Here is a 72,089-nt window from a genome sequence, read left to right on the forward strand (position 1 = left end):
AGGGCACGCCAATCCCACATTTCCCACTCTGTGCTAAATACTACTCCCTCTTAAATCTGTATGCTCAAACCATTAGAAATCCACTTTTTAAAACTAGCATAAGGATTCATATAAAAACTAGTTATGCATTTATCTGAGTAAATCTAAGTTCTGTAAACTGTAATAATTTTTTGTGGATTCCAAAGCTAAACCAATGATCAAAAGATCAAAGTTTTTTCTGAAAATTGAGAATAATCTGTTCATAAGATGCTTAAAGCATCATCTTTCTTGAAATAATAATATTAAATATTGGGATAATAATACATTCTTCAATCTCATGTTAAATCATCATAATAATCATGCTTGATAATGTCAATATTGATAAAATAGCTCAAAATCTGGAAATTTCAGCAATATGCATGGAGATGTGAACAAAATCATATAATTCAATTTCTAAATCAATGGAAATATCATAAACTTGTAAATAACATTAATGGGAATAAATTCTAACTTTAGTTTCATGGGAAATCACATAAAATTCAGTAAAATTAGAATTTAAAACAAGTTTTGGGCACAAGGATGAAAGGATTATCCTTGTTGAAGAACCCCACATACCTTAATTGATGATCTTAGATGAAAAGCTTAAAATCTTGGATTCCTATGATGCTTTTGAAGATGAGTTATTTGAGTTCTTGAACATTTTTTCTTTGGAACCCTCAATCTAAAACTTTCTTGAGAATCTATGGTGGAATTTGGTTTCTTGGAGAAGGGTCTTTTAGTTTCTAGGGTTTTGCTTTTGAAGAGAATGGTGAATAATGAGCACAAAGTGCTTAGAATAAGCTTAAATATTGTGTTTGGATGGATTGGGGCCTTGTAAAAAGTCCAAAATACCCTCTTTAAATTCCTAAATGAAGATGGAAAACGTAACTAGGTCCCGATTTAATGGGCCACTGTGATGCACCACTATCGTGGTGGCTCACTGAAATTTGATGATTGGAAAATTGGGGGTCTCCACGATGCAGATCTATCGCGTTGTCCTACTGTATTTTTACAATTAGGACTTGGAACTTCAACGCGATACGCCACCGTTGCGGTGCCCTATAGAGATGCCATTTTGGCCTTCAACACGACGCACCAATATAGCGTTGGACTACTGGAAATTGACAAATGGGAAAATGGACCTCTCCGCGATGCACCAATATCATGGAGGTCCACTGTAAAATGAAAATTATGAAATTATCCACCTCCGCGATGCGGTGACTGCCCAGGTGGTACACTACTAACTTAAAAATGCTCTAACTCCTCAACAGAGTGTCAGAATTGGGTGAATTTGATATTGATGGAAAGATTATTAAATTTCCCACACAATGGAAAGTCGAAATCTTAAAATTTCCTCATGGAATAAATTATTCATTTTGAAAGCTATCTCTTAACATTCTAGGAACAAATTTAAGTTATTACAGTTCATTATTGACACTTGGAAGTGGGAAGAAGTGAACATGGATTTTGTTACAGTTTTGCCTCATATGTGTCATCAACATGATTTGATATGGGTCATTATAGATAGAATGACCAAATCCACTTATTTTTTGCTAGTTCATACTTCGTACTCAGCTGAGGATTATGCCAAGATCTATATTAGAGAGTTGGTTAGGTTGCATAGAGTTCCATTATGTATTATTTCAGATAGAGGTACTCTGTTTACCTCTTAGTTTTGGAAGGATTTTCAGAAGCGTCTTGGTACCCAAGTTCATCTCAGTACAACTTTTTATCCTAAGACAGATGGTCAGGAAGAAAGGATTATTCAGACCCTAGAAGACATGTTGAGGGCATGGGTTCTTCACTTAAGGGTAGTTGGGATGATCACTTACCATTGATCGAGTTTGCCTATAATAACAATTATCACTCTAGTATTTAGAATGCTCCATTTGAGGCTCTCTATGAGAGGAGATGTATATCTTCTATTGGTTGGTTTGAGGCTGCGAGGCTTCTTTGATAGGACTAAATTCAATATTTGATACAATAGAGAAGGTTCAATTGATTAGGGAGAGAGTCAAGACAACCCAAAGACATCAGAAATCCTATGTAGATATGAGAAGAAGAGACCTTGATTTTGAGGTAAGTGACTTGGTCTATTTTAAAATCTCACCCATGAAGGGAGTGAAGAGATTTGGCAAGAAAGGGAAAGCTCAGTCCCCGATATGTTGGCCCATATAAAATTTTGAGTCGTTTCGAGAAGGTAGCTTATGAGCTTAAGTTGCCTGCAGATTTGGCATCAATGTATCCAGCGTTCCATGTCTCTTTGTTAAAGAAGTATATTGCTGATCCAACTATTTTAGTCCCCTTACTAAGCACAGATGTTCAGGATAGGCTTTATTACAAAGAAATCCTAGTTGAGATCCTTGATCGTCAGTTTAGAAGACTAAGGAACAAAGAAGTTCCCTTGGTCAAAGTTCTTTAGCAGAATCAGTCTGTTGAGGGAGACACTTGGGAAGCAGAATCAGATATACATACCAAGTACCCTCATCTTTTCTCCGCAAATTTAGACTCAGCTTAAGGTAGTAAATCTTCTTAGATTGCCTTTTTTCTATTCTCAATCCCAATTGTATAATGATTTTCATGTATTTGCATGCATTCACGAATTCAATTCATTTCATGTATTATGTTTCAGACTCAGTCATGTAATCATGTTTTCAGTTATGCATGTTCGGTATATGATCTTAGTTTCTTTAGAACTCCCAGCTTAATTAGTCTCATTTGAGGATAAATGTTCCTAAGGGGGAGATATTATAATACCCCATATTATACTTAGCTTAGTTCATCTCCTAGGTGCATGCATAAGAGGCTTAAAGCTTGAAAATCTCACTGTGTTGGGGATTTAGTCTTATTTTGGCCTTTCAACTTCAAGGATTTTTAAATGAGTTTTTCTGACCCCGAGATGTTGGTTTTTGAGTGAATTCATATTCGGGGATGTAAGGAACATGTGTTGGGGAAGTTTTGTATTGTTTGGACGAGGATTGGGTCATGTTTGAATTTCAATTCCAGAACCTCACCACGATAGTGGCGCATCGCGGTGGGTATAGCGATGAGCCCTTCACCACATCGCGATGACCTTTTAATCATCATTCCAGTTTTGAATTTAATCTGATGAGGGGCAGTTAGGTCTTTTCCCATTGACCCAATTCATAAAAACATGAATCAAAGCTTCAATTAGGGCATTTTATGCCAATATTCTCCAATTTCCTCTCAAAAACAAACTCTAATCCTCCCCCAAGTTTGCCAATTTCATTCCTTCCTCTTCAAGAAAACCAAGGATTCAAGATCCCTAATCCAAGAAACTTTCAACAAAAGCATCAAGATTGTGTTTGTCTTTCAAGCTTAAGGGCTTTAAGGTATGCATGATGTTCATCCATGGGCCCTTTTCACCCATGGAGTCCAACAATCCCTTGTTGATATCAAATTATGAGTTTTTACATCTTTATGAAGAATTGTCTCCATGAAGTTGTTATTGATTTTGATTACAAGTTATGTTACAAGTGTTTTTCGATGGAATGAGCCCTTATATGATTTGAGTATTGAAATCCTCATGTTAAATCCCTAATTCATGGTTTTAGTATTGTAATTATATTTTCAATCATATGTTTTACCCATTCCCATGCTTAAATTCATGACTCCCATATGTTTGATGAAATACCTAAATGTTGGGTTTTGAGCAATGATCCTTTATTATGGTTTTTAAAGCTTCATATGTCCGTATTGTTATTTCCAATCAGTGCTGGTGGGTTATGAACACCCGATACCTAACTTTTTACATAATTTCAGTATCTTTAGAATGATTTTAAACATACCATGAGCATTATCATTCAATCAGTTATTATGATCAGTTGTTTGTTCAGTTGAGTATAGTTCAGTTTAGAATCAGTGTCTTTTAGTTGGGAGTAAAACTTAGCACCGAGTGAACGTAGGAATGACGTGTCCCTCATCAGTGAGGCATGAGGAACTTGTCTCCTCCGTTAGTTAGGCATGAGACGTTAGTAGCAGTCCCTAAGTTCTAGACCTACGATTTCACCGTAGACTTTGAGGGATCCCCCGTCAGTTAGGTATGACACCCAAGTCCTTCGGGATATCAGATTAGTGGATCCACAAAGCCTATGTTAGTACTCGTGGTACGGTACTAACACCCTTCCAACTGGGGTTATAGGTTGGACCCCAACAATAGATTTGGGGCATATTGGTTATAGCTAGCTCCTACAGTCTCAGTTCAGTATTTAGGATAGAACTCAGTTCAGGTTTGCTTGACCTTAACATATAGACTTCCAGTTATTCAGTTATCAGATTTCAGTATTTCAGTTTAAAGATTATTTCAGAAACATTATATGCTTGGTCTTGCCTTCTTAATATTTTATTTTTCATGCATTCATGTTCAGTTAATTTATGCTATATAGTCAATCATTGTTTCATGCATAGTTAACCCATGCAGTTCAACCTAACCTCATATCATATACTAGTATATTCAAAGTACTGACTGTATACTCTTCTTTGCACTATGATGTCTTATATCATAGGTTTGTAGCTCAGTTTCCCGACCATGCTTAGATAGTTTAACATTACAACAGTGGCAACAGTGGTGAGTCCTTATATTTTGAGGACAAGTTATCTTTCATTCACTTATTTTAGTATTCCTCTATTTCAATCAGTTAGAGTTAGTTGAGGGTTTGTCCCATCAGCTCCACAATCAGTCAGTTAGAGGCTTTTCAGACAATCAAACAGTCAGTTAGATGGTTATTCAGTTACCAGACCTTTCAGTATTATCATTTTTTTTAAAATTTGACAGTTATACTTTCTGTTTTTAGACTGGCATGACTATGTTTTTCAGTATATCTTCTGTATATGTGTTTTGTTTCTATTATACTCAGTGCTAGCAGCAGGTACCAGCTCATGGGTTAGCTTGTGGTCACTTGTGACCATAAGCACAATTGTCGCGACTAGAGGGTAGCCTTGGGTAGTGATAGACATATAACAAGATAATATGATGTTAAATTAAGGACATGATAGTAAGCTTAAAACCAAAGCCGAAAACTACAACCAATTAGCCATCCCTTACCAATCCCAATGCCAATACCAATACCAATGCTAACACTAATACTGACACCGCCCAAGACTAAAGTAATTCGACAAAGCCTCTAACGAGAATCAAAGAATATCTGATTGGGACATACCTCCAAAAATACCCAAACCCATAACTAAGGAACTAACAATAATGAAAAGAAGTCCATAACATGAAATGGGGTCTTTCGGAGTATAGAAGCTCACCACTTCAATCTGACTCAAAAGCTATTCCTGAATCCAAGTCATTGAGCAGGGGGAATGATAGTATGATTGACTCCTGCATCGCATGGGGATACAATACCCAAAGATGGTTAGCAAAGTGCAGGCTAGCATTTAACTCAGGTATAAAGATAAGATAAATACCATTAATTCAGAACCAAATCAAATAACTATATGCAATGCCATACATACGTATATATATATATATATATATCGTGCCAGAATAGGGAACAAGTTTTAGCATGAATTTAAAATCTTAACCTGTATTGTGTAGCATTCCCGTCATAAATCCACCCGTGGGCTGTATGGGTCCAGTGTTACCACCTAAACGGGCCCCAGTACGTGTAACCGCACGTACTGGAGATATCATAAGGGCTAGGGATTCTTGTGTACTCTTCACCCTCCATGATACATATTTACAAGTATAGACTTGGGGGATTCCCATGTACCCTACAAGCCTAAGGTCACCAAGACCAAACTTCATGTCAGCAAATATGAGTTTGCAGTGTCCGTCCTTTGGACTTACACCTTTACGGCTAGCTATCATAACCACCATTATTTCCCGATTAAAACATTTAGAACATAACCAAACCACCAATTCTAGGAGTCAGTTAAGGCATTGTAATGTGATATCGTCATACCGACTATAGCTTGCAAGCAATGTCATTAGCCAATATTTAGGGGATTCCTATATACCCCACAGACTCCATTGTTAAAATCACTTGGGAGATTCTCGTGTACCCCACAAGGTTTTAATTCAATTCAATTTATGGCCATCATAGAATTTACATGGTCCTTCATTCATTATTACCATGGATATGCCAAAAGCTTAGTTCAAAACTACTCTACTTGTGACAATATCATTTTCATTGACAATTTCAAAAATAGGTTGAGGGCATGTTATTATCAACGCCAAACTCATCCAATTTTTTTGGGTTCAACCATGAACCATCAATTAAATAACCATTCCCATGCACCCACATGTGCAAAACCGTAATTAAAACATGTAAAAATCATAATTTAAACCATAAAAAATAATATTCAATGATATGCATTTAAACCCTCAACCTTGGTTTAAAAACCACCATTAATGATTTATGAAAAATGCTTTAAACATATGATTTTAGTAAACTAACAATGAAGGAAGAGTCACATGCTTGAGTTACAAGGATTTATGAAGAGAAATTAACCCTTAAGACCTTAGATGACCACTTTGGTAAAACCCTAATTAATTTTGCTTGAGAGGATTTTAAGAGAGTAAAGAGAATGTTTAATCTTGTAAAGTGTGGAATGAATAACCAAAAAGTGTTATAATGATGTGGGGTCTTAAGGATTTTAAGTAAGAAATGTCCAAAGTAGCTCCAGCTTAAAGATGTAAAAAGTCATCCTTGGTTAGGAGTCGTCACCATATCATACGACTCATAGACATAAGTCGTACCCTAAATAGTGAGTTGGATATCCATACACTGTCCTCCTTATGAGTTCATGATACCCAATCGTGACCTGACCATATGAATCTTATGTTTAGTCATATCTAAGACAAAATCCATGGAATTAGACACTAGATAACATAAGACTCAATTCCTACCACTCGTAACTTATCCTCACAACTCTTAGTGAGCCACTCATACATAGAGCCAAGTCAAGTCACTAAGTTACTTATTTGACTAAATTTTATCCTAACGACTCATCACCACCCTTAATGACTCATATCTCATGTCTTAACCATAACATAACCCCAACCACCATCCATTGGACACCTTACGAATAGGGTCACCTGACCCATTAAGAGACCATATGAGTCATATGGTTAAGTTGTGAACAAGGCAGTGAGCTCAAAGCTCAAGAAATTTCCAAGGCCAGAATCTGAGGTATTTTAGTTTAGAGGAGAGGGAAATAGGTGAAAACTTAACATTTCAATATTGCTTAAGTTAGTTTTTTTATGCACTGAAAGAGTAAGTGTTCTTGAGGCAAGTCATGGTCTGTAACTGAATTACTCGTGTTATAAGAGTAATGTCTTCTTTGTGTTCTTGAGAGAGCTTAGGTAGAGTTACCTGAGTTTGATATTGGTTTGTAACGCCCTGAAACCTGGTCCCGAGATGTCACACAGTGCTCAAGACTATGAGTATCCTTAAGCTAACCCTATCTGCCTTCTACTAAGTCTGAATCTAATAAATAAGGCGATATAAACATGAAAGTCATACTGAATGCAGAAACTGTCTGAAATAACTGAGAATAATCTGAATGTAATATCTGAAAATCAAATACTGTAAGTCTGAATCAAATCTAGCAGTCTGACAAGCCTCTACTACTAATAATTAGAGAGTCACTGGGACAAACCACCAGCTAATTCGAACTGTTTGAAAAGAATACTAAATCATATAAACTGATAAGCTACAAAATCTGAATGAATAAGTCCCCAAACTATGAGGACTTACCAACTGTAGGATGTAGATGGAGATGCTCGAACTAATCATGCTGCTGACACTGAGCACCTGAATCTATATTATGAGACAATGTATCACATAGATATATATGTGGATCAGTACTTTGAGGATGTACTGAGTATATGGGGGTGATATGCATAAGTGAAATATTATCTCATTATCATAATTTATGAAACAATGCATGCTAAATGTAAATGACTCATAAGCTGGAATATTTGAAATCATGAATAACAAATCAAACTTTATAAATCTAGTGAGTCATAACATTTAGTTCTAAAAGCTGTACTTGTATTCTCTCTTTAAATCATACTGTCTAAGTGTAGAAAGGACTCACTCTTAAATCTAAAATTTGAAAGCTGAAATCTGTAGCGGATATTTTTCTATAAGGCATAATCTGAATAAAATTGTGAGCCATTGTACTTAGTTTTCTGAAAGCTTTTCTGTAAATCTATTACTTTACCTAGCAGGGAGGTTCTCTTAACCGACATAAACCATTGAGCTATCATGGAGTACAATGTCTTACCCACGTTGGGGAGAGCTATTCTACCCTTGCCATCAGAATAGAACCTTAACTTAAGTGATCACTGACTTAGCCCACTATGGGTACTTAAAACCTACGGTGGCTCGTAGTTCTGGGGCATGAGACCTTGGAATCATACCCAACTCGGTGCTACATATTACTCCCATACTTATCGCTCAGAACTTTAGGAAATCCACCTTAAAATAGCACAAGGGTTTATAATGAAAACCAATATGAACAATGTGGATTCCTTATCTTAGCTTACGATCAAAAGATCAGCTTCTTTCTTGAATCTTGATAAACGATCATCAAAGATGCTTAAAATCATAATCTTTTTGAAATATCGATACTAAATCTAAGGACTTAAAATCGATGCTTTAAATTCATGTCAAAACATCATAATAACCATGCTTGATAATGAAGACAATGATAAATCATCTCAAAATCTGTAAATTACTGAAATAAGCATGAAAAGATGATAAATAGACATGCAATTCATCTTTAAAAATCTCTCAAAACTCATAATCTTGTAAGTAGCAATAATGGGTATAAACCCTAATTTAAAATTCATGTATAAATATTTAAAATCATATGAAATTGTAATTAAAACTTGGTTTTAGGCACGAGGATAAAAGAAGATCCTTGTTCATAAACCCCACATACCTTGATAGATGATTAGATGCGGAAACCTTGAATTTTGAATTGCTATTTGAGTTCTTGGAGATGAGTTCTTGATTATCTTGTCTTGAGAATCCTCAATTTTAAGCTTTGTTGGATAAACTATGGAGGATTTTAATTTCTTGGAGAAGAAGCTTTGTAGCTCTAGGGTTTTTCTTTGAGAGAGAACGGATGAATTTGGGCATAAAGTGCCTTGAATATGTTTAATCTTATGTTTTGGATGGATTTAGGGCCTTGGAAATTGACCAAAATACCCCTATTACGATTTAAAAGGAACTGGAAGAGCAATATTTTCCGAACTGGCAAGCCACCGCATGCATCATTATTGTGGTGGCTCACTAGAAATAGGACAATTGGAAACTGGGCGTTCTCCACGACGCGCCACCATCGCGGTGCACCTTTGGAATGCCATTTTGGCCATTGGCACGATGCGCTACTATCGCGTTGGGCTACTGGATTTTGAAAAATGGGAAATTAGACTTCTCAGCAATACGGGGCTATCATGGAAGGCCACTGGAATTTGACGATTTCTATTTTGGCATCCACCGCGATGCAGTGAGTGCCCAGGTGGGACACTACTTTACTGAAATTGCCATAACTTCTAAACTGAGTATCGAAATTAGGCGAGTTTGATATCGATGGAAAGCTTATTCAATTTCCCAAACAATGGAAGGACTAAATCTAGAAAATTCTATATGAAATAAATATTATTCATTTTGGAAGCTCACCCTTAACATTCTAGGAACGAACTTAAGTTGGAAAAAATATGGGGTATGACATGGTTAGAATTAATCAATATCAAATTGATTTCATGGCAGAGTTTTCAAGGTAGGCTTATAGTAGAGTTATTACAAGAAGGTGGAGCCTAGATTTAGGTTCATCGGAGTCTGTAATCAAGAGTTTGATTATAGTGGATGGTTGAGTGCTTGTAAGGGCAAGCCGTGGTTTTTTCTCTCTTGAGCAAGGAGGTTTCCACGTTAAATCGTTGTGTTCTTTAGTTTATAATTTGAAATTAAAGTATGGATATAGAGTTTTGTATCTTTCTCTATCTCCCTAAAAACCATTTTAGCTAAAAATTCATGTTGGTTCAAATTCGAATGAATCTTTTGATAATTTCTTTATATATTTTTAGAAAATTAGAAGACAAGAACAAAACACAAAGAAATGTAGAAAAATAATAAAGTTTATTATGATACATATCTTTCTCGCAAAGTTTTAGTTTTCCAGTGCTTTAATGTTTGATTGCCTGTGAGTGACTCTAAGAGACCTGGCCCTCATAGTGTGGTGCACCCCCCCCCCCCCTAATGTTTCATCAAATAACAAATTCAATATCTCAATCCGAAGGTATATCAGGCAAGTCCGTAAGGAACATATCCATAAAATCACTGACAACACGGACATAATCCAAGGAAGGAGGCTTAAAAACACTGGTATCACGAGTATGATCCAAGTAAGATAAACATCCTCTCTCAACCAATTTATGTAAGATATAATCCTCTTAGGACCCAAATGAAGTGTACCCTTCCAAGCTATTCTTGGCACACCCGGCGAAGCTAAAGTCACAGTTTTAGCAAAACAATCTAAGACAGCATGATAAGGAGCCAACCAATCTATACCCAAAATAACATCAAAATTGACCATATCTAACACAAGCAAGTCTAGCAAATTCTCATGCCTAGCAAAAGTTACAACATAAGACAGGTTCACCAATATATCACTAAAGAATCATCTACTGAGGTAGATACACGAATAGGCATGGAAAGAGGCTCACTAACAGAATAAAAAACCAAAGCAAAATACACAAACACATAGGAGAAAGCTGATATGGGATCAAATAATACAGATGCAGGTCTGAAACAAATGGGGATGATACCTATAATCACAGTATAAAAAGCCTCTAACTCAGACCTGGATGGTATAACATAACACAGACTACGACCACCAACTGCCTGGGTGGCCCCAAAACCACTAATTTCCTGAGTGGCCCCATGAACACCCCTATAAGCTCCACAACATCTGCCCTTTGCACCTCTGGTAGCACCCCTACCCCTCACAACTAGAATATGAGTAGCCCAAACTACCCGACAGGGATAGTCCTTGGCCACATAGTCAATATCATCACACATATAGCAACCTTTACAACCAGTCTTAACAAAAAAAGGTACAGCTGGGACCGAACGTCCACCCTAAACTACTGAACTAGAAAATCCATAAATTAAACTCTATAAAGATGCCTAAATTGGCCTACCATGGTATACACGAGAACCTCTAAAATCTCTACTTTGAGAGGTCTGACTCTTAAACTAACCAAAATGCTGCGCTTTTTTAGTGCCTCACTGAGATGCACTAAGAATACCTTTGTCATCTTAGCATGATCCACAATACTCTAGAAAGAAGCCCCAAGCACAATCATCTGAGATGTAGCCAACTTAAGGGAGACATCAAAACCCTTCACAAACTTTTAAATCTTCTCAGACTTGGTGGAAATGCTATCATAGGAATATCTTGACAAGGCATAAAAGCATGCCCCATACTCAGTAACTATCATGGAGCCCTACTCTAAATGATCAAAATCGTCTTGCATCTGATATCTCAAACTAAAAGGCATAAATTTCTCTAGGAAAGCCTCAACGAACTGATCCCAAGTCATATCGGGAGAATCACAAGGTCTATAACTGACAAGTGACCTCCATCAATCTATCGTCACATCTTTCTACTAATAAGATGTATAAGCAACTCCATGAGACTTAAGCAAACCCAAATTATGCAACTTCTCTTGGTAATCAATTAGAAACTCTTATGCACCTCATCCACTATGCTACCAAATATGGAAGGACCCAATTAAGTTAACCTCTTGAACCTCTTTTGATCCTCAAAAGACATCACTGCACTAGCCACAAGAGGAGGCATAATAAATCTGGCAGGCTATGGTCCTATCTAGAGAGGTAACATAGCTGATGGCTAGACTCCTGATATAGGAACTTTATAGTCAAATGTCGGCATTGAAGGTGTAATAGGACTCGGGGTCTGAGGAGTACCCAAACCAGAAGCAGGTACAATAGGAGGATCCACACTCTGAAATACAGGAACACCTGACATAACCAAATGAAAATCCTCAAAACGGGTCAGCAAAGGCACCAACAATCCCTCCAACTCTGGGGTAGACAAACTCTGAAGAACTGGAGTAGGATCCACACCTCCAACTTGTTCAATATAAGGCTCAAAGGAGAGTCCCCTAGCACTCATTTTAGATGGGGCAGCACCACAGGGCCGTCCCCTCCCTCGAGTCCATCCACGACTTGAGGCTCACCTTTTGGGTGAAAGCTCTACATTACTACTCTCGCGAAACCTAGTTAACACCATTTGCACAGAAAGAGTGAAACATAACTTAGAATATAAGATATGAAAGAACTTCGCATGGTGAGGAATAAATATAAAGAAAGTTTCCTAAAAACATCCTATAGCCTCTCGAAGATAGATACGAACGTCTAAGTATTGATCCGCGAGACTCTGTTAAACATCCTGTTCTTATACCATTAAGACCAATGAAACCTGGATACTCTGATACCAATTTGTCATGACCCAAAAATAAGGATCATGATGGTACTTGTCGCGATGTACCTTGACAAGTAAGTCTATCACCCAAACTGATACAAAAAGAAAAAGAAAAGACTGAAATACTCAAGGTAAGGCTTATAGAATGAAACCGAACCATACAAGTAATTAGAGTCATCAAAATGGGCTTGGCCCTTGAGGCCGGCCCAGCCCAGCCCGCTATAAGGGTTGGGTTGGGTTGTGATTTTTGAGCCCATTTAAATTGGGGCTTATAAGCCCAGTCCAAGTCAGGTCGCTGGCCCTTGAGGCTGGGCTGGGCTGACTCGTGGGTCAAAATACTATTTAATTTAAATTAAAAATATATGAATATTGTAAAAGAAAAAGTAATAATTAAGAATAGTAGTTGTTGAATAAGTTTAATATCCTACATAATATTTAACTTATTAAGTGTTAAACCTTAATCATCAAGTATTGATATTTCATTTGTTATTGTTATTCAATTTAAACTTAAAATTAAAGAAAATTGTAAGCAAAAATGAATTAAAAATATAAATAGTGATTACTCAATAAATTTTACCTAGTATCTTACACAATATTTTAATCAATTATCATTAAATGGAAAATACTAAAATTTTTAATCATAAATATAAAATTTGCATCCATCATGAAACGTTCAAACACACGTTGCAGCTACTCAAAATCAATTGCACAACATTACCCAAATTCAAAGTGATAATATTTTTAAGTGAATTTTAAATATTATTAATTTTTGATATATAACTTTTTGATATTGCTCAACTTATTAAATTTGCATATGAATTTAGAAGAATGTTGATGTTAATTAAGATTATGTAATCAATGAATTGAAATATGTTTGACAATGTATTGGTGTTGAAATATTATAAATCATAGTAGAATTATATACTTTATATAATAATATGTTAGAAGTGCGAATGGATTACCATATCTATTTGTTCAAATTGAAAAAGAAAATCTAACAAAAAATCAATAAAAATAAAGAGCTAGCCCACCACAACCCATAACCCTATTAGGGTTTGGTTGGGCCATACATTTTAAGGCCCTTTAAAGTGAAAGGCCGGCCCATCCTAGCCCATCAAATTATTTGGTCCATGAGGCTTGCATTGGGTTGGGTTGGGCCAACCCATTTTGACAGCTATACAAGTAATCATAACAATGCGGAAAGGACTTATTTAAAATACCAATCATGACTAAAATTAGATGTCAATAGTGTAAGAACTACTAATACAATTCAGGAGTCAACTACCTCAGAAAAATAACCACAAAGGAATAATATTTGTCTCCTATTACTAATAAATACATAACTAATACAGAAATATAGAGGTGAACTCTAGACTTATAAATGTCCAACCGCTACCACAAGCAATCTGAAGGTACATAAAATCAACCAGTTTAAGGCGCACCGGAATCAGAAGCTGCACCAAAAGGGTGAAAAAGGAGTGAGTATAGTCCACTTGTGCGCAGTAGGTATCACAGGCCGATCAAGCAAAGTGGGGAATAAAGCATACAAAATACACACTAAGGGCACTTCACCTGTAATAAAAAATTATCCCATAACGGAAGCCCACACCACTTGCACTAACTGTTCTAATATGTTATATATATTTCACCATCACACCAAGATAGAACACAAGTATGCATTAAATCACATATAAGTAAAAAAAGAAGGAACATGCATATACAAGATCATCAAATACAAGTAAAAAAAGATAAGACAATTACATAGATGGCAAGTCAATATGGCAATACAACATAATATAACACAATAAAGTAAGTGGAATGTATATAATGATAATGATGATGATGCACGAGGTCATCGCACAACCTCTGGGATCATCGCACAATCCTCGTATACATCTATAGAGGCAAGCCTCCTAATGCAAGACCCATAGAGCGTTCGTCAACCTATATACAATCCACATATCTCATATATCCTCCCCAACACAACCCTCAAGGGGTTTTTATAAGATATTACAATATCTTCTCCCCGTCACTTCCCTCGGAGAGTGTTATATAAAAGGTGTTGCTAGTGTTTCTCAGATGTTGCCACAGTGGTACCAATATTTCATGAATGAGTATGATATAAGTATGCAATACTCATAACAAATCACAGTGAGTATTTTCACAATCAATCACAATGATATATTTCCACAACCAACTATAATTATCCATTTCTACAACCCCATGAGTCAATATTCACTCATTATTTTCATTTTATCCATGAATCTTCACATGTCTCATATAACAACAAGTATGAATATATCAAAATACACCAATGGTACCACATTAGGTGTTTCAACAATACAATATAATTATTGACATATATTCATGGTTATCAACATCACATAGGACCCCACACGGTCACACATATCACATAATATCTCTCAATTTCAAAAATAATATTACATATAGGCCCCCACACGGGCACAACAAATAGATAGTCATTTTTTATGATTAGTTCCCACCCTTAACATGCATTTTGTATCATCATTTACTATCCAACCCAGTCTGAAAGAGTTAAGCCATAACCTACCTCAAAAGTCGAAATCAGTTTGCTACATTTTGTACCCATGACCCTACTTTACAATAATAATATTAAAGTCTACTAAAAATATCAAATATGAAATCTATGAGTCAAAACAAAACCAATAACACCCATGTTGATTACTTTTGATTCGGGGTCAAAACGGACTCCCGGAATGGGTTTTCAAAAAAGAAGGGTAAAATCATAACTTTACTTCAAAAATATGTTTTTCTCATTTTTAGAAACCTACAGCTGAAAACCCAAGTCAAATCGAGTAAAAAAATGAGGTTCAAGTTGAAGAAAAACTATTTTTTAGCTTTATCGGGAAAATCATTATAATCCGAGTTAAAATCAAGAATCATAGTTGTTTTGAAGGTTAAATTGATGAAAATATAGTAATTATAAGATAAAAATATTATTCAAGTGAAAAGGAGTAAAATTGAGGTTTAAAATCAAGCCCTAAGATTTTTGGGGTTTTGAGAAATTAATTAAGAAATTACTAAGAAAAGGGTGTATTCTTACCTTAAATCCGTAAAAGAATCAAGAGATAGATATTAATCTAGCTTGCCAAGCCTCCACAAGCTTCACTTTTAAGCTGTCAGACTATTTTAGTATTTAACTCCGAAAAGGCAAGGTGAAAGAATAGACAAAATGGGCAAAAATGAGCGAAAAGACTATTTTTATAATAAAAAAAATTGCACAACACTAGATTTTTCTTTCTTTAAGTCCAACTCAAAATTCGACGGGGTGCCCGAGATTCATTCGGAGTTTGATATATGCAAACGAACTATGTGGGTCCTATAGTTATATTTTAAATTTTTTAACTTTTCGACCAGAAGGTCGAAATGAGCTCGGGTGCACCAAGACACGAACCAAAGGTCTACCTAGCCTGAAATTAATATTCCAAAGCTGCTGACGTAGTCCATTCATTCATCCATCACACGGATCAAAAGATATCCACATAAATCCAAAATGAGGCTCTCAAAGCCATAAAAAATTATAATATTGCATAAATAGTATCAAAATACATAAAAAACTGTGCCAATCAGCTCACACTCCAGAAATACCATAATGCAACTACAGAAAGGGTTAAAATAGTCAAATATCACAAACTCACAAATTTCACATAATTTATCAAAAATTAGGTTCTTACAAGATAATAGTTAGGAATTTATGATGCTATCAAAATGAAAAGAAAAATGTGGGATTAGCATGGGCGGGGGCTGATGCTGTACTGCCAACACCAACGCTGATGAAAAGAGAGTGGGACTCGATAGAGAAGGAGAGGGTTGGGGGAGTGTTTAAATTAATTTAGAAAATATATTTTTCTTTGTCTTTTTTATTATTTAAATAAAGTTATTTTTTTTTTGTAAATATTTGAATTCAATTGCCACCTGGCGTTACTTCAGTTCTCTATTTGGCATGTGAGTTATACTCATTTCAAATTTTCAATAGATTTTCATGTTGTGTCAATTAAGTGTAAATTAATTAAGAATGAAATGTTCAATAGGTACAAAGAAAAGTTGAGGGGTCCAAATGAAATTTCGAAACAAGTTTAAGGATCTATCGATAACTTAAACTTTTTTTAATTTAAATTAGTATTATATCTAAACATCAATTGTTATCACAATATATTTGTTCCTATTCTTATAACTAATGAATATGTCCATGCTTCACACAGTTATTAAAGAAAAATAAATTATGACTAAATAATATTACAACTTTCCTAATAAAAATGTCTTATTTTGATCAACTTTATTCTTATATTCCCCAACCATATTCGTAATTGTTTCTTAATGCAATCATATGTTAAAGGTTAATTGTTCTTTTATTATAAATGACTTTCGGTAGGTTCAGATATAGCTTTCAAAAGAATTTCGTTCAATATTTTTTAAATTTACATGACTAATTTGACAAAAACATTACAGACATGGATTAATTTTTTTATTGACTTGCTATAATTAATTCATAAATATTAAAATAATTCATTGCATGATTATTCTACATTAAATCACTTTAGAAACAAAAGAATCAATACATACCAATAAAAAGTGTTCATCAAACGTAGACAGATAAAGTAATTGAATGTCCAACATCATGCTTCCAGAATAAGTCACATTTTTGTTAACATGAATTAATAAGGAGTGAAATTCAGAATTACTAAAGAGTGAAACTAATAAAATCAAAAGAATCTTAGTAAATAAAAGCATGACACTATCTAAAAAAACATATATAATAGGGGTAAAATTAAAATTAAACACTAAACACTATTACTTATCTAACTATTTATCAATTTATAAATATAAAATTAAAAGATTAAAGAGAAAGACATGTCCCACAACATCTGTTCTTTATACAACATCATAACGAAGAGACCATAAATGCAAACAATAATTTTGAGCTTCAGAAAGTCTTTATCTTGATGAGGAATAAGACTACAAGATAATGACTCTTTACTACAAGATAAGAGACCATAAGTATTTATTTTTTGTTGCCTTCACTTTTTTTTTTCGTTACTGACATTAATTTTACAGTTACAATGATATAATACATGAATAGAAATTTAATTATCATTAAAATTATGTTATATTAATTTCTCTTATGTGGGTTGTTTCAAGCAAATGGTGAATTGAATTTTTTCTAAGGACAATTTTAATTTTATTTTATGAGAATTTTAATAATTCATTTATTTGGTAGATTATGTAAAAAAAAATTTGAGGTGTCACATCATCCTATCTATATTTCTTCTTTATATCTATTTTTAGTATAACGATCAATAAAAGTGAACAAATTATATAGTAATTTAGACTACTTAGAGAAAGCAAAAAATTTATATATATATAATTTCCAACAAGATATTCATGCCAAGTGGTTGCTATATCCTTCTCCTCAAATCTTCACAAAGTCATCATTTCATCTGTTCACAGTTTGGCTTTCTTCTTATTCCTACAAAAAATAATACATCACAAAAATTAATACATTATAAATAAAAATTGTAAGAAATAGATTTAAATAATACATGTTATTGTTTAGAAGTTACATACAAAATAGAATAATAGTAACAAAAAATTCAATATAATCTCATATATGAGTTTAGCATATCAACTAAAATGTCAAAGAAACAAAACATGAAGAAGAAGAAAAGAAGCCACAACAACATACCCCCCCCTCCCCCTAAAAAAAAGGATATTTTAGAAGGTATACAAATAATTTTTTTAAAAAAGAATATATGAAAGTTCAAAAAATTATAGTGAATGAAATATTCTTAATTTTGATGATAAAGAGAAGAAGGTGTTGGACAGTAAAATTTTGAGTCAAAATAATAATAATAATAATAATTGAGACAAGAAAAATATTGCAACAATCATTTTATTAATTTCAATATGTGGGTATTACAATCTCTATGAATCCTCTTATTCGTCTTTTCGAATATAAATTCAAGAGCTTCGAGCTTGATCTTGAATTTGAACTTGATTTATGGATCTGATGGATTTGATCTTGACTTGTTCTTGAATTCAAGGGCTTTTGGGCTTGTTCTTGAATCTTGTGGTCTTGATCTTGAATCCGATGAACTGGATTTGAATGCTTAAGCGTTGTAGAGAAATTGCGGTGTTTGATCCACGAGCTTTCTCTTGCTTCTTGTTAGAGTCATTGGTTTTTTATTTTGTATTATGAGACCCCTATTTATAGTTGTAGGAAGGAAAGAGTCATAGTGAAGGTGAATTTCCCTTGACCAATCAAATTTAAGTGGAATGATGTCTTTTATGGGCTTTTTATTTCACTAGGCCTGTTGCATTATTTAGACATGTGGCATGGTCCTATTGGCTCCTTCACTTGACTTGGCATACCACGTCATTAGTGACACTTATTTTAGCCTCGAGAATATAACAATATCTTGAGCTTAACAAAGTGTGCTTATCATTTATAGCCCAAATGTCACGGTCCAAATTCGAGACCGTGATGGCACCTATCCTACCCACCATCATAGGTAAGACAAATATCCAATTCCAAGAACAACATCCCAAACTCATAGAAATGGAAGAAAATAGGAACATAACCAATCCCGAATAATTTCATAAGTAGATTAATAGGCTAGTAAAATCAAATCATAGATATTCCCAAATCTGGAAGTCAATAATACAAGCCACTAATTACAGAACCAAAGAAAGTTTGAGTATTTCAAAATGCGGAAAATGCATAAGGATAAGGCTGAAGGAGATTTCAGTAGTCTCTAAAGCCAGCAACAACTACCTCAAATCTCAAATGATGCTAACAAATAAGAAACCACATAAATCAATGCCCCAAGGTTTTTAGATCTGTACATGCATGTAAGGTGCAAAAAAAGCTAGGGGTGATTACGGAACCACGTGTACACAACAAGCATCATTGACCGATCTGAATTCAAAGTGGTGAGAGAAACACCATGTTAATCATTTAAAGACAATCATACAACCTGCACTCATGAAAGCCATTGGATTCTAAATAAATAATCAAGTCTAACAGACATAACGATATCATAACACAATCTAAGAAGTCCTCAACACAGTGAAATAAGTAATATATATATGAGTACTTAATAAGTAGTAAAAACACAAAAAATACACCTTAATCAATCCGAACCAAAATGAATCAATGCAGTGCTATGAAATGCAATGTATATGTAGTGTACACACCTACCGAGCAATTACTTCAAGGTCAGGACCCATTGGGGGAATCACAAGGTCCATGTACTATGAATGCGCGCACTCCGATGTCAATAAATATATTACGTAGGCGTGTACTCCGATCCCAATAAATATATTCTGCAAGCATGTACTTCTATCCAAATAAATATATTGTGCAGGCGTGCACTCTGATCCCAATAAATATATTGTGTAGGCATGTACTTCAGTCCCAATAAATATATTACATAGGTGTGCAGTTCGATCCCAATAAATATATTGTGCAGGCATGTACTCCAATCCCAATAAATATATTGTGCAGACATGTACTCCGATCCCAAATCAACAATAAAGTCAAGTAAAGCACTTCGTGTCTCAAGTCAGATCATACATCAATTTCAAAGTCAACTCAACTTATTAAGAAAGAGTATTCTCATTATTTAGCTTTTTCAACAATTTACTTACCATTGCAAATAGGTCCATCAGGCTAGTAAATAGGGAAAATCAATTCAAAACATATAATTAACTTATTTTATCCCCTTAAAAAACACCAGTACCCGCATAGATGCTCGTCACAATCACCTATATGGGACCCCCATTTCCCATTACTTCCATTACACATAACTAACAAAAAAGTACTTTGAAAAATTGTCTAAGAAAGTCTCAACTTGCCTCAAAGCGAAGCCAAGCATCAATTAACAACTTGCCCTTACATGAAGTTTCTGAGTGATCAAAATTTGTTCCAAATATATAAGCTACATAAGATTACAGTTCCCATGACACCCATATTACCATAAGAATACGAATCTAATAACAACCATTTTATAAATTCTTACTCTAAAAATTCTAAATCTAAAACTTGAATTCGTCAAAACTACTAAGGCAAAATATCAAAATATGAGATTGAGTATGAAGACTATCGAATTTAAATCCAATAATGTAACCAGTATTTGAAATATACTAACAAGCACCACCAACTTTCCAATTCAACTATTATCTTAACTAATGATATGTAATCATTGATTTCATTGTACAAGGTGGCGTTGTTAGATAGAAATTTACTCAATTGTACTAATTCACTGTGAAGTCATACACTATAAATATAATCACCCTAATTTAAATGGAAAGCAATTGATAAATTCATCATACATGACCACCACCTACTACACATTTTCCCTAGCCACTATGTATTATAGTAGAAACAAAATTTTTCATAATAGCCAAGTATTGTCATCATTGGATCAAAATCCATTTATTCTTTTAACTCTGTCAACATCTACTTCACTCCACCTTTAAACAATTATAGGACAGGACCACAATTACTAATAACTCTACATAAAATTCTAACCTGAATCTGACATTGGCAAGAATTTCTTTCAAGATCGAGAATTGGAAGACAACATTCTAACCGTCATGCCCCTTTTCCCCAAAGCTTTTTGATGTTATTATCAATAAGTATGGAAACCCCTTCCCAATATAATTTATTCTTATAAATAGGTCTCAATACTTAATAAAATTTAAATTTGGTCGAAAACCATCAAGTAAAATAATATCTTAAATACGTCATAGATCTTCGGATATTATTCGTAACCTCGAGAAAATCAGCCAAATATACACATTGACTATGAAGTATATTCCGGACCTATTGAAATTATTAAAACACTAATTTGAGATCGTCTCGATCAAAGAATGACTATTATCGGATTTAGCTTTATAAAAACTGAAAGACCCAATTAATGACTTGAATAGACTTGGAGTACTTCGAGAATCGACAATACTCACTCCTGTAAGTCTTAAATTCATGTCTACAAATTATAAGAAGGGTTAAAATAGGGTAAATTTGCAAAATGACTTGAAGGTTCGTTACATTATCTACCACTAAAACAAACGTTCATCCTCGAACTTAAAGAGAAAGAAGGTACTTGGGCTGTCGGAAAGATAAGGATATTTACTATGCATACCGAACTCAATCTCCCAAGTGGATTCCTCTACGGTATGATGTGTCCACTTCACCTTTACTAATGGTATGTCCTTTGTTCTCAACTTTCTAACCTACCTATCTAAAATAGCTATAGGCTCCTCCTCAAAAGCCAGATTCTGGTCTAAATTCATTGAGTCCCATTGAATCACATAAAAATTATCTAGATGGACTGCTTCAACATAAATACATGAAAAATTAGATGTACAACCAAAATACCTGGTGACAAAGCAACTCATAAGAGACTTGACCAACATGCTGAAAAATCTCAAAAGGACCAATAAATCTCAAAGTGAGATTTCCTTTTCTAACAAATCTCATCACTTCTTTTATAGGTGATACCTTCAATATGACCTTCTCACCCTACATGAACTCTAAGTTGCAGACCCTTCTGTCATCATAACTCTTCTATCTAATTTGAGCCGCCAAGAGCCTATCATGTATTATCTGGGCAAGGCTAATATAATATTGGATGCCTTGAGTAGGAAGGAAGTTTGTATGGGTAGTCTTGTATTGTTGAGTATAGAGAAGCAACCATTAGCTAGGGAGGTTCTATGGTTGGCTAACAGTTTTATGCGTCTTGATATTTCTGAGTCAGGTAGAGTTTTAGCATATGTGGAGGAGAGGTCCTTGTTGATAGAGCAGATTCTAGATCATCAGAATGACGATGAAATATTGTATATTATTAGAGATAAGGTGATGCGAGGTGACGCTAAGGAGGCAATTTTGGACCAGGATGGTGTTTTGAGGATTAAGGGGCGAATTTGTGTTCTAAGAGTGGGTGATTTGTCTAGATCTATTATAGAGAAGGCCTATTGTTCGTACTATTCCATTCATCCAGGTATAGTAAAAATGTATCATAACCTTAAATAGCATTACTGGTGGTGTGGGGTAAAGAGAGATATTGTAGAGTTAGTGTCTAAGTATTTGAATTGCCAGTAGATGAAATATAAGCATAGGGGACTAGGTGGTTTGCTTCAGAGGATGCCCATTCCCAAGTGAAAATGGGAGTATATCATAATGGATTTTGTAGTTGGACTGCCTCAGACCTTGGGGAAGTTTTATTCTGTTTGGGTGAGTATGGATAGATTGACCAAATGACTCTCAAATTATTTTGGTTTAAAGGAAATTCTAAAATTTTATCAATGACATTAAATGGTTTAAACGAGTTGTAGGGATGTGTAAAGACAACTCTCTATTTCATGTTTTTTTTCTAAATTTTGTGAATTCTAATATCCGTCATGATTTGATGTGTGAATTCTAAATCTTTTTTGGCAGTAGAGATTAGACCTAGAGATTACCCCATTCTTTAAAAGAAGTGAGCCCTCAACAAAGAGAACTAATTACATAATCTGTTGATCAAAGACGACATCTCTAATTTCTTTTTGAACTTCTAAGCATATATACTCTTTCTTTGAATTTATTATGTATTTGTTTTGAGATTGTATATACATATATAACATGGTTTTTGTACATTGTCCACTTTCAAGCAGTACATATTTAAGACACCAACGCCCCAACCTTGTAGTTGCAACATGCTTCTTTACTTTTTCCAAGTACATAATTACAAAACAAGAACCAGTGCAGACTACTAGTTCTCTCACTGCAATGTTCAGAAAACATCACTAATTCCAATCTATCCTGCTCTATTGTTAAATAAATACATTAGATAATAAGTAAGAGCAATATCCTTTCTAAGGTGTGCAAGGCAGCCTACCATCGTGTCCCTTCTCTGTCTCTATAAACATGAACTTTAATTTCTCGACACACTTTGTCACAATGGAAATGACCAACCCGAAATTGATTGCACCTATGTCAGATTTATTCTTATCCCAAAAGCATGTCCATTAGAGTTTGTTTTTCCAGCTTCCTACCCTTACATGTACTCTCAACCAGGTCAATATTCTTCTTTACATATCCCTTATAACATAACAGAGCAAAAAGAAAGAAAGAAAGAACTAATGATCAAAAGATCCAATATCAATGGAAAAGAATAGAAAATCAAGTGGTATATTTATCCAAAATCCATAAAGTCTCTCCATTGTAGCTAGTCTCTTCCATGTTGCCAACCAAATTATCAAGTGGTACATTTGTTTTGTAATCTTTAACATAAACTTCTTAGAGTTCATCTTAATCTAAAAGTTATAAAATTTTAATTAATTTTGTTAAGACATCATAATGGGAACTCCAACTTATAGTTAGGAACTCCAAACCTCAACTACAACACTTCAATTTGTTCATTAGTTTCATTTAGTGTGGTGGAAGCTGTGAGATGATATATTGTGTAATGTAACATCACTTTACTATCCATGACACTCCAAAAAATGCTTAGTAACTATAATCATTCATGAGGTATGATCCCGAAGATGTTGATTTCCCAAGCATAAGTCCCAAAGGATAAATTCATGATAAGTGGCCTAAAATGGAAAACATATGAACATGATCCTAGATTGGATAAACTACAAATATGAGCCTAACAAAATTTATAATTGACCAAGTAACACCCCAACTTAGGATAAGAAGGGATGTATGTAACACCCCAACTTATGATAAAGAGTCCCACATCGACAAAACACAGGAGGAATGCTGGGTATATAAGTAACAAAGCCTTACTCCCCAGTGACATGTTTTAAACCCGTGAGAAAATAGGCCCAGAGCAGACAATATCACTAGTGAGCTAGGCTAAGGTGTCTCTAGGGCCTTCTTGGTTAGGGATGCCCATCGCAGCCAGGACCTCGGCACGGGTCATGAGACAAATGGTATCATAGTCATTCTTGTGTCAGCCATGTCAATATGGGTCAAAGTTCAAACTGAGATTAGGTTAATCCCAGTAAGAAGGGGCAAACCTCAGTCTTGAGTCTAGGCAAATCCCATTCAGTGTGGAAAGCCTCAGCAAGAATTCTGATTCCATAAGGGAGATGTATGTAACACCCCAACTTAGGATAAAGATTCCTAGATCAGCAAAACATAGGAGGGATGTTGGGTATATAAGTAAGCAAGCTGTGACAAGAATTCTTTTCATGACCTGAGTCGAGGCTCTGGCCGAAATGGGCATCCCAAACAACGAAGGCCTGAGAGACCCCTATAACGGCCCATCCCAGTAGTGATACTGTCTTTTGTAGGCCTAGACCCCCACGACTGTAAATTGTGTCACTAGGGAGTAAGGCTTGCTTACTTATATACCCAACATTCCTTTTATGTTTTGCCGATGTGGGACTCCTTATCCTAAGTTGGGGTGTTACATATATCTTCCCTTATGGACTTAGTATCCTCAATGAGGTTTGCCCCACCAAATGGGATTTGCATAGATTTAGGATTGAGGTTTACCCCACCTTATCGGGATTTACCAAAACTTAGTTTAAACTATGGCCCACATCAATAAGGCTTACACAGGAGAGACTCTGATACCATTCTTGTAATAACCCAAGTTGAGGCCCTGGCTGTGATGGGTATCCCAAATCATGTAGGATCGAGAGACCTCATAGCCCAGCCCACTAGTGATATTGTTTAGTTTGGGCCTTGACCCTCACGGCTTTAAAATGTGTCACTAGGGAGTAAGGCTTACTTATATATCCGGTATCCCTCTTATGTTTTGGTGATTTAGGACTCCTTCTTCTAAGTTGGGGTGATACATACATCCTCTCTTATGGACTCAGCATCCTTGTTAAGGTTTTTCTCACCGAATAGGATTTTCCTAGACTCAAGACTGAGGTTTGCCCCACCTTAATGGGATTTGCCTAAACTTAGTTTGAACTCTTGTCCACATCAACTGGGCTGACATAGGATCGGCTCTGAAAGCATTCTTGTCATGACCCGAGTTGAGGCCCTAGCTGAGATGGGAATCCCAAACCACGAAGGCCCTAGAGACCCATGTAATGGACCAACCCACTTGTGATATTATCTGCTCTAGGCCTAGACCCTCACAGCTTCAAAATATGACACTAGGGAGTAAGTCTTGCTTACTTATATACCCAACATCTCTTCTGTGTTTGCTAAAGTAGGACTCCTTATAGTAAGTTAGGTGTTACATACATCCCCCTTATGGACTTAGCATCCTCTTTGCCGATCATTTCTACCCTTCTACATCACCACCATACACTCTCAAATCCTATGGCCTGGCTTTCTATATTCGAAACACACATCACTACCAGCCTGACACATGCACTGATGGTTACTACTAGACTTACCGTAGAGCGGATTAGTACAATCCCTATTTATACTACCCTAGGACTTAGAGCCTGGCGCTCTTTCCTGACTGTCATTCCTGAACTTCGGCACTGGCGCACTAGCTGAAGATGGAGCTGGGGCTGAGAACTTCTGACGAAACTGAGAACGGTTTGCACCCTCTGACCTCTACTGAGAAATGTTATAACTACCTATTCTGGTCTACTTATTCTCTCTTTTTTACTCCTTAACATTTTCTTCCTTAATCGGCTGAGCATGAACTATAATCCTAGATAGGTCTATCTCCCTAATCAACATAGTAGTCTGGTACTCCTTGACCACATTATCAAATACACCAGAAAAAAACTTACTCATTCTAGACCTATTATCAGCCACCATTGAAGGAGCATACCTCGCCAACTTAGTGAACTTAAGCGAGTATTCCTTCACACTCATATTCCCTTGCTTTAAATTGATGAACTCCTAAACCTTAGCTTCCCTAAACTCTAAAGGAAATAACCTATCTAAGAAATTCATGGCAAACTTCTCCCGCTCTATAGGCCCTACCTCAATACCCCTATCTTCCTTCCACTACTTATACCAGGTGTGAGATACATCCTACAATTGGTATGCATCCAACTCTGCACTCTCTCTAGAAGTGACACCCATGATATTAGTCACCTTCTAAACCATGTCAAGATATTCACGTGGATCTTTTTTAGACTTGGATCCTGAAAACAAAGGGGGATTTATTTGGGTGAAATCCTGAATCCTAGATGCAGCTGTATTTTCCACTGGATTAGCTGGGGCAAAAACCTACTGATTGTTCTGAGCATCTACTGAGTGAGCTAAGGTAGTGAAAGAAGCTCTGAATTCAGCATGAGATACATGTTTATTCAGGGGATCTCCCTGAACTAAACGCTGGTGCAGGATAGTTCCCTTTCCATCTTCCGTTGTTTCTTTCAGGAGACATTATCTATAAACGGAATGAAGGATGAGTTAGAAAGAGAGTTTATATAGAGATCATGCTCATTCGTACGACATAAATACCGAAAGAAGGGAAAATTTTCCTAAAACATCTCATAACTTCTTGTCCAAAATTTTGGCGCGCTTCTCACCCATGCACAAGATTCTACTCAACGTGGATTTCAGACTTCCTAGGACACTTTAAAACCTTAGGCTCCGATACCAAGCTTTGCCATGACTCGGGGCAACCCCCTAGTTGTAACAACGGTTCTTACAGTCACAAGTAACAATAACCTAACCCATGAGCTAGAACATATTATGATCACTGAATAAAATATGAACATAACATATATGTGGAAGATAAACTAAGAAGGTAATGTATATCTGAATACTAAAATAAGATACATTGAATATCTAAAACAATTGATAAGAACTGAAAGTTACTAACTGACTGTCTAACTGATTGTCTGAACATCTGAAAGCCTTTAAACTGACCAAGGAGTTGATGGGATAGACCCCCAACTAACTCCGATTGACTGGATAAAATGAAATACTAAAATAGTTGAATAATCATAACATGTCAGCGATGGATGAGGATTCACCTCTATGGCCGCTAGAATAAGCTGAGCTATCTAAATGCAGCTGGAAAACTATACATCTAAACCTATTATATAAGACATCATAGCTCAAAGAAGAGTATGCAGTCAGTACTTTGAATGTACTAGTTTATGAGATAAGGTTAGGCTGATATACATAGGGTACTATACATATGAAATAAGAACTAACTGAACAACATGAGATAATTGAACATGAATAAATGAAAACTGTGAAATCTGAGAATGCAAGACCAAGCATAAATCTGCAATCTAAAATAAGTTTGAAATATGAAGGACTGTAAATTATATAATTGAATAACCGAGAGTCTGTACACTTGGTCAAGCAAACCTTAATCGAGAATAAACTAAAATACTGTGCTGAGACTGTGGGGTTTATAATATAACCAACATACCCTAATCTGAGCTAATTAGGGTCCAACATGTTACCCCAGTAAGACGGGTATCAGTACTGTACCACAGGTACTAACACTAGCTGTGTGGATTCAGTACTCCGGTGTCTCGAAGGACTAGGGTGTCAAGACTAAATTAATGGGTGACCCCTGAGAGAAATTCAAGCCTAAATTGATGGGTGAATCTTCTTATCCTATGTTGGTGACATAATTTTAGAATACAGGGAATGCTACTAATGACTCTACCTGACTGACGGGGATGCCACCACCCCTATATTCTCTTGATGCTAAATCCTACTCTCAACTTAACTGACACTAGAATTGAGTTAAACTAAGCTTAACTGAACATGATCTCATAATTGGTAGTGCTTATTATGATCATAATAACTGAATAAGTAGGAATAATCATGGTTTAACTTAATCATACTTAAAAATATGAAAATCATGTAAAACACATTGGTATCAAGTGTTGAAAATCTACCAGCACTGACTGAAAATAATAATAATACCATATAAAAAGCTCTAAAACCATAGTCATAGATCATTGTTCAAAATCCAAAACTTAGGCATTTCATCAAACATATGAGAGTCATGAACTTAATCATGGGAATGGGTAAAACATGTGAGGACAACATGATTACAAGACTAAAATCATGAATTAGGAATTTAATGTGAAGATTTCAACAGTCAAAACATGTAATGGATCATTCCACTTGAAAACACTTATAAACATAACTTATAATTGAAATCAACATGAACTTCATGGGGATAATTCAACTTGAGCATGTAAAAACTCATTAGTTAAAACAAAAAGCATTCTTGTACTCCATGGGTGAAAAGGGGCCCATGGTTGAACATCACACATACCTTAACCTTTCAACTTGAAAGTGAAACACCAATATTGATACTTTTTTGAACTAAGGGAACTAGAATTCTTGATTTCTTGGGGAGAAAGGAATTGAATTATTGCTCTTGGAAAAAAATGAGGGTTTTCTTGAGAGGGATTTGTATAAGAAGGGCAAATAATACCCTAATTGATGTCCCAATTTATGTTATGGATGATTTTGATTGAGGGGAAAAGACCCAATTTCCCCTTAACCATTTAAAGTCAAAACTGGAGGCAACAAGCTTACCACGATGCGGTCTAATCGCGGTCAATAATTTCCCTAATCATGATGCGGTGAACATAAGAATAGGACTATTACCGTGACACAACCTTATCGTGGTAACCCTCTAGTTTTGTAATCTAAACATGACCCAAACCTCATCCAAAAAATCTAAAACTTCTCCAAGACATGCTTCTTACACTCCTGAATATGAATTAACTCAAAAACCAATATCTTGAGGGCGAGAAAACCAAATTAAAAATCCTTAAAGTTTAGAAGCCTTAAAAATAACTAAGTCCCAAACACTTAGTGAATATTTCATACCTTAAGCCCCTTATGCATGCAACTAATAGCTGAACTGAGCTAAGAATAGTACGGGGTAATACAATAACTTGGATATACATTTTCTAGGGAATAAGTTTTTTATGGTTTGTCATTATGTCAGTAGGTAGTGGTAGTAATGTTGTGAAGGAGAAGGTACTTGTAGGCTACAATGAGATAAATGGTGTGATATTTTAGATTGACTATTTTGTTATGAACTTTAAATGGAACAGGGGTTCCTTATTTTCTTTTGAGCTACAGATTGGCTTAGTATAACTAGATAATTTTTGCATCCTTGTTTATTTCTATACACTAATCTGGAACTTCAGATGACTACATCGATGAAAGAATGGTTTTATAAGCGCGATAGCACTAGTTTTGAAAAATAGATCTACTAGGCTTGATTTTTTTTTTTGTGTTTGGAAGAGCTTAAGTTCGATAATTTAGGGATAGTAGGAATATGCAAAAATAACATATATGTGGAATAGAGGTGAAATAGTGAATTGTAGCTGAGTTCTTAGATAAAGAAGAGCCCTAAGTTTTAATAAAAAAAAGGGTACCCAAGTAGTATGTTGTTATATGAGATTCTAAGGTATTAATTTCTATGTGTGCCTAGTTAGTACCCTTGAGATTCTAAGTGATGGAAAGCCTAAGTATATAGTATATGGTTCTCTTGAGAGCTTAATTGAGGCGATTATAAATGGATGATGTTGAGACTCTTAGTACAATTTTAATTTCCATTGGAGTGGATGGATATGAATTTAGAGGTGTGATGTTAGCAAACTAAAAAGAGAAGATCGAGTATAGAGGAAGTGGTGTACCTAAAGATATAGTCTATCAGGGAAGTAAGGTGATGATAACTCAGATTTTAGAATAGGTTCACATACTTTAAATATCTACTTTGACCTAAGGGGGAGATAATAGGGTAAGGAACAAAATTGGGTCTTGGGATGCAGATAGTAAGGGTTTTCAGAAAAAAGAGACAAAGAGTTTCATTACGATTCAATCTCATTCTTGCATATTTCATGACTTTAGCCAAGTTACACTCTACCTAAGTCTTATGCATTTATGTCATGCCTATGTCTATGATTGAAATTTTATTTGCAAACTCATGTCCATGTTCTAACCCTTGCATAGAAAATAATAACTTCACACCATGATCCTAATATTACTCTAAGGTTCTAGAAGTCCAGGTTCTATGCTACGTTGTTCTTGAGCCAAAACCCCATGCTTTATGTTAGGTTCAGTCCTAAGAAATAATACTTTATGATATTAATTATGTAGAGAAAAATTATCCATATGGCCAGAATGACTCTTTATTCACTCCTTAGATGTTTGGTATATGAGGTGTTCGTTCCTATTCTGCTTTATTCCCATGCCTCATCTGGTGTTGCAAGGTCATAATAAGTAATAACAGTTATTGAATAGTATCCCTTTTATTTTTTATGCTCACACTCTAGTGATTTAGTGACATTCCTTCTGACATGACAATTGTGTGGTATCGGTTGAGTAGTTATTTGGAAGGAGATGAATAGATGGCCCTTATTGTGATGATTGCGGTATACTAGTTCCATCTAAAATCATAAGTATGGATAAAGTGTGAGATGAGGATTTGCTATATGTAATAGTAAGATGAGGTCATATGGTGTTCCTCTCTGTAGGAGTTCATGAAATTATGAGGATATCTTTGTTTTTTTTTTAATATAGTGTTAACTTTAAAGATACCATAAAGTGGTTATGGTGATAGACTTGGATATCATGTTGATACCTATATGGGTAAATGCATGATGAAATTTGTGAGTTCTTAATTAGAACATGAGGATAGTAGTTTTTTCAATGAGAAAAAGTAGTATTTTTAGAGATAATTGTAGATGCAAGAGAGACCTTGCTGAGTTTTAGAACAAACCTAAGAGCAAGTCAACAATTAACATAAAGGTTCCTTAAGAGAAATAGAATATAGGATCCTAAAATTTAGACTAGAATATTGTTTTAGGTGTGGTATCTTGTACCTCTGAGTTAGGATTAAATTTTGTAAGATTTAGCAATTAGAGCCAACTTTTAGTATCTTAGTATCTGTATGTGCCCATGTAAGTTGAAAACAATGAAGTATGGTATTTAGATGAATAAAAGAGTAACTATGAAAGGTATTTCTAAGACCTGAGGTACCAGTATTAGAGGTGAAAATACTCCTATTCTTATGTCTAATCCACTGTCGTTTTATGTCATATAGCTTCATATCGAATGGGAATATGTCCAAGTCTTCATCATGTCATTCATTCCCTATGAACCCTATTCAGGTAACTAAGATATGCCAATGGTTCATGCTTATGATTTCTATGAATTCATGTCTTAAGTTATTACCATTATGTCCCTGAAACCCATGTCCTATGTCATGTCTATGTTAAGTCTCACTCACTAATTCTTGCGCGTAGAATTTTTTTTCATTTTTTCATGAGTTTATAGCCTTCATTTGAGGATGAATGATTTTATAGGGGATGTATTGTAACATCTCACGCTAAGTAACTTGCCAAGTAACTCCAAAGGAAATTTTATCCTTTTATTTTTACCTTAACGCCGAGTGATATAACCTTTTATATTCTTCAGTATCTAAACATTTGTTTTTCCTAAGCCAGATGTTATTTCAGCAGATAGAAGTCCCTTATTTTTCCATCAGTTACAAGTCTCTCTATCTTCATTATTTTTCACACATTAAGACTCCCCTTTCTCTATCAGTTTCACATACATAAAATAAATCCCTTTATTTAACTTCTCACACTAAGTAACATGCCAAGTAAATCCAAGGGCAATTTCATCCTTTCATTTTTTCCTTAACCACGAGTGACATAAAACTTTTTTATTCATTAGTATCCAAACATTTATTTTTCCTAAGATAGACTTTATTTCAGTAGATTGAAGTCCCCTATTTTTTAATTAGTTACAAGTATCTCTGTCTTTGTCATTTTCACACATTAAAACTCCCCTTTATCCATCAGTTTCATATATGTAAAATAAATCCCTTACACCCCACACTAAGTAACTTGCCAAGTAACTCCAAGGGCAATTTCGTCCTTTAATTTTTACGTTAACCCCAAGTGATATAAACCTTTTTCTATTCATCAGCAACCAAACATTTGTTTTTCCTAAGCTAGATGTTGTTTAAGCAGATAGAAGTCCCTTATTTTTTGTAATACCCGTATTTCTCAAGCTTAACTTAACTCTCAGTTTATGAGTTATTCAATATAAAATTTTTGAAACGCTCAGTATTTTTCAGTTTAAAGCTTGCCATTGTGTGGGAAATTGAATTAGCTTTTGAACGATATAAAATTTGCCTAAATCCGATAACCGAGTAAGAAGTTATGACTATTTTAAGTTTCAGTCATTAAACATCGTAATTTAGGATAGTAGCGCATCACGGCGTAAGACAAAATGGCAATTGCCAGTTTCCAGTGAGGTACCATGATACCGCGTATTGTGCCAAAGCTTATTTTTGTATTTGTCAATTTCCAGTGAGCCAACGCGATTGAACCGCATTGCGTTGAGCTTCCAGGTCCCATCCAGTATTACAACATGATTCCACTACATCGTGCCACCTACCACATTCCCAGTTGTATTTTCTAGTGGCTTGGCATGATAGCCACGCATCGTGCTACGGCCTAAAATTGGGTTTTTCAGTATGAACTTTTAAGTTATTCTCAAGGGTAAATGGGTATTTTTCCATGACCCTAATTAGTCTAAACATGAAATTTACCCCTGAATAACCCATTATCTCATCATTTTTTCACTTTATTCAAAGATTAAGTCATTCTCTCTCAAAAGGGACTAAACCCTACCTTCAAGAAACAAGAGCAAAAATCAAGAGTCCCTCCAAGAACCTTTAATAATTAATAAATTAAGGTATGTTAGGTGTTCATCTATGGGTTCCTTTCACTCATAGAGTCCACGAATCCATTTTCAAAATACAAGATTGTTGAATTATGAACTTCTATGCTTGAATTGAATTGAATCCATGTTCATGTTAGTGTTGGGTTTTTGTCCATGTTTAAATTACATGCTTTTATAAAACTAATCATTCTATGTGTTGAATTACATGATCTTCCCGATAAACCCTTTATTTTGCAAGTTGATTGTTGAAACCATGTCAACCCTAAGTGTTTATGATTTAATGATTCAGTTATGCCTTTCCATGTGTTTGATAAAATGCCTTATGAATGAAATAGTGCCATTATAACATGATTGCATGTATTCTCCATTCATGTATAAGTAGATGCATTACAAGTGTTTGATTAAATGCCTCTATGAGTGAATTATGGACAAGTGTACATTGATATGTATTTCAAGATTATACTATGCCTTTTTTATGCTATCGAGTCCTGGGGGTATTTAATACCCAATAATTTAGCTGTTTACCTAGAGTGAGTGTCAGTTACAGAATCTCAGTCATGTCACGATCAGTAGTACTCTCAGTTAGTTACAAAACTCAGTAGAACTCAGTCGATTACAGAACTCAAGAAAACTCAGTAAACTAAGTATCAGTCCATTCCAGTTTAGTATACTCAGTTCAGTGTCTTTCGGTTGGGAGTAGGATTTAGCACCGAGTGAACCCAAGGATAAGGACTCACTTGTCAGCAGAGGGTGTGATCCTTAGAAGAAATCCTTGCTTTCTAGAATTACATAGCCAGCATAGGTTGAGACACTAAACCTGCCAGTTGAGGGTTGATGAGGTTTTTTAACCTGTTAGATGAGGGTTCCACCATTCTCATTAGAGTACCTACCAGATGAGGGTAACTCTCTAGTGTCTTTACCTATGGCATGGTACTGACACCATTCTAACTGGGGTCACAAGTTGGACCCCAACTCAGTTATCTTATTTGGGGCATATTAGTTAGATAATTACCTCCCATTGTCTCAGTATCACTCTTCAGAATAGAACTCAGTTCAGTTTTACAGAATCATGACTATTAGATACAGTCAACCAGTATCAGTAAATCAATTATCAGTTACTTTGTATCAGAATTTAGGACTTAGCTTCAGACAAGCTTAGTCATAGTATTTATTTATAAGCACATGAGTGCATACTCAGCATTTACAATAGTATCAGTTATCCATGTATTCTCATAATCACTTACTCTATATCATATAGTCAGTTATTGTTCATGCATATGAACCCTTGCATTCAGCCTTACCTCATATAGCATACCAGTATATTCCATGTACTGACGCATACTCTTTCTTTGCGCTATGATGTCTCATATCATACGTTCGAATGCTCAGGTCCTCGACCACGCATAGATCGATTCAGATTCAGCCAACAACAATAGATTAGCAGTGAGTCCTCATCATTTGAGAATATTCTTTTATTTTATTATTTTAGTAGACTCAATTTTCAGTAGATAGAGTTAGTTGGGGGATTATCCTATCAACTCCACTTTTAGACAGTTTCAGTTAGAGGCTTTTCAGACTAGTTTTCAGACAGTATTCAATTTTATAGATTTTTATTTTAATTGATACACTTTAGCAGTATTTACAAATTTAAATCTTATAGCATTTCAGCCTATTTTCTGTGTTTATTATAGTATCATATTTCAGTACTCACAGCAGATATCAGTCATGGGTTAGCTTGTGGTTCTCTGGGGTCGTAAGCATCGTGTAGCATCTGGGGTACAGACTCGAGCATTACAAACTTAGTATCAAAGTGTAAGGTTTAATAGTGTCCTAGGAATTCTAAAATCCACATCTAGTAGAGTCTTGTACATAGGTGTGTAGCGCGCCATACTTATGGATAGGAGGCTATGAGATGTTTTAGGAAAAGTTTTCCTTCTTTCAGTATTCATGTTATGCGAGTGAGCATGAGCTCAAGTTAAACTATCAGTCTAATTTATTTCCTCCTTTTCATTTATAGAACATACCTCCCAAAAAGACTAATGAAAGGAGAACCAAAAATCAGTCAGCACCTCAGCCCATTCAGTCAGATCCCCTGGACGAGCATGTCTCCCATGATGAATTTAGAGCTGTATTCCCTACTCTAGCCAATTCTGTAGCAGCCTAGAATGAACGGCCAGCTGCTGTTCTGGCCAACCCAATAGCCAATACTGTTGCATCCAGGATTTAGGACTTCACCCGAATGAATCCTCACCTATTCTCAGGATCTAAGCCAGATGAGGATCCATAGAAGTTCCTCGATTAGGTTCAAAAAGTCACAGACATCATGGGAGTAACTTCCGTGAGAGTGCTGAGTTAACTGCCTATCAGCTACAAGATGTAGCTTATATGTGTTTTAAGTAGTGTAAGGTAGACAGGGGCACAGATATAAAGCCCATTGAGTGGGAAGAGTTGGTTACTGCTTTCCTAGAGAGATTCTTTCCCTTAGAGTTGAGAGAAGCCAAGGTGTTAGATTTCATAAACCTCAGGCAAGGTAGTATGAGCGTGAAAAAGTATTCCCTTAAGTTTACTCAGTTAGGCAGGTATGCTCCCCATGTAATATAGATTGTAGGTCCAGAATGAGCAAGTTTGTATCTGGGGTGTCAGATAGTATGGTTAAGGAGTGTAGAACAACGATGTTGATTAAGGAGATGGACATATCTAGGATTATAGTCCATGCTCAGCAGATAGAAGAGGGTAAGAATAGAAAGAGAGAGAGAGGCAGAATAAGAAAGCTAGAATAGATAGCTTTAATTTCAATCAGCCTAAGTTAGAGAGTGGTAACCGTTCCCAATTTCATCCAAAATCTTCAGTTCCAGCTCCGTCCTCATCCAGTGCTCCAGTATCTAAGTGCAGAAATAGTAATAATGATAGGGCTCCAGGCTCTAAATATCAGGGTAGAGTCAGTAGTGCTAGAACAAATCCTCTTCATTAGACATATGGCAGAAACCACAAGGGTATTTGCAGAGCTGGAAGTGATGTTTGTTTTGGGTGTGGCAAACCAGGCCACAGATTCAGAGATTGTCCTTAGTCAGGTTCTCGGGGTCATCTTACTCGTTCTTCAGCTCATTTAGGTCACCCGAATCAACATGATGCCACTTCTAGTGCCACCAGTAGGCAACGCCCAAACAGGCTTAATGCACTTCAATCCAGACAAGATCAGGAAAATTCTCCTGATGTGGTCACTAGTACATTACATATCTTCCATTAATATAGTTATGCGATTTCAGATCTAGAAGCTTCTTTATCTTTCGTAACTCCTTATATAGTCGTTAACTTTAGAGTCAGTCCAGAAATCCTAGCAGAGCCTTTCTTTATTTCTACCCAGTGGGTAAATCTATCATAGCTCGATAGGTATACAGAAACTGTCTGATTATGATATCTTAAAAAGTTACTTCAGCAGACCTTGTAGAGCTAGAGATGGCAAATTTTGATGTCATTCTCGACGTAGATTGGCTCCATTCATACTATGCCTCAGTTGATTGTAGAAATAAAATTTTTCATTTTTAGTTTCCAAATGAACCATTCCTTGAATAGAGAGGTAGTACCACAACGCTTAAGGGTTAGTTGATTTTATACCTTAGAGCGAGAAAAATGATATCTAAGGGATATGTCTATCATCTTGTGTGAGTCAAGGACACTAGTTCAGAAACTTCTAGCCTTGAGATAGTTCCAGTAGTAAATAAATTCTCAGATGTGTTTCCCAATGATCTTCTTGGAGTTCCTCCTATTAGGAAAATTGACCTCGGAATAGACCTTCTTCTAGATACTCAGCTTACATCTATTTCTCTGTACAGAATAGCTCTAGCAGAACTCAAAGAGTTAAAAGAACAGTTAAAAGATCTCTTATATAAGGGATTCATCTGACCCAACGTCTCCTCGTGGGGTGCACCAATTCTATTCTTGCATAAGAAAGATGGTTCTCTTAGAATATATATTGACTATCATCAGTTGAACAAAGTCACAGTCAAGAATAAATATCCACTTCCCAGAATCAATGACTTGTTTGACCAACTTCAGGGTGCCATTTACTTTTCAAAGATAGAACTAAGATCAGGCTATCATCAGCTCAGAGTCAGAGAATATGACATTCCAAAAATATCTTTCAGAACCCGGTATGGTCACTTTGAGTTTCTAGTCATGTCCTTTGGTCTTACTAATTCCCCTATAACTTTCATGGACAAAATGAATCACGTGTTTAAATAGTACTTAGATATGTTCGTTATAGTCTTTATTGATGACATTCTTATCTATTTCCATAGCGATAATAATCACATAGATCACCTCAGAATCATACTTCAGACTCTCAAAACTATTCAGTTGTTTGCCAAATTCAGTAAGTACAAATTTTGGCTAAGGTCAGTAGCATACCTTGGTCATATTATTTCTGGTGATGACATTAGAGTTGATCCTTAAAAGACTGAAGCGGTGAAAAACTGGCCTAGACCTATCTCTCCATTAGATATCAGGAGTTTCTTAGTTTTAGATGGCTATTACCCTCGATTTGTTAAAGGATTTTCATCTATTGCATCCCCTATATCCAGATTGACTCAGAAAAAAGTCTAGTTTCAGTAGTCATATTCCTGCGAGAAGAGTTATTAGGAGTTGAAGACTCGACTCACCTCAGCCTTAGTTTTGACTCTACTAGATGGTTCAGATGGTTTTGTTGTATACTGTGATACATCCAGAGTAGGTTTGGGTTGTGTCCTCATGCAGAGAGGTAAGGTCATAGCCTACTCCTCTAGACAGATTAAGCCCCATGAGAAGAATTATCCGACTCATGATCTTGAGTTAGTAGCTATAGTGTTTGCCTTAAATATTTAGAGGCACTATTTGTATGGGGTGGATGTAGATGTGTTCACAGATCACAAGAGCTTACAACATGCATTTTCCCAGAAATATTTAATTTGAGTCAGAGAACGTGGTTAGAATTATTGAAAGATTATGACATGATTGTTCTTTATCATCCTAGCAAAGCCAATGTAGTGGTTGATGCTCTCAGTAGACTGTCTATTGGTAGTGTTGCTCATGTTGAGAACAGTAAGAAAAATTTAGTTTAGGAAGTGATACAAGCACAAGGAGCACCAAGAGTACAAGATTTTGTCCAAGGTTCAAGTTTTGGATTGAAGACTCTTTTGGAGCCTTTTCAAGCCTTGTTCATGCAAATGGGAGCTTATGAGAGCATGATGCCTTCAACCAAGGGAGTGTATTTGCTAAAATGTGAAGAAGAGCTTTGAATACACTCCAAGTTATCCTTGAATACATTCCAAAGGTGCCTCAAATTTGAGATATTATGGTCTTTTGAGACTACCTTTTACACTCCAAAGGAGCACCCTTCATTAAGGGTATTTTAGACATTGTCTTGTAATAGTATAAATAGACCTTTACCTTCTATTTTTCATAAGACTTGGATGAATTAAAATTGAGTATTACTCTTAGTGTAGTTTCTTCCCTTAGTGTAGGGCTTGAAAAAGCCATCTTAGTGTAGGTCTTGGAAAAGACATCCAAACTTGAGAGATTAATACATTTGATGGATTTTACTTGTATTGATTAATTGGCAAAAAAGGTGTGATTGAGGAGTGTGAAATCCTTTGGTCCACCTAGGAGTGAGGTTTGAACTATCATTGATGAGGCGTATTTGAAGGTCTGATACACTTTCTTTTGCTAATCATTGGTGATAGTAAGGGTCTCATTACCTACTTTACTTTTATGCATCTCTTCTTCATCCCCTTTCTTATTGTGTTGTTTTCTTTGTCTTGTGGTTGCTGATTTTTGAGTCTTGAGTCCATAATTTCGTGTATTAGGTTTAGATCTTGTATCATTTGGTATCAAATTCATGTTTTGGAGTTGTTCCCACAACTCTAAGCCTTGGATCTAAGAAAATCTCCACAAAAAAAATCTAGAGTCAAGAAAATAAAATAAAATAAAAAGGTATTTCATGTTTTTGGTTCTTGGACAGATTTTTGCAAGTTAGATCTACAAAATTTTGTGTTATTTTGTTGGTTTCAATTGCTAGATTCTTGTTCCCTAGCACCTAGGGAGTCCAGATCTACGTTTGGAACAAGATGTAGTTGTTTTTTGAGCTAGATCCGTCATTGTTGTGACTTGTTTAAATCTTTTGGAGGTGATATCCATTTTGGGTTTGAGTGGTGATTTTTTGTTATTTGAGCTCACCTTGGCCTAATGAACCTAGATCTAAAAGAAAAATTGAATTCGGGGTTCATTTGCCTAGTGGTCAAACCTTGGTCAACTCTTGAATATTCATATTGTTCTTCCTTAATCTTCATATCTAGTTGTTCAAGGATATTTTCAAGAAGCTTCCTAGTCTTGCCAAAAGAAGAAAACAACAAAGACAAAAGGAATCTTCAAGTACAATTCCAAGTACAAGCGGGGACCAATTCATTTCTAATACATTTTGAAGCTTGAAAAGGCTTCAAACTTGAATATTTTCCCCTCCAAATGAATTCTCTTCCTTCCCTAAGTGTTGTTTTGTCGAGACAAGAATTTGAAAATTGAAAATTTTGAAAAAGTGACGTCAAATCACAAGCTGTCACATCATCACTATATAAACAACCAAATTGAGTTCTAAATTTAGATTTCCTAGTTTCTAATTGTTATTTCTAGTTTTAATTTTGTTGGTTCTATCCCTAATTAGTAAGCTAGTAAGTACCTACTAGTTTGGTAATTAGATTAGAGTCCGTTCGTTTTGTGTCTTCGATTTTTGTGTGTTTTTCTCATTTTTTGAATTCGTAGTAGTTCGTTAGTTCAAGTCCGTACATCATTTTATTTGAGTCATATCAAACAAAAATCAATTTCTTACCAAAGGTTATTCACCACACAAGTAACTTGCCAAGTATTGCCAATTATTCAACACTTGTCAAGCCAAGTTTGAGGTGAGGTTGAGTGAGAGTGTGGTGAGGCTTTTGAACTAACTTGTTTGCTCATTTTGTAGGTTGTGTTTCTTGCTGTTTTTTTTGTTCTTTTAGGTACATTTTCCATGGAATCCGAAGGTACTACTTCCCAACCTTTGGGAAATAATGCTATTGGAGCCTTGATGGCTCAGTTTGAGGCCTTTGCTCTAGAAATGAGGAGTGGTAATATGCCTTGAGGAGGGAAATAAAGAATGATAATGATTCCTTGAGAAGTAATGTGGATTCTATGAGGGGTGAAATGGTATCCTTGGTGGGTGGTGTGATTAGAATGAAAGCGAGGGTTGATAGATTATATCCACCAAAGCCTCCACAAAATTCAAACCACCAAGTCCCAAATTCACTTTACCAAGGACACCACACTCCACAAATTCAAATACATCACCAATGTAATCCAATGCCTCCTCTCTAAGATCCGCTAAACCAAAATCACCCTATACAACTAAGAGAAAAGATAGTGATAAAATTCTAGGGTGATGAGGTCGGTTTTCAAGATGGAGAGATGTTTGATGTTGAGGTACAAGAAAAATGTGAAGAAAATAAGGAAAGGGAAAGTGAAACCGCGGGTTGTGAAGTAGAAAAGAAAAAAAATTGCTTGATTGTGGATCTTGTCCACAAAGAACCTTTTTCACTTCCTAACCCAAAATCTAGCATTTTGCCTAGCTTTGATTCTTCTTATGTGTAGGTACTAGATTAAATAATAATCAAGAAGGATCCAAAAGAAGTTCCACATGAAAGCATGAGAAATGAACTAGAGATACTTTTGACCAAGAGCGCCAAAAAAGTGGACTGCCAAAGCTTTACCCGAGGTGATTTCACTAGTCTCTACACTTCCTTGAATTTAAAATGGTGTGATCTAGTGTCTTGTGAAGTAGTTACACATATACTTCTCCTTAGTAGCTCTTTTGTTATGAACAATGATCAACTTACTCTGAACGCTACTCATTACCCTTCTTTGACCTTGAAATGTTTGATGTACCCTTTAGTGTGTTGGTCTTGGGTTTGCTTGATATAGGGGTGCATGCTTCTCCTCCTAATAGCTCTCTTAATTTGTACATTGATCAATGTGCTCCTATGAATAGTCCACTACTTGAATATGTGAATTGTGGAATTGAAAGTCTTCAATTTGGTGCTCATTCTTGTAATGTTGATCATGATATGAAACTTAACCCCTTGAATTTGTGTGATGAAAACCATTCCACTAGTCTTGTTCATGATGATTATTTGTTTGGCGAATTTGTGAATAAAAGTGTGCTTGTTCCTAGGAGGAGATTTTTAGACCACAACTCTTTAGTCTTGAATGATATCTTTCTCTTAAGGGTGATTGGTTTTGGTATTTGCGAACATGATTATCTAGTAAAAGGAATGGCTAACCTAAACCTAGACACTTTTTACTACTTCTCTTTGACCCCAGAATACCTTTGAGATGTGGGAGGTGTGGTTTCATATCATGGTCATTACCTTTTAATGTGGATTTCATTCACTTCATGTGTATCCTTTATACCAAGCTTTTCATGCCAAATACCAAGGATGCATGGATGTATGTTAAATGTGAACCACCTTAGAGTGATGATGTAATTGTGATACTAATGCTAACCCTCCTACCGAGAGGATTGTGTGCTTATTTTCTTCTCTCTTTGGTTTTGCGAGATCTGAATTTGAGGACAAATTCCTTTTAAGATGGAGAGGATGATACAAGCACAAGGAGCACCAAAAGTACAAGCTTTTGTCCAAGGTTCAAGTTTCGGATTGAAGACTCTTTTGGAGCCTTTTCAAGCTTTGTTCATGCAAATGGGAGCTTATGAGAGCATGATGCCTTTAACCAAGAGAGTTATTTCTAAAATGTGAAGAAGAGCTTTGAATACACTCCAAGGCAGACTTGAATACACTTCAAAGGCGTCTCAAATTAGGGATATTGTGGTCTTTTGAAACTACTTTTTTACACTCCAAAGGAGCACCCTTCATTAAGGGTATTTTAGACATTGTTTTGTAATAGTATAAATAGACCTTTAGCTTCCATTTTCATAAGACTTGGATGAATTGAAATTGATTATTACTCTTAGTGTAGTTTCTTCCCTTAGTGTAGGGCTTGGAAAATCCATCTTAGTGTAGGTCTTCAAAAAGACATCCAAACTTGAGAGATTAATACATTTGATGGATTTCACTTGTGTTGATCAATTGGCAAGAAAGGTGTAATTGAGGAGTGTGAATTCCTTTGGTCCACCTAAGAGTGAGGTTTGAACTACCATTTATGAGGTATTTTTGAAGGTTTGATACACTTTCTTGTGCTAATCATTGATGATAGTAAGGGTCTTATTGCCGATCTTTACTTTTATGTATCTCTTCTTCATCCCCTTTCTTATTGTGTTGTTTTCTTTGTCTTGTGGTTGCTGATTTTTGTGTCTTGAGTCCATAATTTTGTGTATTATGTTTAGATCTTGTATTAGGAAGTTCATCAGCTTGCCCGACTAGGTGTCTGCTTAGTCGATTCAGCAGAAGGTAGTGTGTGGGTTCAAAATAGTTTCGAATCCTCTCTAATTTTCAAGGTGAAGGAAAAGCAGGATAGAGATCCCAGTCTTGTTAAGTTGAAAGAGTCAGTCAGAGATTAGAAAGTAGAGGTTTTCTTCCAAGGGGATGCTGGTGTATTGCATTTCTAGGGTTGGCTATGTGTGCCAGGTGTAGACGACTTGAGGCATAAAATTCTTGTAGAAGCGTATGGTGCGCGTTACTCGATTCATCCAAGGGCCACTAAGATATACTGCAATTTGCAAGAGATCTATTGGTAAAGTGGGATGAAGAGAGATATTGCAGAATTTGTAGCTAAATGCTCTACATGTCAGTAAGTTAAGATTGAGCACCAAAAGCCTAGTGGGTCCATGCAGGAGTTCAGTATTCCCACATGGAAATGGGAAAAAGTGAACATAGACTTTGTAACGGGTTTGCCTCATACTCGTCGTCATCATGAATCTATTTGGGTTTTCATAGATAGGATGACTAAATCAGCTTATTTCTTGCCAATTCAGACTTTCTATTAAGCCAAGGACTACACCAAACTCTATATCAGAGAGTTGGTCAGGTTACATGGAGTTTTAGTATCCATTATCTCAGATAGAGGTACCCAATTCTCCTCTCATATATGGAAAGTATTCCAAAAGGGTCTTGGTACCCAACTTCATCTCAGTACACCCGTCTACCCTCAGACAGATGTTCAAGAAGAAAGGACCATTCAGACTCTAGAAGATATGCTAAGAGCATGCGTTGTAGATTTTAAGGGTAGTTGGGATGACCACTTGCCTTTAATCGAGTTTGCATATAATAAAGCTATCATTCCAGTATTCACATGGACTCATTTGAGGCTCTCTACATTAGGAGATGTAGGTCTTCAATTGGTTGGTTTGATATAGGTGAGGCCACAGTAGTAGGGCCCGACCTAACGTTCGATGCCTTAGGGAAGGTTCAGTTAATCAAAGAAAGACTTAAGGCTTCCTATAGCTGACAGAAATCATATGTAGATGTGAGAAGAAAGGATCTCAAGTTTGAGATCAGTGATTTTGTGTTCCTAAAAATCTCTCCCATGAAAGGAGTAAAGAGGTTCGGCAAGAAGGGAAAGCTTAGTCCCCGTTATATCGGTTCTTATAGAATTCTCAGTCATTTTGGAAAGGTACTTTATGAGATTGAGTTGCCTTCAGTTCTAGACTCAGTACATCCAGTACTCCAGGTCTCCTTGCTAAAGAAATGCATTGGTGACCTAACAATCATAGTTCTTTTAGAGTATGTAAATGTTCAAAATGATCTCTCTGTTGAAGAGGTTCTAGTCCAGATCTTCGATAGTCAAATTTGCAGACAAAGGAATAAAGAAGTTCCCTTAGTCAAAGTTCTTTGGTAGAATCAGTCCGTAGAGAGAGATACTTAGGAAGCAGAAATAGATATACAAACCAAGTATCCTTACCTCTTCTCTGAATCCTCAGATCCAGCTTAAGGTAACAGTCTTCCTTAGCTTTACTCAGTTTTATGTTCAGCTATAATTATAACTTGGTATCCATTACCGTTGTATATTCAGTCATGCATTCATGAATTAGTTCGTCATGTACTCATGCATCTGATATGCATGTTCAGTATGAAAACCCAGCTTGTCAGTAGCTTCAGTCATAAATTCTATACATCAGACATGCATATTCAGTGTAAATCTCAGTTTGTCAGTAGTTCAGTCATGTAGCCATGTAGTCATGCATCAGATATGCATGTTCAACATTCAAACTCATCCTATCAATGTCTCAGCTTAATTAGTCTCATTCGAGGATGAATGTTCCCAAAGGGGAGATATTGTAATACCTCATATTTCTCAAGCTTAACTTAACTCTCAGTTTATGAGTTATCCAATATAAAATTTTCAAAATGCCCAGTATTTTTTAGTTTAGAGCCTGCCATTGCATAGGAAATTGAATCAGCTTTCCAACGATATAAAATTTGCCTAAATACGATAACTAGGTAAGAAGTTATGGCTATTTTAAGTTTCAGTCATTAAACACCATAATTCAGGCCAGTAGCATATCGCGGAGTAAGACAAAATGATATTTGTCAGTTTCCAGTGAGGTACCGCGATACCAGTGCATCGCGCTAAAGCTCATTTTCATATTTGTCAATTTTCAGTAAGCCAACACAATTATACCACGTCGCACCGAGTTTCCAGGTCCCATCCAGTATTGCAATGTAATTCAACCGCGTTGCACCACCAGCCACATTCCCAATTGTCATTTTCCAGTGTCTTGGCATGATAGCAGCATGTCGCGCCAGGGCCCAAAATCGTGTTTTTTAGTATAAACTTTTGAGTCGTTCTCAGGGGTAAATGGGTATTTTTCAATGGCCCTAATTAGTCTAAACACGAAATTTACCCCTAAATAACCAATTATCTCATCATTTATTCATTTTATTCAAAGATTAAGTCATTCTCTCTCAAAAGGGACTAAATCCTAGCTTCAAGAAACAAGATCAAAAATCAAGAATTTCTCTATGAATCTTCACGAATTAACAAATTAAGGTATGTTAGGTGTTCATCTATGGGTTTCTTTCACCCATAGAGTCCGTGAATCCATTTTCAAAATATAAGATTGTTGAATTATGAACTTCTATGCTTGAATTGAATTGAATTCATGTTTATGTTAGTTTTGGGTTTTAGTCGGTGATTAAATTACATGTTTTTATAAAATTAATCATTGTATGTGTTGATTTACATGATCTTCCTAATAAACCCTTCAATTTGCAAGTTGATTATTGAAACCATGTCAATCCTAAGTGTTTATGATTTAATGAATTAGTTCTGCCTCTCCATGTATTTGATAAAATACCTATGTGAATGAAATAGTGCCGTTATAACATGATAGCATGTATTCCCCAATCATGTATAAGTAGATGCATTACAAGTGTTTGATTAAATTCCTTTATGAGTGAATTATGGACAAGTGTACATTATTATGTATTTCAAGATTATGTTATGCCTTTCTTTTATGCTATCGAGTCCTGGGGTATTTAATACCCGACAATTTAGCTGTTTACCTAGAGCTAGTATCAGTTACAGAATCTCAGTCATGTCATGATTAGTAGTACTCTCAGTAAGTTACAAAACTCATTAGAACTTAGTCGATTACAAAACTCAGGAAAACTAAGTAAACTCAGTATCAGTCCATTCCAGTTCACTATACTCAGTTCAGTGTCTTTTGGTTGGGAGTATGATTCAGCACTGAATGAACTCAAGGATGAGGACTCACCTGTCAGTAGAGGGTGTGATCCTTAGAAGAAATCTTTGCATTCTAGAACTACGTAGCAAGCGTAGGTTGATACATCAAACCTGCCAGTTGAGGGATGGTGAGGTGTTTTAACCTGTCAGATGAGGGTTCCACCATTCTCATTAGAGTACTTACCAGATAAGGGTAACTCTCCAGTGACTTTACCCATGGTACGGTACTGACACAATTCCAACTTGGGTCACAGGTTGGACCCCAACTCAGTTATCTTATTTGGGGCATGTTGGTTAGATGATTACCTCCCACTGTCTTATTCTTAGTTTTCAGAATAGAACTCAATTAGTTCTACAGAATAAAGACTACCAGATATAGTCAACTAGTATTAATAAATTAGTTATCAGTTACTCAGTATCAGAATTCAAGACTTAGCTTTAGATAAGCTTAGTCATAGTATTTATTTATATGCACATTAGTGCATACTCAGTATTTATAGCAGTATCTGTTATCCATGTATTCTCATGATCAGTTACTCTATATCATGCAGTCAGTTATTGTTCATGCATATGAGCCCTTGCATTTAGCCTTACCTCATCTAACATACCAGTACATTCCACGTACTGATGCATACTCTTTGTTTACGCTATGATGTCTCATATCATAGGTTCGGACGCTCAGGTTCCCTACCACGCATAGATAAATTCAGATTCAACCAACAACAGTAGATTAACAGTGATTCCTCATCATTCGAGGATATTATTTTATTCTATTATTTTAGTAGACTCAGTATTTCAGTAGATGGAGTTAGTTGGGGGATTGTCCCATCAACTCCATTTTCAGACAGTTTTAGTTAGAGACTTTTCAGACTAGTTTTCAGACAGTGTTTAGTTTTATAGATTATTATTTTAGACATTATAATTTATCAGTATTTCAGATGTTTTGAACCTTATGGCATTTCAGCCTATTATTTTCCATTTATTATAGTATCATGTTTCAGTACTTAAAGTAGACATCAGTCATGGGTTAGCTTGTGGTTCTTCGGGGTCGTAAGCACCGTGTAGCATTTGAGGTACAAACTCAAGGTGTTACATTTTCGTACCTTGATCCCATTGTTCCATATTGTTGTGATTCATATTCATAGATAGTTGGTTTTGAGAAGTGTGATAGAAGGGGGATGTTGTAATTTGAGTTTTAAGTGATAACTGACTTCCTTGAATAACTTAATTCTCCTAGTTAAGCATCATTTTTGTTGTGTTTTGTTTCTAGAGGATATGCAAATATTCTAAGCTGAGGTGTTGATGTGCTATAGAAATATAGCAGTTTTGACGCTTAAAACAAGGAAAATATGCAAGTTTATGAGGTTATTTTGGTAGATATGATGCATTTTAGGTTTGTTTTGCAGGCAATCATGTTTTGTATGCTAAGTTCATGAAAAATATGAAAAATTTATTTATGGCTACTTTTTAGAGTAATTATGGATGTTCGGGATATTTTCATCTTATTTGTGATAAAAGCATGTTCAAGAATCAAAGAAGAGCTAAAAAGATGACTCCCGACACTTACTGGCTACTTTCAAGAATCAACCCATTGGGAACATTCATCCTCGAATGAGGTTGACTAAGTTGAGATTACTGATGTATTGAACTTATATATTGGACATGAATAATGAAACATGATTAAAACTACTGATATACTGAGTTTTCATACTGAACATGCATATCTGAATGTAATGAATACATGATTGAATATACTGACAAATTGGTTTGTATATTGAATATGCATATCTGAATGCAATGAATACATGACTAAAAATAATTCATGAATGCATGATTGAATATGCATCGATAAATGATACCAAGTTTTGCAAGGTAATTCTGAGTAAGTTTTAAGGAAAACTATTACCTTGAGCTAAGTCTGAGTTGGCAGAGAAGAGGTGAGGGTCCTTGGTTCATATATCTGCTTCTACTTTCCAAGTAGCTCCCTCAATGGACTGATTCCACCAAAGAACTTTGACTAGAGTGACTTCTTTGTTCCTCAGTCTACAAATCTGATAGTCAAGGATTTCGAATGGAACCTTTTCATAAGAGAGACTATTTTGAACGTCTATGCTCTCTATCGGGACTACGGCTGCTAGGTCACCTATGAATTTCTTTAGCAAGGAGACATGAAATAATGGATAGACTGAAACTAGATCTGAAGGCAACTCAAGATCGTAAGCTACCTTTTTGAAACGGCTGAGAATTCAGTAAGGACCGACATATCGGGGACTGGGTATTTCCCTTCTTGCTAAACCTCTTCACTCCTTTCATAGGAGAGATTTTCAAATATATATAGTCATCAATCTAGATCTTGAGATCCTTTCTGTGCACATTTGCGTACGATTTCTATCGACTCTGAGCTTTCTTAAGACTTTCTCTGATCAACTAAACTTTTTCCAAGGCATCAAATAACAGGTCAGTCCCTACCACTGTGGCCTCACCCACTTTGAACCAACCAATGGGAGATCTATATCTCCTCCCATAAAGTACCTCAAATGGAGCCATCTGAATACTGGAATAATAGCTATTGTTATGTGCAAACTCAATCAAAGGCAAGTGGTTATCCCAACTATCTTGAAAATCAATTGCACATGCTCGCAACATATCTTCTAAAGTCAGGATGGTCCTTTCTGCCTAACCATCTATCTGAGGATGAAAAGCAGTACTGAGGTAAACTCGGGTACTAAGAACCTTATGGAATGCTTTCCAGAAATAAGAGGTGAACTGGGTACCTCTATCTGAGAGAATGGATAATATAACACCGTGCAATCTGACTAAATCTCTGATATAGAGTTTGGCATAATCTTCAATTGAGTAAGAGGTATGGACTGGTAGGAAATGAGCTGATTTGGTCATCCTGTCTACAATGACCAAAACTGAATTATGTTGACAATGAGTACGAGGCAAACCTATCACAAAGTCCATGTTCACTTCTTCCAGCTTCCAAGTAGGAATGCTGAACTCCTACATGAACCCACTAGGTTTCTGATACTCAATCTTAACCTGCTGACATGTAGAGCACCTAGCTACAAATTTTGCAATGTCTCTCTTTATCCCACTCCACCAATTGATTTACCATAAATTGCGGTACACCGTCGTGGCCCCTGGATAAATAGAGTAACGTACACTATGCACCTCTGCAAGAATTCACTGCCTCAAGTCATCTACACTCGGCACACACAGATAACCTCGACAACAAAAAACACCATCTCCAACTTGAGAGGAAACCTCTACCTTTTGATCGCTGACTGACTCTTTCAACTTAGCTAAACTAGGATCTCTACCCTGTTTTTCCTATACTTCAGAAACTAGAGATAATTTTGAACTATTTTGAACCCGCACATATCTTTATGCTAAGTCAAATAAGCAGATACCTAGTCGGGCAAGCTGATGGACTTCCTGAGATAACTTCTTGTTACTATCCCCAACATGAGCAATACTACCCATATACAGCCTACTGAGAGCATCAACCACTATATTGGCCTTGACCAGATGGTATAGTACACTCATGTCATAATCTTTCAACAAATCTAACCACCTTCTCTGATGGAGGTTAAGATCTTTCTAGGAGAACATATACTACGGGCTCTTATGGTCTGTGAACACATCAACTTGTACCCCATACAAGTAATGACTCCAAAAATTTAATACAAAAATTACTGCTGCTAATTCAAGATTGTGAGTAGGATAATTCATCTTGTGGGGTTTAAGCTATCTGGAGGCATAGCCTATTTTGGATGTATCACAGTACACAACAAAGCTATCAGAACTATCTGGTAGGGTCAAAACTGGAGCAGTAGTGAGTCGAGTCTTTAACTCCTGAAAACTCTTCTCACAAGAATCTGACCACTGGAATTTGACCTTCTTCTGAGTCAATCTAGACATAGGGGATTCAGCAGATGAAAATCCCTTAACAAACCATCGGTAATAGCTAGCCAAACCCAAGAAACTCTTGATATTTCATGGAGAGATGGGTCTAGACCAGTTTCTCACTGATTTGGTCTTTTGGGGATCAACTCTAATGCCATCGCCGGAAACTATATGCCCGAGAAAAGCTACTGACCTAAGATAAAATTCGCACTTATTGAATTTGGTGAATAGCTGATGGTTTCTGAGAGTCTGCAATACTATTCTAAGGTGGTCTGCATGATCATGTTCACTGCGGGAGTAAACAAGAATATCATCTTTGAAGACTATGACAAATATTTCCAAGTACTACTTGAACACATGGTTCATCAAGTCCATGAAAGATGCTGAGGCATTGGTAAGACTAAAGTACATGACTAAGAATTCAAAGTGACTGTACCGATTTCTAAAGGCTATTTTTAGGAAGTCACACTCCCTGACTCTAAGCTGATGATAGCCTGATCTGAGGTCTATCTTAGAGAAGTAACTAGCCCCCTGAAGTTGATCAAACAACTCATCGATTCAAGGAAGTGGATACTTATTCTTGACCGTAATTTTATTTAACTGACGATCGTCAATACATATTCTGAGGGAACTGTCTTTCTTATGCATGAATAGAACTGGTGCGCCCTGTAGGGAGATACTGGGTATGATGAATCCCTTATCTAAGAGATCCTTTAACTACTCTTTTAATTCTCTAAGTTTTGCTGGAGCCATTCTGTATGGCGGAATAGAGATGGGTTAAGTATTTGGAAAGAGATCAATTCTGAAATCAATTTCTCTTTTAGGAGGGTCTCTAGGAAGATCTTTGGGAAATACCTCTAGGAATTCGCAAGCTACTGACACTGATTCATGAGTAGGGGTTTTCGGTCTGGAGTCCTGGACTCGGACAAGATGGTAGACACACCACTTAGATATCATTTTTATAGCCCGAAGGTAAGAAACAAGCTGACCCCTAAGTGATGTAGTACTACCCCTCCACTCTAGGATGGGTTCATTTGGAAACTGAAACTGGACAATTTTGTTTCTGTAGTCAACTTAGGCATAGCAGGAATAAAGCCAATCTATGCCGAGAATGATATCAAAATCAATCATCTCTAATTTTACTAAGGCTACTGAAGTGACTTTCTGAGATACCACAATCGGACAATTTCTGTATACCCACCGGGCTATGATGGATTTACCCACTAGGGTAGATACTGAGAAAGGCTCTACTAGGATTTTAGGACTGGCTCCAAAATTAATTGTTATATATGGAGTAACAAAAGACAAAGAAGACCTTGGATCTAGCAAAGCATAAACATGCAAATGATAAACTTGTAATGTACTAGTGACCACATCAAAAGAACTTTCCTGATCTTGTCGGGACTGAAGAGCATAGAGTCTATTTGGACATTGCCTATTGGTAGCACTGGATGAGGCACCCTGTTGATTCATGTAATCGGACTGAGCTGGAGGACGGTTATACTGACCCTGGGAACCTGACTGGGACAATCTCTGATTCTTTGGCCTGGTTTTCCATATCTGAAACATACATCACTTCCTGCTCTACAGACACCTTAATAGTTTCTGCCATGCTGCTGGTAGAGAGGATTCATTCGCGCACTGCTAATACTACCCTGAGGTTTAGGGACCGATGCCTTATCTCTGTTGCCATCTCTAAATTTCAGCACTGGAGCACTAGCTGACGATAGGGCTGGAACTGATAATTTTGAATGGAACTAAGAACGATTCCCACCCTCTGACTTAGGCTAAGCAAAGTTGAAACTACCTGTCCTAGCTCTCTTATTCTGCTGCTCTCTCTTTCCTTATTCTTCTGCTCTTTGATCTATTAAGCATGGACCATCAGTCTAGACAAGTCCATCTCACTAATAATCATCGCAGTTCTGCACTCCTTAATCACTATAACATTCACCCTAGAAACAAACTTGCTCATCTTAGACCTGTTATCTGCTACTATATAAGGAGCATATCTGGCTAATTGAGTAAACTTTAGAGAATACTCTTTCACCATCATACTGCCCTGCTTCAGATTGATAAATTCTAGAACCTTTACTTTCCTTAACTTCTGTGAGAAGAACCTATCTTGAAAAGCAGTGGCAAACTCCTCCCATTCAATAGGCCTGGCTTCTGCAGCCCTTTCTGCTTTCCACTATTTGAACCATGAGTGAGCCATACATGTAACTAATATACAACTAGCTCAGCACTCTCACTAGTTGTCACCCTTATAACATCAACAACTTTCTACACCTGATCAATAAATTCCTGAGGGTCCTCATTGACTTAGACTAGTGAAAGATGGAGGGTTTATTCAAGTGAAATCCTGAATCCTGGTAGCCACTGTGTTGGCCACTGAGTCGGCCTGACCAACAGTTGGGCACTCATTCTGGGATGCTACAGCATGAGCTAGGGTGGAAAAAGCTGTTCTGAACTCAGCATGGGAGACATGTTTATCTAGAAGATCTGGCTGGACGGGCTGGGGTTCTGGCTGGTCTCCCATTCTACTTTTCTTAGTTCTTTTGGAAGGCATGATCTATAAATGGAAGAGAAACTTGGATTAGATAGAGAGTTTAACTATAGCCTATGCCTACCCTCATGACATGAATACTGAAAGAAAGAAAACTGTTCCTAAAATATCTTGTAGCCTCCTATCCATAAGTGTGGCACGCTACACACCCATGTACAAGACTCTACTAGATGTGGATTCCAGACTTCCTAGGACTCTGTTGAACCTTAGGCTTTGATACCAAGTTTTGTAAAGCCCCGAGTTTGTATCCCGGATGCTACGTGGCACTAACAATCCCAAAGGACCCCTAGCTAACCCATGACTGGTACCTGCTATGAGCACTGAATAATAAAGATGCTGTAATAACAAAATAAGGAAGTAAACATGGAAAATGCCATAAGGTTCAAATCTAAAAACAATACTGTATACAAAAAACTGAATGCTGGAAAACAACTGTCTGAAAAATACTCTAGTCTGATAAGCCTCTAAACTATCTAAAATATGGAGTTGATGGGACAAGTCCCCAAATAACTCTGACTGACTACTGAAATAACTGAAATGCTAAAAATAATCATGTCCTCAAAATATTAGGACTCACCACTACATTGTCTATTGAGAAGCTGTACTACTGAGGATATTCTGGGGCCCATAAGCTGAACCTATGATATAAAACATCATAGCGCAAAAAGCATGTATCAGTACTTTGTATGTACTAGTATGCTCAGTGAGGTAGGCTAAAATGCATGGGTTCATGATGCATGAACAATACTAACTGAACAAAATGGATATGACTGAGTCAAGCTTAGAATTTTTCAGGGTCTTACAGTCTCCTTATACTAAGTTGGGGTGTTACATATATCCTATCTTATGGACTCAGTGTACTCGCTGAGGTTTCTCCCACCAAATGGGATTTGCCTAGACTCAGCATTGAGGTTTGCCCCACCTTTTTGGGATTTACCCAAACTCAGTTTGAACTATGTCCCACATCAACAAAGCTGACACAAGAGAGAATCTAATACTATTCTTATGATGACCTAAGCTGAGGCCCTAGACGCGATAGGCATCCTGAACCACGAAGGCCCGAGAGACCCCTTAGCCTAGACCTCTAGTGATATTGTTCGCTCTAGGACTAGACCCTCATAGCTTTAAAATGCATCACTGGGGAGTAAGACTTGCTTACTTATATACCCAATATCCCTTCTATATTTGGTCAATGTGGGACTCTTTATCCTAAGTTGGGGTGTTACATACATCCCCCCTTATGGACTTAGCAACCTCATTGAGGTTTGCCCCACCGAATAGGATGTGCCAAGATTTAAGACTGAGGTTTGCCCTGCCTTAATGGGATTTGCCTAAACTTAGTTTGAAATCTAGCTCATATCGACATGGCTGACATAGGAGAGGCTCTAATACCATTCTTGTCACGACCCGAGTTGAGGTCCTGGCAACGACAGGCATTCTAAACCACGAAGGAGCCCAACATACTAGAGATATTATCCGCTCTAGGCCTAGACCCTCATTGCTTTAAAATACAACACTAGAGAGTAAGGCTTGCATACTTATATACCCAACATCTCTCCTGTGTTTGCCGAAGTGGGACTCCTTATCCTAAGTTGGGTGTTACATGTATCCCCCTTATAGACTCAGCATCGTCGCTAATGTTTGGCTCACTGAATGGGATTTGCCTAGACTTAGGACTGAGGTTTGCCTCGTCTAACTGGGATTTGACTAATTAGTGGCTATGATACCATTTATCACAGCCAAAATTTAAGACCGTGATGGCACCTTTTCCATCCTCCTTGATAGGTAAGCCAAATTCCTAATTCTAAGAACAATATCCCACACTCATAGAAGCATAAGAAACGAGGAACATAACAAATCCCAAATAATCTCATACATAGATTAATAGGCTAGTAAAATCAAATCATAGATAATCCTAAGTCTGGAAGTCACTAATACAAACCATTAATTACAGAACTAAAAAAGTTTGAGTATTTCAAAATACAGAAAATGCATAAGGATAAGGCTGAAGGAGATTTTTATAGTCTCTAAAGCCAGTAGCAGCAACCTCAATCTCCAATGATGCTAACAAAGAATGAACCACAGGAATCAATGCCCCGAGGTCATCGGATCTATACATACATGTAAGGTATAGAAAAAATAAGGGTAAGTATGGATCCACGTGTAGTTATCAAGCATCGTCAACCGACCCTAATTCAAAGTAGTGATGAGATACACCTGTTAACCATCTAAAGACAACCATACAACTTGCTCCCAGGAAAACTACTGGGTTCTAAGTGAATAATCAAGTCTAACAGACATAACGATATCATAACACAGTCTAAGAAGTCCTCAACATAGTGAAACAAGTAACATATGTATAAGTACTTAATAAGTAGTACAAAGACAACAAATACACCTTAACCAATCAGAACCAAAATGAATCAATGCAGCACGATGCAATGCAATGCCTGTGTACGTACCTACTGAGCAATGGCTTTAAGTTAGGACCCATGGGGGACTCACAAGGTCCATGTACTTTGCAACCATTCACTCCAATCCTACTAAATATATTATGCAGACGTGCACTCCAATCCTAATAAATATAGTGCAGGCATACACTCCGATCCCAATAAATATATTATGCTGGCATGAACTCCAATACCAATATATATATTGTGCAAGCGTGCACTCCAATCCCAATGAATATATTATGAAAGTGTGCTCTTTGATCCCAATAAATATATTGTCTAGGCGTGCTCTCCGATCCCTATAAATATATTGTGCAGGCGTGCACTCGGATCCCAATAAATATATTGTACAAGCGTGCATGCTGATCCCAATAAATATATTATGCAAGAGTGTACTCAAATCCCAATAAAATGCATTGCATAATGTGAAGGCTTTCAACTCCAATCCTAAATCAACAATAAATTCAAGCAAAGCACTTCATGTCTCAATTCAGATTAGACATCAATTTCAAAGTCAACTCAACTTATCAAGTTAGAGTATTCTCATTAGCTAGATTTTCCAATAATTTACTTATCATAGCAAATCAGTCCATCAGGCTAACAAATAGGAAAAAATAAATCAAAACTATAATCATTCATAAGGTATGATCCCAAGAGGTTTTTTGTCCAAGCATGAGTCCTAAAGGTATAAGCCATGGCAAACATATGAACATGGGATAAAATTGGCTAAACTACAAATATGAGCCTAACAAGGCAAAACTTTTGATCAAGAACTAAGAATATAAATGCATAACATTATCAGCTTAAGGGAGTTAGTTAGCTGACCGTGAAAGTATAGGTTTAAATGACAAATGCCTAAAACTATGTTTGCCGACATAGGATAGAGATTATTTTGCAAGTTGGATGACTCTTTTTTTCATGTGTCCTGAAAAGAGTCTAACCATGGATAGTTGCTAACAAATTATGTCATGTCATGTCCTATGCCTGGAAAGGTTTAGGATATCTTAGCTGATCGGGCAAAGATTAAACTCCATGCGCTCACATGTAGTTTATGACGGTTTACTACTTTCTCCCACAAATAATCAAAGAAATTAAATCTACCTTACTTGGTCAATTATAAATTTAATTTATATTTTTTTCCTTTTCATTTGTCATTATTTATATTTGAATTTTACTGTCATTTCTAATCTCTTATAGACTACCCTTGTGAAATTTCTTTGTATACCAATAAGTTACATGTATTGACTGTCTTTGGCGCTACATCATCTCATGATGTAGGTTCTGGATCTCAAGTACGCGGTCAGGCACCTCATTAGGATTCTCATAATCTGTTATTAGTGAGCCTCCTTTCTAACTGGGTAAATTTAGATATGATAATTTCACTTTGTTTCTTTCAGTATCAGGGTATGTCGGGGCCTTTTCCTGACAGTTATAGTTATTCCATAGAGTCTTAATAGACTGGTATAGTTGTCAGAAAGATCTTGTAATTTTTAGTATTATTTATCATGACTATTGTATATTCAAACATTAAGTGATATTAATGAACATTAATGAAAAACTTTCTCCTTTAAGAAATCTTATTTTATTCTATTTCCTCTCTATTCATTATGTTAGTTGTATGCTTATATGATATGCTAGAATATTCACTCGTACTCGCAATAGTATTGGGTGCATGCTGTGTCTTAGGCCTCGGCTCGGGGCATGACAAACTACGTCTAGGGCCTCAGCTCGGGGCGTGACAAACTTGGTATCAGAGCATAGAGTTCTAGTGTCCTAGGATATCTGCAAATCCGTGTTTGGTAGAGTTCTTTTATGGTATGAAGTGCGCCACACTTATAATAAGAAGGCTACGGGACATTTAAGAGACATTTTGTTCTTTCATACTCTAGATCGAACAACATAGCAGTGCCAAGAAAAACTTACTCGAATTCATGTATTTCTCAAATTTCTCTATCTACTCTTCTTATTTAAGGTGGAAGGAGTTGTGAAACTTATATTCTTATCAATGAGGTTCTCTCCAATACAGCCAAAGAAATCTAACTGACTGCCTAAGGGAGTTTGAGCAACCCATTAGTGTATTGGAGTCTACCAATTCCAAAAGAAAAACGTATACTCTTGTTCATATAAATTGTACTTTTGAGCCATAGTAAGATTGTTCTCCCAAACCCTTTCAAGAAACATTTTTTAGATGACACCTTTAAGGGTGGATGGGTGTGTCTAGAAACTTGAATAGTGTTTTCACCCAAGATTTGATGTGATTTAGGGGTTGTATGTCATAAGTAGTAGAATGAATTTAAGAGAAAGAAATATGAATTCAAAAGTGTAGTGGCCTAAAAGCAAAGATAGTAAACTAAATTCGAAGTATATAGCTAGAGTCTTTTATCCAATGAGTGAGTAATAGTATGGAATGTCCTCTAGTGTTATCTAGGGTATACCAAGACTTGTAAATTTTATGGTAGTTAGTAGAAGTAAAATGGTTGGTTTATGTGACTGTCAACCCCAGGGGATACCCCCTAGTCGCAACAATGGTGCTTATGATCACTAGTGACCATAAGCTAACCCATGAGTTGGTACCTGCTGTGAGCACTGAATAAAATATTATCATAACACATGTGTGGAAGATAAACTAAAAAGGTAATATATATTTGAATACTGAAATATGAAATACTAAATATCTGAAACAAATAATAAGAACTGAACGTAACTAACTAATTGTCTGAACGTCTTAAAGACTCTAAACTAACTGAGGAGTTAATGGGACAGACCCTCAACTAACTCTGACTGACTGGATAAAATGAAATACTAAAATAACTAAATAATCATAACATGTCCTTGATGGATAAGGACTCACCACTACGGCTGCTGGATTACGCTGAGTAGTCTAACTGCGGTCAGGAAATTATGCATCCGAACCTATGATATAAGACATCATATCACAAAGAAGAGTATACGGTCAGTACTTTGAATGTACTGGTATATGAGATGAGGTTAGGCTAACATACATGGGGTACTGTGCATATGAAATAAGAACTAATTGAACAACATGAGATAACTGAACATGAATGTATGAAAACTGTGACATCTGAGAATGCAAGACCAAGAATAAATCTATAATCTGAAATAAGTCTGAAATTTAAAAAAATGTAAACTGTATAACTGAATAACTGAGAGTCTGTACATATAGTCAAGCAAACCTGAATTGAGAATATACTGAAATACTGTACTGTGACTGTGAGAGGTATCATCTAACCAACATGCCCCAATCTGAGCTAATTGGGGTCCAACCTATAACCCCAATTAGAAGGGTGTCAGTACCGTGCTATGGGTACTAACACTAGTTGTATGAATCCACTAATTTGGTGTCCCGAAGGACTAAGATGTCAAGCCTAAATTGATGGGTGACCCCTAAGAGGAAGTCAAGCCTACATTGATGGGTGACTCCTCATATCCTATGCTGGTAACGTAGTTCTGGAATGCAAGGACTGCTACTAATAGATCTACCTAACTGATGGGGAAGTCTCCTCCCCTGTACTCATTCGGTGCTAAATCCTACCCCCAATTGAACTAACACTGGAACTGAACTAAACATGATCTCATGACTGATAGTGCTCATTATGATCACAATAACTGGATAAATAGGAATAATCATGGTTTAACTAAATCATACTTAAAATTCTAAAAATCATGTAAAATACATAGGTATCGGGTGTTTATAACCTACCAGCACTGAATGGAAATAATAATAGTACCATATAAAAGGCTCTAAAACCATAGTAAGAGATCATTGTTAAATACCCAAAACTTAGGCATTTCATCAAACACATGAGAGTCGTGAACTTAATCATGGGAATGGGTAAAGCATGTGAGGACAACATGATTACAAGACTAAAATGATGAATTGGGGATTTTACGTGAAGATTTCAACATTCAAAACATTTAATGGCTCATTCCACTTGAAAAACTTATAAACCTAACTTGTAATAGAAATCAACATGAACTTTATAGGGATAATTCAACTTGAACATGTAAAAACTCATTATTTAAAACAAAAAGGATTCTTAGACTCTATGGGTGAAAAAGGGCCCATGGATGAACATCACACATACCTTAAGTTTTCAACTTGAAAGAGAAACACTAATTTTTATGCTTTCTTAAATCTTCTTGAACTCAGGAAACTTGAATTCTTGATTTCTTGAGGAGAAAGGAATTGAATTTGTGTTCTTGGGAAAAAGGGGAGGGTTTTCTTGAGAGGGATTTAGAGAAGAAGGGAAAATAATGCCTTAATTGATGTCCCAATTCGTGTTATGGATGATTTGGGTTGAGGGGAGAAAACCCAATTTCCCCTTAACCATTTAAATTCAAAACTAGATGCAACAGGATTACTGTGATGTGGTCTTATCACGGTCCGCAATGCAGTGAACATGAGAACGGGACTATTGCCGCGACACGACCTTATCATACTAACCCTATGGTTTCGTGATCTAAACATGACCCAAACCCCATCCAAAAAATCCAAAACTTCTCTGAGACATGCTCCTTATACCCTTAAAGATGAAGTTACTCAAAAACCAATATCTCAGGGTAAGGAGGATCAAATTAAAAATCCTTAAGGTTTAGAAGCCTTAAAAATGACTAAGTCCCCAACACTTAGTAAAAATTTCAAGCCTTAAGCCCCTTATGTATACAACTAGAAATTGAATTGAGCTAAGAATAGTACGGGGTATTATAATATCTCCCCCTTGGAAACATTCATCCTAGAATGAGGCTGGTTAGACTGAGAGTACTGTACTAAGGAAACTGAGATCACATACTGAACATACATGACTGGGAACATGAATACATAAATGAGTCTGAAACATGATACATGAACTGAATCAATTTTGTGAATGCATAAAATGACATGAGAATGATTATATAGCCAGAACTGAAAGTGGGAAAGAGTTAGTCTAAGGAGAAATATTACCTCAAGCTAGGTCTGAGTTTGCAGATAAAAGATGAGGGTACTTGGTATGTATATCTGCTTCTTCTTCCCAATTACCTCCCTCATCGGACTGATTTTTCCATAGAACTTTAACCAATGGAACTTCTTTGCTCCTTAGTCTACGAATCTGAAGATCAAGTATCTCAACTGGGACTTCTTTAAAAGAAAGGCTATCCTGAACACCTATACTTTCTAGAGGTATAACCATAAATAAATCTCCAATGCATTTCTTTAACAAAGAAATATGAAACACTGGATAGACTGATGCCAAATCTGCAGGCAACTCTAGGTCATAAGCTGCCTTCCCAAAACGGTTCAAGATTCTATAATGGCTAATATATAGGGGACTAAGATTCCCCTTCTTGACAAATCTCTTTACTCCTTTCATGGGTGAGAGTTTCAAATAAACCAAATCACCAACCTCAAACTCAAGGTCTCTCCTTCTCACATCTGCGTAGGATTTCTGATGGCTTTGGGTTGTCTTCAACCTTTTCTTAATCAACTAAACTTTCTCCACCACATTGAATACTGAATTTGGCCCTATCAAAGTAGTCTCACCTTCTTTAAACCAACCAATAGAAGACCAACATCTCCTTCAATAGAGAGACTCAAATAGAGCCATCTGAATACTGGAGTGATAGCTGTTATTATAGGAAAACTCAATCAAAGGTAAGTGGTTATCCCAAATTCCTTTAAAATGAATTACATATGATCTCAACATGTCCTCTAAGGTTTGAATGGTCCTTTCATCCTGACCATTTATCTGAGGATGAAAAGTTGTACTGAGATGAACTTAGGTACCAAGACCCTCCTGAAAAGCCTTCCAAAAGTAAAAGGTAAACTAAGTACCTCCATCTGATATTATAGAAAATGGAACTCTATGCAACTTAACCAACTCTCTAATATAAATCCCAACATAATCCTCAGCTGAATACGAAGTATGAACCGGCAAGAAATAAGCTGATTTAGTTATTCTATCAACAACGACCCATATCAAATTATGCTGATGATGAGTATGAGGAAAACCCATCACAAAATCCATGTTCACCACTTCCCACTTTAATACCTCAGAAAATTTTCTTCGTGAAGATTTCATGAGAAACATATTGAGTTCTATGCTTTAGAGTGATTCATAAATTTTTTGTGGAGTATTTCTAAGATGTTGACCTACCATTGCGTAGATTATCGAATAAGCTTTCCAATGATATGTAGATCATCGAAAACGGACACTCGAGCGATGAGTTACGACCATTCCGATCGAACTACGACTATTCCGATCGAACTGTGAACAGTAAAACATGCAGGAAAAAAGTACTGAGGCCTGACGTATTTTTTCCCCAACTTTAAACGATCATAACTTATTGTACATAATGATCTGGGTGATCTACTATATATCAACGAAAAGCTATGCGAGTCCTCTTTCTGATGAAATTGGTTTCATCCAATTTGTCTATCAGAGCAAAAAGTTATGGTTGATCTACTTCATCCTATCAAAAGTGAATTTTTGGGTCAACTTCAAACGATCATAACTCCTCGTACACAATGATCTGGGTGAGATACTATATATCAACGGAAAGATGTAAGAGTCCTCTTTCTAATGAAATTGGTTTCATCCAATTCAGATATCGGAGTAAAGTGTTATGGTTGATCTACTTCAGACTATTAAAACAGTCCATCAAAGGACAGATTCGAGAATTATTTGCTTTTTAAGGGCATTTTGGTCATTATGCCTTCACTTCATGGACGACGAAAATTGTCCATTTATACCTATATTGAGCCATTAAATTCATGTTCTTCCATCAAAAACATTAAGAGAACTAAACCCTAGGTCCATTTTGAGCTCTAAATATCTTTCAATTTCACCGTAGAAATCCAAAATTAATCTGATAAACGAACTCCTCATTTCAAGACCTTCAAGGAGCACCCATTATTTGTCCGAACAGAATTTCATAATCAAGAAGTCAATTTCAAGGTATGTGGGGTTTTGAACAAGAGCAATCTTCCGTTCTTGTGCCTAAAGCTTTAATTTTATTATGGTTTTACATGATTTTCAAGTGAGATTGTGTCTAAATAATTCGATTATGAGATTATGATGGTTGAATGAATAAACTTTGATTTATATGATTATTTCAATATTTTAATGATATGATTTAATAATTATCTTTATGAATTACACACTTTTACCACGAGTTGGTATTTTGAATGATTTTAGGACGTATGTCGAGATGGTATTTCTGAATAATATTTTGAGATACGTGTCAAGCTTTATGATTTCCAATGACGATTTGAATTATTGAATATATATTTGAGACATGAGATGTCTTGATATCTATAATTGTAAATTTTATATTTTTATTTTGAATGATTTCTAGATATATGTTGAAATGGTATTTTGGAATGATTTTGAGATTTATAATAAGCTTAAAGCTTCTTTATGACAAAATTGAATCATTGAGCATATTGAGATATAACATTTGAGATGTTACCATGAGTCTTGATATTTTCTCAAAAATACTGATGTTGTCTTGACTTGATAAATTGTTACATTTTGACATTTAAAAAGGTTGAGTTCTATTATTGAAATTTCATAATATTCGAAAATGGGTATACACTTAAATTACTTTATGAAGGATTTATAAGACTTTGAATTTTTTTTCCAATATGGATATACATGATTACTTCATTACTCTACTTCTTAAATTGAGAATTTATGCTATGAATTGCATACTACTACAATGAATTGATATTTCTAAAGGCTTTCGAGATAAAAGTCATGATTTGAGTTGTACTACGGGATATGTATTCTTATTATGAATTGAAGGTCTCAAGTGCTTTTCAAAAGTTGTTGTCATGATTTAATTGTCGAATTTAAAGAATAATTATTTGAGTACATTGACCTTGAACTCGCAGAGTTGAGATGATTTTGATTATGAGAAAGATTAATTTATGATTTTGATTATGAGAAAGATTAATTTTGATATAGATATTGAGATAAATTTTGGTATTTTTTTTGGATGATTTTGATGAGTTGAATTGTTAAAAATATTACATATTGAGTCTTCATATCCTTGTCCAAATGTCGAGTCGGTTATGGTTCAAAGCATTGATACTTTGTTGTTGTTGAAAAAGATTGAAATGTTTTAAGTACAAGTTGGGGTTAGGAATCCACAAATTGTTGATGAATTATAAATTGAGATATTTGTTTTGGTCTTTATGATAAACCCTTGTGATGATGATGGTGGATCTCCTAATGCGTTCTGAGCTTGTCGGGGAGTGGTACTTAGCACTGAGAGAGAAATTTCGTATTTCCCCAAACCTATGTGCCACCGTAGGGTTGTTTGATGATGATATTATTGGCTAGAGAGCCCGATTGTGATTATTGCAGTTTTAAGATCGTACTCCCTGGCAAAGAGTATGACGCTCCCATCAACGGGGGTTTCAAACATTGGTATTCCACGTAGCTCACGTGGGGTTGTCGGTTATAGGAAACTCCCCTGGCCATAAAAGTCATGTTTCTTAAATTACCGAGTCACTCCGAGATTTGAGTCAAAGAGTTGAGATATTATGATGAATTATGATTACCTATGATGAATTTTAACAATATGATAATTTATGATTTTTGATGATTTACATGGATTATGAGATTTTACCATTTGAACTATTTATTATGAAAGTATGAAGAGTATGATTTGATATAACTCAAGCCAAGTGAGTCATCATTGTCTGTATGCATGTTTTCATGAAATTGATGATGTTATTTAAAGTGTTGCATGCACCCCCACATACTCAGTAAATTCTCTTTGTGCTAACCCCTATCTACTATTCTATTCAGTTGCAGCATCTGGTCAGCAGGTAAAGGAGTCCTTATAGTTCAAGGTTTTGTGTTGGTTGTTTCAGTTCAGAGACTCTATACCTTCTTATGTCGGCCATATTGAGTGGGATGGTTGGGAGTCATGACCCATTTATGTACAGGCAATACTAGTAGAGGCTTCATAGACAGTAGTAGTTATTGATGTATTCAGTCTCCTTCTTGTATATGTATATGTGTCTATAGAATTGTCACCTTGTAATTCCAAAATTATACTGAATAGATTATGTATTGAGACATTTTCAGCTTCATTCTCTCAGAATTATGTTTTAAATCAGCTGTTTTTGAGTTATACCTATGAAAGGGTTAGCTTGGGGTCACTTGTGACCCTAAGCACCGTGTGGCATCTCGTGACTCGATTAACGGGGCGTTACACACTTCCAAGTGGGGATACCTAACTCCTACAATGTACCACTAGGCCTCTGGTGCTCAACTTTAACTTACTGACAGTTTAAACACTTAACCACAAACTCTACAATATCCTTCTTAATAGCATTCCAATAATAGATTTCCCACAAGTCACGGTACATCTTAGTGGCTCCTGGATGAATGGAATATCATGCACCATGCACTTCTGCCAAAATCCGCTACCTCACACCATCAACATATGGAACACATAACCTGCCCTGACAATGAAGCACACCATTTCCCCCTTGGGTAAAAACCTCTACTTTCTGATCTCTGAATGATTCCTTAAACTTAACTAGACTGGGGTCCCTATATTGCTTTTTTTCACTTTGGCAACCAATGAAAATTTCAAACAATTCTGAACCCATATACTACATTCAGCTGAATCAACCAATCGAATGACTAACATAGCAAGATGATGAACCTCCTGGACTAACTTCTTCTTATCTTTCTCAACATGAGCAACGCTACCTATTGACAATCTACTAAGGGCCTCTGCCACTACATTACATTGGCCTTGCTTGAATGATACGACACATTCATATCATAATCTTTTAACAACTCAAGCCACCTTCTCTGGCTAGGATTTAAATCTTTCTGTGAGAACACATACTGCCAACTTTTGTGATTCATGAACACATAAACATGAACCCCATAAATATAATGCCTCAAAATTTTCAAGGCAAAAACAACAGTTACCAACTCAAGATCATGGGTAGGATAATTCTTTTTATGGGGTTTAAGCTATCTAGAGGAGTAGGCTATGACCTTACCTCTCTACATTAATACATAACCAAGACCAACTCTAAAAGTATCATAGTAAACTACAAACCTATCTAAACTATCTAGCAAAGTCAGGACTGGGGATAAGGTGAGTCGAGTCTTCAACTCCTGAAAACTCCTCTCAGAGGAATCTGACCACCGAAATTTAATTTTTTCTGAGTTAGTCGAGACATGAGGGATGCAATAGAAGAACACCCTTTAATAAATTATCTATAATAGCCAGCCAAATCCAAGAAACTCTTGATATCTCAAGGAAAGATAGGTTTCGGCCAATTTCTTACTACTTCAGTCTTTTAAGGGTCAACTCTAATGCCATCACCAGAAATAATATGGCCACGGAAAGCTACTGATCTTAGATAAAACTCATACCTACTGAATTTGGCAAATAATGGATGGGCTCTAAGAGTCTTCAATATAATTTTAAGATGGTCTGCGTGATCATTTTCACTATGGGAATAGACAAGAATATCGTCAATGAAGGTTTTGAAGAACATGTCCAAGTACTGCTTGAAGACTCTATTCATCAAGTTGCTGAAAGCTGTAGGGGAATTCGTTAGTCCAAAAGACATAACTAGGAATTCGAAGTGACCATATCGAGTTCAGAAAGATATTTTTGGAATATCAAATTCTCTGACTCTGAGTTGATGATAGTAGAATCTGAGGTTTATCTTAGAGAAATAACTGACACCCTAAAGTTGGTCGAACAAGTCATCAATCCTGGAGAGTGGATACTTATTCTTAATTGTGTCTTTGCTCAACTAATGGTAATTGATGCACATTTTGAGAGAACCATCTTGATTACGCATGAACAAGACTGGAGCACCTCATGGAAAAACACTCAGTCTGATAAAACCCTTGTCTAAGAGATCTTTTAACTATTCTTTCAACCCTTTAAGCTTAGTTGGAGCCATTCTGTAGGGCAGAATAGAGATAGGCTGGGTATCTAGAAGGAGATCTATTTTGAAGTCAATTTCCCTTTTGGGAGGAACTCCGGGAAGGTCTTTAGGGAATACATCTAGAAATTCCCTTACTACTAAAACTGAATCAAGACTTGGAGTCTCAGAACTAGAGTGCTTGACTCAAACAAGATGGTAAACACACCATTTAGATATTATTTTTCTTGCCTTAAGATAAAAAATGATCTGATACCTAAGCATAGAGGTACTACCCCTCAATTCAATGACTGGTTCATTAGGAATAAACTAAGCCATAACATGAGTGAAGCTAATTCATGACGAGAATAACATCAAAATTAGTTATCTATAACTCTACAAGATCAACTGAGGTAATTTTCTGAGAAATATGAACGAGCAATTTTTGTATACTCGTCTGGCTATAATAGATTGACCCACTAGGGTAGACACTGAGAAAGGCTCTGCTAATATTTTTGGACTAACACCAAAATTGACAGCTATATAGGGGTTACAAAAGAAAGTGAAGCTCTGGGGTCTAATAAAACATACACATGAAGATAAAAAACCTGTAACATATCTGTAACCACATCAGGAGAACTTTCCTGATTATGTTGGGACTGGAGTGCATACAGTCTGTCCTAGCATGCATGTGGCACTGGAAGTAGTACCCTGTTGGGTCGAACATCCTACTGGTGTTGTTGAAGCAGTATTCTGGGTCAAACGTCCTACTGGTGTTGCCCTTCTGCGCCATAACCATACACTCTCTGATCCTGTGGCCTGGCTTTCCACATCCAAAACACATGTCACTACCACCCTTACACACTCTCTGATGATTCCTACCACACTTTCTATAGAGCAGATTAGTACACCAATATTCACACTACCCTAGGACTTAGAGCCTAACAACTTAGAGCCTAACATTCTTTCTCGACTGTCATTCCTGAACTTTGGCTCTGGCGCACTAGCTGAAGATGGAGTTGGGGCTGAGAACTTTTGATGCAACTAAGAATGGTTTCCACCTTCTGACCTCAGCTGAGAAAAGATAAAAATACCTGTTCTGGCCTGTTTATTCTCTCTCTCTTTCTCCTTAACCATTGATTTCTTAATAGGCTGAGCATGAATCATAAGCCTAGATAGGTTCATCTCTTTAATCAACATAGAAGTACGACAATCTTTGACCACACTATCAGATACACCAGAAAAAAACTTACTCATTCTAGACATATTATCAGCCACCATTGAAGAAGCATACCTCACCAACTTAGTGAACTTAAGCGAGTATTTATTTCACACTTATATTACCTTGCATCAAATTGATGAACTCCTGCAACTTAGCTTCCCTCAACTCTAAAGAAAAGAACTTGTCTTAGAAAGTCATGGAAAACTCTTCCCACTCTACAGGCCCTACCTTAACACCTTTATCCTCCCTCTACTACTTACACTAGGTGTGAGTTACATCCTTCAACTGGTATACAGCCAACTCTACACTCTCACTCTAAGTGACACCTACGATATCAGTCACCTTCTAAACCATGTCCAAAAATTCCTGTGAATTCTCTTCATACTTAGATCCTAAAAACAAAGGGGGATTTATTCGGGTAAAATTCTGAATCCTAGTTGTAGTTGTATTTGCCACTAGATTAGCTGGGGTAACAACCTTCTAATTGTTCTGAGCAGCTACTGAGTGAGCTAAGGTAGTGAAAGAAGTTCTAAATTCAGTATGAGAGACATGCTCATTCAGGAGATCTTTCTGAACAGGCGGTGGTGTGGGCTGGTTCTCATTCCTTCTTTTGTTGCTTCTTTTTGGAGACATTATTTGTAAACAAAATGAAGAATGAGTTAGAAAGAGAGTTTAAATAGAGCTCATGCTCATTTGCATGACATAAAAACTGAAAGAAGGGAAACTTTTCCTAAAACGTCTCATAGCCTCCTATCCATAAGTGTGGGGCGCTTTACACCCATGTACAAGACTCTATTGAATGCTGATTTCAGACTCCCTAGGATACTTTAAAACCTTAGGCTCTAATACTAAGTCTTGCCATGACCTGAGGCTATACCCTAGTTACAACAATGGTGCTTACGGTCACAAGTGAGCATAAGCTAACCCATGATTTGGTACTTGAAATGAGCACTAAATAAAATATAAACATAACACATGTGAAAAAGATAAACTAAGAAGGTAATATATATCAAAATACTAAAATACGAAATACTAAATACCTGAAACAATAGATAAGAATTGAAAGTAACTAACTGTCTAACTAATTGTCTGAACATCTGAAAGCCTCTAAACTAACTGAGGAGTTGATGGGACAGACCCCCAACTAACTTTGACTGACTGGATAAAATAAAATACTAAAATAACTGAATAATCATAACATGTCCTCGATGGATGAGGACTCACCACTATGGCTGCAGGATTATATTGAGCTGTCTAACTGCGATCGAGAAACTGTGCGTCCAAACCTATGTTATAATACATCATAGTGCAAAGAAGAGTATGTAGTCAGTACTTTAAATATACTGGTATATGCGATAAGGTTAGGCTGATATATATGGGATACTGTGCATATGAAATAAGGACTAACTGAACAACATGAGATAACTGCACATGAATACATGAAAACTATGAAATCTAAGAATGCAAGACCAACCATGAATCTGTATTCTGAAATAAGTCTAAAATCTGAAAGAATGTAAACTGTATAACTAAATAACCAAGAATCTGTATACATAGTCAAACAAACTTGAATTGGGAATACACTAAAATACTATACTGAGACTGTGAGAGGTATTATCTAATCGATATGCCCTAATCTAAGCTCATTGGGGTCAAACCTGTAACCCCAATTGGAAGTGTATTAGTACCTTGCCATGGGTACTAACACTAGCTGTGTGGATCCACTAATCTGGTCTCCTAAAGGACTAGGGTGTCAAGCCTAAATTGATGGCTGAGCCCTGAAAGGAAGTCAAGCCTAACCTGATGGGTGACTCTTCATATCCCACGCTGGCTACATAGTTTTGGAATATAGGGACAGCTACTAACAACTCTGCCTAACTAACGGGGAAGCCATTACCCCTGTATTCTCTTGGTGCTAAATCCTAATCCCAACTAAACTGGCAGTAGAACTGAACTAAACTAAGCTTAACTAAACATGATCTCATGACTGATAGTGCTTATTATGATAATAGTAACTGAATAAATAGAAATAGTCATGGTGTAACTAAATCATACTTAAAAAACTGAAAATCATGTAAAACACACAGGTATCAGGTGTTCATAAACCACCAATACTAAATGGAAATAATAATGATACAATATAAAAAGCTCTAAAACCATAGTTGGAGATCATTGCTCAAAACCCAAAACTTATGCATTTTATCAAACACATGAGAGTCATGAACTTTATCATGGGAATGGTAAAACATGCAAGAACAATATGATTACTAGACTAAAATCATGAATCAGGGATTTAATGTGAAGAATTCAATATTCAAAATATGTAATGGCTCATTCCACTTGAAAACATTTATAAACATAACTTGTAATTGAAAACAACATGAACTTCATGGGGATAACTCAACTTGAACATGTAAAAACTCATTATTTAAAAGAAAAATAATTCTTGGACTCTACGAGTGAAAAGGGCCCATGGATGAACATCACACATACCTTAAGCTTTCAACTTGCAAGAGAAACACCAATTTTGATGCTTTCTTGAACTTGGGGAGCTTGAATTCTTGATTTCTTGGGGAAAAAGGAATTGAATTTATGTTCTTGGGAAAAAAAGAGAGTTTTCTTGAGAGAGATTTGGAGAAGAAGGGCAAGCAATGCCCTAATTAATGTCCTAATTCATGTTATGGATGATTTGGGTTGAGTGGAAAAGACCCAATTTCCCCTCAACCATTTAAATTCAAAACTGGACATGACAAGCTTACCACGATATGGTATAATCATGTTTGGTCATTTCCCTAACCATGATGCGGTGAACATGAGAATGGTAGTATTACCGGGATGCAGCCTTATCATGGTAACCCTATGGTTTTGTAATCCAAGCAAAACCCAAACCTTGTTCGAAAAATCCAAAACTTCTCTGAGACATGATCCTTACACCCATGAATATGAATTAACTCAAAAACCAACATCTCAGGGTTGGTAATACCAAATTAAAAATCCTCAAAGTTTAGTAGCCTTAAAAATGACTAAGTGCCCTGCACTTAGTGAAAATTTCAGGCCTTAAGCCCCTTATGCATGCAACTAGAAGCTGAACTGAGCTATGACTAGTATGGGATATTATAATGACTTGAATATACACATTCTAGGGAATAAGTATATAATGGTTTGTCACTACATCAGTAGGTAGTGGAAGTAATGTTGCAAAGGAGAAGGTACTTGTAGGCTACAATGAGATAAATGGTGTGATATTTTAGACTAACTATTTTGTTATGAACTTTTAATGAAATAGTGGTTCCTTATTTTCTTATGAGCTACAGATTGGATTAGTATAACTAGATAATTTTTCCATGCTTGTTTATTTCTAGACACTAAGCTTGAACTTTAGATTACCACATCGATGAAAGAATAGTTGTATAAGCGCGATAGCACTAGTTTTGAAAAATAGATCTACTAGGCTTGATTTTTTTATGTGTATGGAAGAGCTTAAATTCAATAACTTAGGGATTGTAGGAATATGCAAAAATAACAAATATGTGGAATATAGGTGAAATGGTGAATTGCAACTGAGTTCTTAGATAAAGAAGAGCCCTATGTTTTATTAAAAAAAAGGGTACCCAAGGTAGTATATTGTTATATGAGATTCTAAGTTATTAAGTGCTATGTGTGCCTAGTTAGAACCCTTGTGATTCTAAGTGTGGAAAAGCCTAAGTATGTAGTATATGGTTCTCTGGAGAGATTAATTGAGGCGATTATAAATGGATGATGTTGAGACTCTTAGTAAAATTTTAATTTCCATTGGAGTAGGTAGATATGAATTTAGAGGTGTCATGTTAGCAGACTAAAAAGGGAAGATCGAGTATAGATAAAGTGGTTATGTATTGAAATAAGAGTATAAATTATACTATAATGACTGTAAAGTTCAGAGAAAGTTAAGAGTATCTTTGGAGGAAGTCCTAGAAAGGGTTGTGTACCTAAAGATATAGTCTATCGGAGGAGTAAGGTGATGATATCTTAGATTTAAGAATAGGTCCACATATTTTCAATATCGACTTTGACCTAAGGGGGAGATTATAGGGTAAAGAACAAAATTGGGTCTTGAGATGTAGATAATAAGGGTTTTCAGAAAAGATAGACAACGAGTTTCAATACGATTTAATCTCATTCTTGCACATTTCATAACTTCATCCAAGTTTACACTCTACCCATGTCTTATGTATTCATTTCGAAATTTTATTTGCAAACTCATGTCTATGTTCTAACCCTTGAATAGGAAATAATAACTTTGCACCATGATCCTAATATTACTCTAAGGTTCTAGAAATTCAGGTTCTACGCTACATTGTCCTTGAACTAAAAACCCATGCTTTACATTAGGTTTAGTCCTAATAAATAATACTTTATGATATTTTCTTATTTATTGCAAAATTATCCCTATGCCCAGAATGACTCTTAATTCACACCTTGGATATTTAGTATATGAGATATTCGTGCCCATTAAGCTTTATTCCAAGGCCTCATTTGGTGTTGCAAGGTCACAATAAGTATTAGTAGTGATTAAATAGTATCCCTTTTATTTTTTATGCTCACACTCCAGTGCTTTAGTGATATTCCTTATGACATAACAATTGTGTGATATCAGTTGAGTAGTTGTTTGGAAGGAGGTGAATAGATGGCCCTTGTTGTGATGATTGTGGTGTACTAGTTCCATCTACTATCATAAGTATGGATAAAGTGTGAGATGAGAATTATCTACATGTAATAGTAAGATGAGGTCATATGGTGTGCCTCCCTGTAGGAGTTCATGAAATTGCGGGGATATCTTTTTTTTTTTTAATATAGTGTTAAATTTAAAGATACCATGAAGTGGTTATAGTGATAGACTTATATATCATGTTGATATCTATATGGGTAAATACATGATGAAATTTGTGAGTTCTTAATTAGAACACGAGGATGGTAGTTTTTTCAATGAGAAAAGTAGTATTCTTAGAGATAATTGTAAATGCAAGAGAAACCTTGCTGAGATTTAGAACAAAGCTAAGAGCAAGTCAACAATTAACATGAAGGTTACTTAAGATAAATAGATTATAGGATACTAAAATTAAGACTAGCATGATTGTTTTAGGTGTGGCATCTTGTACCTCTGAGTTAGGCTTGAATTTTATAAGATTGTCTAATTA

The sequence above is a fragment of the Capsicum annuum genome, chromosome 3 (genome assembly GCF_002878395.1).
Source record: "Capsicum annuum cultivar UCD-10X-F1 chromosome 3, UCD10Xv1.1, whole genome shotgun sequence".
Lineage (NCBI taxonomy): Eukaryota > Viridiplantae > Streptophyta > Magnoliopsida > Solanales > Solanaceae > Capsicum > Capsicum annuum.